This window comes from Arachis ipaensis, chromosome B7 (assembly GCF_059453495.1).
Source record: "Arachis ipaensis isolate K30076 ecotype BB chromosome B7, ASM5945349v1, whole genome shotgun sequence".
In the NCBI taxonomy this organism is placed as follows: Eukaryota; Viridiplantae; Streptophyta; class Magnoliopsida; order Fabales; family Fabaceae; genus Arachis; species Arachis ipaensis.
This window is the reverse complement of record NC_142442.1, coordinates 85,220,393-85,292,481: the sequence shown is the minus strand read 5'-3', so window position 1 is coordinate 85,292,481 and position 72,089 is coordinate 85,220,393. Positions and strand designations below refer to the sequence as shown.

Below are 72,089 nucleotides of genomic sequence, written 5' to 3'. Positions count from 1 at the left end.
AATTTAATTTAGTTATTATTATTATTATTATTATTATTATTATTATTATTATTAAAAGAAAAAAAAAGTTAAACGTAGATATTTATATGCCTGCATATATATAAGGACACATGCACCTTAGTCATCATATAATTCCATTTCCTTTTCTTTACTTTACCGAAAAACCAAAAGGAAAAAGAAAAAGAAGGAAACGTGGACTAGGTGCATGAATATATATATGTGTAACTTGACACCTAATGAATCTTTTAAATCCACAAGTCACCATTAGCCTTAACTATCTTCATTTTCTTTCACTCAACACCGAACATAAACCCAAAGAAAAGAAAAAGAAAGGCCGAGAGAGAATGTGATGCTCCATGGAAACCGTGAGTTTTCGATTCTAATTTCTTGCGATCTGTAACTCTAATAAAAAATCTAATCCGGTAAAAGTGTTCGTATCTTCCTCCTTTACGTGTTGGCGTTACTTTTGTCCGGTGAAAGTCGACGGTGACGTAGCTCTCCTACCCCTTGAGCTTGGCCAACTGGAGTTCTACGAGGCACGGAAGATTCCGGACGTTTTTTCTTTCAGTAGCTCGGTCAGAAAGTTTCTCCGGAATTTCGAGTATTTCGATTACGTACGAAGGTAGGGGATTTATTTTTAAAGATAAACGTTTTTAATTTAGAATGCCTACAAAATTAATTGAATAATTGCGAATATATCTATATATATTAATAATAGTAATGTTATTGAGTATGGATTATTGCTGTGATTGTGACTGTTTTTTCATTGTTAAGAATTTCGCTGATTTGAGACTTGTTGAGAAAAAAGCTGGTGAATTGTTGAGGAATAGGGAACCCGTAAGGGTGGTTTAGACCGAATTTTAGAGAAAATACCGCCGAACTTTTATAAAATCTGTGGTTTTATTTGAAAAGTTATTTTAAAAGATTTGGTTTTGGAAAATTAAATTATTTAAAATATATTTAGTTAAGGAAAGATTTACTCTATTTTAAAGTTTGATTTATTAAGGAAAATATAAAGTTTTAAACCCAATCTTTTAAGGAGAAATTTTGTTTTAAGTAAAGATTTGAGCTCGGTTTACTAAGAAAAGGAATCTCTGCCACAAGAGAGCAGAGAACAAGGATTTAAAGAATATATTAATTAATGAAGTGTCTGCCACAGGAGAGCAGATGTGACATTGTTTGGGCCTTAGTGCCAAATGTAAAGTGGGGATGCCCACACACTGAGAACTGTTTTCCAGATGTACGCTTATTGATTTGGAAAGTCACACTGATGCGGCCTAGCCGTACGACTTAAAGTCACACTGATGCGGCCTGGCCGTACGACTTATAAGCACACTGATGCATCGGGAAAACCATATCTGGGACTTGTGCCTGGGTAATGTCGGGAGCGGGTAGGTAACCGACACATGAGCTCATGGCCTGCGTTAGGGATAGACATGCATCATGTTGTTTGCACATTCGTATTTGATTGCGCTTGCTTGTCTTATTACTTTGTGATTGTATTGTTTGTCTTGTTGTGACTTGCTTGTATATTGAATTGAATTTCTTGCTTGCACTACTTGTTTGTGAGTGTATTAAAGTGATTACGAGTTGACATTTGACTGAGGATTAACTATGTGGCTGAGAGACAGACAATGTGACTAGTTTTACATTTAAAATTTGATTTGAGTTTAGAGTTTTTTTTAAAAAGAGGTAATTTGTTAGCTAAAGTAGAACAAGAGTATTTTCAAAGGGTTCGATAAAAATAAAGTTTTATTCAGAAAAGTTAATTATTTGTATTTTATTCCATTACTTTTACGGCATTCCTATTTCCCTACTGAGAACGTGTGGTTTGTTCTCACCCCAAATCTTCCACCCTTTCAGTGACACAGGTTCGGAGATTCAGTAAGAAGTTGCAGACGATTAGTAGATTTACTTGTGAATCCTGTTATTTTTATAGAGTTTCCTCGCCCTTGTTGCTTCAGGGTTTTTATTTTTATCCAGAGGGATAGGTATTGTATGTGAGTTTACATTGAATCTAATTGTATAGCATCTATTATTATTAATAATTATGTGATTATTATTATTTGAAGATCTTTTGTTGTGTGATTTTAAGTACTAAAATCTATTTTCTGAAATTTTCTTAAAAATGGAAACGCGATATCGACGTAAAGGCTCAATAGTAAATTTATAATAAAGGAAATCAGGTCCGTAATGCCTTACTTTTGGTACGATCATGACGTGCTAAAAGTTAGGGTGTTACATTTTCCATGATTCTGAAGGTTTTTTAGGGTTTTCTAAGGTTTTCTAGAGTTTTTTACGGTTTTCTAGGGTTTTCTAGAGTTTTAAGAGTTTTTTAGGGTTTTCTAGGGTTTTTAGAATTTTTTATAGTTTTCTAGGGCTTTTTAGTTTTTTAGGGTTTAGGTTTTTCTTGGGTTTTTAGTGTTTTTTAGAGTTTTTTATGGTTTTTTAGGGTTTGGTTTTTAGGATTTTCTACAGTTTTTTAAGGGTTTTTAGTTTTTTAGGGTTTTAGGTTTTTCTTAGGTTTTTAGTGTTTTTTATAGTTTTCTATGCTTTTTAGGATTTTTTAGGATTTTCTAAGGTTTCCTAGGGTTTTTTAGGGTTTTCTAGGGTTTTTAGGATTTTTTTAGGGTTTTCTAGTGTTTTTTAGGTTTTTAGGATTTTTTTAGAGTTTTCTACTTTTTTTAGTATTTTTTAGGATTTTTAGGGTAGTTTTTAGGGTTTTTTAAGATTTAAAGGGTTTTTTAGGGTTTTCTAGGGATTTTTAGGATTTTCTAAGGTTTTAATGGTTTTTAGGGTTTTCTAGGGTTTTTTGGGTTTTTTGGGTTTTCTAGGATTTTCTAGGGTTTTTAGGATTTTTTTAGGGTTTTTCGGATTTTTTTTAGGTTTTTTAGGGTTTTCTATGATTCTTAGTGTTTTTTAGGGTTTTCTAGGGTTTTTGGGGTTTTCTAGGATTTTCTAGAGTTTTTAGAGTTTCTTAGGGTTTTCTAAGGTTTTTTAGGATTTTCTAGGGTTTTTAGCATTTTCTAGGGTTTTTAGGGATTGTTAGGATTTTTTAAGTTTTCTAGGTTTTGTAGCATTTTCTAAGGTTTTGTAGTTTTTTTAGTGTTTTCTAGGGTTTTTAGGGTTTTTTACGGTTTTCTAGGGTTTTTTAAGGTTTTTAGGGTTTTCTAGGTTTTCTAGGGTTTTTTAGGGTTTTCTATGGTTGTTAGGGTTTTTTAGGGTTTTCTAGGGATTTTAGGGTATTTTAGGAGTTTCAAGGATTTTCTAGAATCTTTAGATTTTTTTAGGATTTTCTAGGGTTTTTAGGATTTTTTAGGTTTTTTTAACCCTACAAAACCCTAGAAAATGCAAAAAAACCTTAAAATCCCTAAAAAATCCTAGAAATCCCTAAAAAACCCCTAGTAAACACTAAACACTAAAAACCCTAGAAAACCCTAGAAACCTTAAAAACCCTAAAAATCCTATAAAACCCTAGAAAACCCTAAAAACCCTAGAAAATGCAAAAAACCCTAAAAACCCTAGAAAACACTAAAAAACCCTACAAAACCCTAGAAAATGATAAAAAAATCCTAAAAAACCTAAAAAACTTTAGAAATCCCTAAAAAGCCCTAGAAAACTCTAAAAACCCTAGAAATCCCTAAAAAATCCCTAGTAAACACTAAAAACCCTAGAAATCCCTAAAAAATCATAGAAAACCCTATCAACCCTAGAAACCCTAGAAAATCCTAAAAAACCTAGAAAACCCTAGAAACCCCAGAAAATCCTAAAAACCCTAAAAATCCTAAAAACCCTAAAAATCCCAGAAAACTCTAAAAATTCTAGAAAACACTAAAACACACTACAAAACCCTAAAAAATGCTAAAAAACCTAAAAAATCTAAAAAAAACTTTAGAAATCCAGAAAAAGCCCTAGAAAACCCTAAAAACCCCAGAAAATCCTAAAAAACTCAAACCCTAGAAAATCCTAAAAAACCCTAAAAACTCTAGAAAACTCAAAAAACCTCTATGGTTTTGTGGTTTTCATAGGGATTTTTTGTGTTTTCTAGGGTTTTTTCGGATTTTCTAGGGTTTTTAGGGTTTTCTAGGGTTTTCTATGGTTGTTAGGGTTTTTTAGGGTTTTTTAGGGTTTTCTAGGGTTTATAGGGTTTTTTAGTGTTTTCTAGGGTTTTTAGGGTGTTCTAAAATTTTTAGGATTTTTTAAGATTTTCTTGTGTTTATATATTTTTTTTAGGTTTTTTAGCATTTTTTAGGGTTTTCTAGGGTTTTTTTGGGTTTTTAGGATTTTTATTAGGTTTTTCTAGGGTTTTTAGGTTTTTCAGGGTTTCTTAGTGTTTTCTAGGGTTTTTAGTGTTTTGTAGAAGTTTTAGGGTTTTTTAAAGTTTTTACGTTTTTTTAGGGTTTTCTAGGGTTTTTTTAGGGTTTTTTAGGTTTTTCTAGGGTTTTTTTAGGGTGTTTTAGGATTTTCTGGAATTTTTTAGGGTTTTTCTAGGGTTTTTAGGATTTTTCTACGGATTTTAGGATTTTTTAGGGTTTTCTAGGTTTTTTTGGATTTTTTTTAGTGATTTCTAGGGTTTTTAGTGTTTTTTAGGGTTTTTTAGGGTTTTCTAGGGTTTTTATGATTTTTTAGGTTTTTTAGAGTTTTCTATGATTCTTCGGATTTTTTTGGGCTTTCTAAGGTTTTCTAGGGTTTCTTACGGGGTTTTTTGGGGTTTTTTAGGGTTTTCTAGAGTTTTAAGAGTTTTTTAGGGTTTTCTAGGATTTTTTAGTATTTTCTAGGATTTTTAGCGTTTTTTAGGGTTTTTATGGATTTCTAGAATTTTTTAGGTTTTCTAGGGTTTCGTAGCGTTTTCTAAGGTTTTGTAGTTTCTTTAGTGTTTTCTAGGGTTTTTAGGGTTTTCTAGGGTTTTTAAGGTTTTTAGGGTTTTTTAGGGTTCTCTAGGGTTTTTTTAGAATTTTATGCTGTTGGCTTGGGAAGGTAACATAGGAACCCTTGAGTCACTAATCTCCAAGTAATTGACGATTGGGAGCCATTAAAGCTAGATCTCACTAATTGATTTGGTGGAGAACTAGGACTTATGGACTTGGATTGATATAGCTCACTTGACTTTCCTTTACTACTAGTTACAGGATGACTTAGTGGGATTGATCCTTGCCAATTCTCATGTTGTGGTTAGTGATAGGGATAGAGATCCTTGACCACCAACCCTTGCCAAGACCTTTTTAGCCATTAGTTTACTTCCTTGCCATTTATCTTTCATGTCTCTTATCAAAAACCCCAGAACATAACTCATAACCAATAATAAGAACACTTTATTGCAATTCCTAGGGAGAATGACCCGAGGTTCAATACTTCAATTTACAGATTTTAGGGGTTTGTTACTTGTGACAAACAAATATTTATATGAAAGGATTATTGTTAGTTTAGAAACTATACTTTAAACCGAGACTTCATTTGTGAATTCTAAACTGTCAAAAGTCCTCTCGTCAAAATGGCGCCGTTGCCGGGAAATTGCAATGGTGTTATGTTATTGGTTATTGTACATATGTGAATATTGTGAATAGTTTGCTTGTTTGATTTAGTAGCTAGATTTTATTTGTGCCTTCTATTTTTGTCTTTGCTATCATGAATTCTCACCCTCTTGGCTATGAGTTTGGTTCTAATTGTGTTGTAGGAAATGTGAGCTTCAATGACCACATGTATCAAGGATGGAACCAACAAAGATGGGAGGAGCCTCAAGGAATTGATCACTCCTATTGGCAACAACCTCCGAATACTTATAGGTATAATCACCATCCTAATACATGTCAATTCAATGGCTATGGTGAATATTCTTGTGACAATCAACAACCACCATCATATGCCTATGAATCTTGTCCTCAAGATGAACCTCAACCATACTCACAAGCCTTTCCATACCAAACATCTTTCTATGATCCATATCCATCATATGACCAATCACCCATGCCATTTCCTTGTGACCGTTATGAGCAAGAACCTTTGAAACCACCACAACCCTTTCATGACTACTATGAAGAACCACCTCAATACTCACCATCTCCATACCCCTACCAAGAAGAACCACCTTCCTACTATTAACCCTTTCTCCAAAATAATGAACCCTCTTATCCACCCCAAGCCCCAATAGATGATTCTCTTACCTTACTACTTCAAGGACAAGCGGATATGCAAAGGAACACCCTAGAGTTTGTGAATAACTTAACCAAGGTATTGCATACTTTAGCCTACCAATGCTTGAATACTCAAGGTGCTTTCGTGGCCACATATGAAAAAGCAAAAGAAGAGCAAAGTATGAATGAGAAATTAGAAAATCCAGTGGAGAAGAAGGAAGAGTCGAATTTTGTGTTGGAACAATTGGAAAAGCCTATGGTTATTGAAAAAAAGGAAGAAGTGGTTGAGGATTTTAGAGATGTTGAGAGTCCATGGGAATGTAGCATCATGGAGCACTCCTCCAAGAAGCTTGATATTGATGTTGAGGAGGGTGCGCAACCTCCAAGGCATATCATAGTTGAAGACTTGGAAGAGGTTTATCAAGAGATGGATTCCATCATGGAGGAATTTCTATCTACAATTGAATCCTCTCCCATTAGACATAAAGTCGAAATTATAGAAGAATTTGCACAACCTCCCATACCCTTGGTGAGTAATAAAGAAGAGAGTGAATCAGAAGAAAGCTACCAAGGGAAAAAGGTTGAAATAAAAAAAGCTTGCGAAGAGGTGTAAACAACTAAAGAAGAGCCTAAAGAAGTATACCTTGCATTGTCTAAGTGTGGGGAGGTCTCCCTCCCCAAGTCACCATCCAACATAACATTCAAGTGGGTAAAATTCTTATCCCTAAGCTTTACTTTCTCACTTGAATATGGTTTAATTGAAAATGATGGTCAACTTAGAGCTCTTTGTGGAGTTAAGAGTAGGAAAGAGTTGTGTAGTGGTTGGAAACATCATTCTAAGCTCATAACGATTGCATGCTCAAAGTTTAAAAGGAATGGTTGGTGTGGAATAGGATTGCATAGGTCTAAAAGAATGTTTGGTTGCCTAAATGAGAATTCACAAACCTTATCACCCAAATCTAACGATGGTAATCAACAACAAGATGGGTGCAAGAAAAAGGTTTGGGACCCCGGAATTCAATTTTACAACCAACACTCTTGGGGTCTTTTTACTTGCTCGAGCTTACTTGAAAGCTTTATGCACCTAATTTGGGATCCCAGTGGTCATTGGAGATGTAAACAATGGTGGGGATTCAAAGATGAATTCAAGCATAAGCCACCATAGCAAGTACCCCACCCAATGTCTAACTTAACGAATTAAACTAAAGTGCTAGGTGGGAGACACCCCACCATGGTAAACTCTTTTCACTCTCTTGTAGTCTTGATTAATACGTGAATTGAGTTACCATTGTAGATAGTTTTCTTTCCATATATTTGTTTCAATAAACTGGCTATAGGTTGCTTGTGGAGCAAACTCTTTTTCTTGTATTTGAAGATTTTCAAAAAGCCAAAAAGATTTTTATCATTTTGTAATTTTCTAGCTAATTTTGAGTTGTAGGTAGTGTTAGGAGGACTTTGAGCTATTTTTGCTATTTCGACAAAAAAAGGGGTCAAGGACGCGTACGCACGCTGTGCGCGCGCTCGTCCATACGCGGATACAGGCCCATACATTTTCCAGAGAGTTGGGCCACTCTCGCGCCAACACTAGGCTAATGGCATAACCTCATGCACGCGTATGCGTAATGCGCGCATACGCGTCGATATCCTTAATCGCTCAAAGCGCGCGTGTAACGACCCAATTTTCAGTATGCCTAGGACATACTAGAAACTGAGTGCTACCAATTTGTCATCCTAATTATTATCTATTATTTATTATATGAGCCTGATTCGTTGTTAGAAGCGTAGTTAGTTAGTGAGGTACTTTTTTTTTAAAAATATTTGGATTAATAAACAGAATCATTTATAATCAATTCACAAATAATAACAGATAAAACAGTTATAAACAACCACACATAAATGCATCACAAGTAGTTGACAACATTCGGTGATTCAGCCTTTTTTAGAATATAGACTGTTAGTTAGAACACCCCTATATATAGCTAAATAATATCTATATACTATATATACATACAACATCCCAGGTCCTCACCTGTTCAAGAGGACCCTAAGCTGGAACCTAGGCTAGCCTAGACTCTAAACTCACCTGGTCCCTCTAAACTACTAAAGCGAGGGAAAGTACGTTCTAGGTCTTCAAAACTCAAGTCAGGTGGAACGTCACCAAAAGGTAGAACATCATCTGCTACTCCTCTGCACGATCAGACATTGTCATAGGACGTCTCTCTGGTACCTCATCAAGTAGCCACCCAACAGGAGTCTCGTACACAGGATTTAGGTTAAAGTTCACGTACAAATGGGGTGCAGACATTGGCTGGTCTCACAGTATATACATATAAACAGAGAACGGGATTCACCCTAGACTCAGAAGACTACCTAGAGCGGAATCCTTTTTGCAAACGGTCATTAGCGAACTACAGAAAGGAACTCTTGCTTCCATCTGAAGGGGGAAGGGAGAGAGAAGGGGTAACAACTGGGGAGTTCTTAGTAGGGTCGGGGTTATTAGTTAAGTTCATTAATTCTGTGTTGTTTAGCAGATAACTAGCAGAATAAAAAAGCAATAAATAGAAGATACAGATAAATAGAAAAGATAGAGAAAACAGATAGCAGAACACAAACAGAAGAATACAAGAAAATAACACAAACACAGACACAGAGAATAGAATACAAACAAAGAAAGCATACATTCATGCAACAATCATAATAGAGAAAATGCACAACCAAGTATGATGCATGTCTAGCCCTAGCGCAGGTAATGAACTGTCAGTTACATACCTGCTCCCGATGTTACCCGGAGTCCTCTGACCAGGTAAGGCTTCCCTGTTGGCAATGCCCCTCGCAAGAGTCCTTTGACTTGTGAGGCAAACCACTGCAAGAGTCTTTTGACTTGCATGGCGGAGCTAGTTAATTTATATCTGCCCAACACACTCACTGTAAGAGTCCTTTGACTTACAGGAGCATACACACACTCTCACTGTAAGAGTCCTTTGACTTACAGGAGTATACACACTCTCTCACTGTAAGAGTCCTTTGACTTACAGGAGTATATGCTAGTCGTGTATTCTCGATACCTCTGTAAGAGTCCTCTGACTTACAGAATAGCATTATAGCTAAGTATCCCAGGAAAGCACTCTCAGTGGTCGTACCACCATCTATCTAACTGCCTTCACGCAGCAGATCATCACATAATCATTCTCATTATCATCATTCATTATCATTCGCATTATTAATCATCACTTTCACATTCTTATGCAGTACCTCTTTCTTTCTCTGTTCAATCATACTATACAAACCTTACAGCTTTTACTTTTACAACATCGTAACTCAAACCATTTCTCTTTATCGCATTACTCTTTTCTCTTTGTCTTTTTACTCTGCTCTGATTACTCTTTTCTCTGTATCTCTTTACTTTTCTCTGGTTACTCTGTTCTCTATGTTTCTTTACTCTGCTTTGATTTCTCTTCATAACATATGTATTTAAAGCTTATGTAAATTTTGATATGAATAGTTAGCCTGTCCCAAGTATAGGTTCATTAATTCTATACTGAAACAGTTTAACTTTTCATATTATACCTAACCCTGGGTGCAACTCAAGAACTAACTATGTTGCTCCTAGTTCGTTTACTAATCTCTGTCTGTTTTCTTGTCATTAAAACTTTACAGACTTTTCTTTGGTGTTTATCTTTTCTTTAACTTTTTATCTTTAATTTATCTTTTCCTCACTAACATGTTATTACCACTCTCTAAGTGTTTTATGAAGGTAATTATGAGATTCTGCGCTTAAAGTTGTCTTTCTAAAGCTTTTACAGAAAACTGTCTTTTCCGCATTATTTTATTATTTTTATTAAAATATTATTTTTAAATAAATATTATTATTTAATATTTTATTATTATTTAATATTTTATTAATATATTTTCGAAAATTAACTTTACTTTAACCTTTAACCTTTAAAATTCACTTTTTACCACCCGTAACTTTTAATATTTCTACTTTAACCACCCTAACTTTCAGAAATTACAAAATAACCCCTCAAACACCAAAATAATTACAACCTTGCCCTTTTTAAGATCTAAAACGTGTTCTTCATTGTTCTTCACCACACTCAAGGTGTTCTTCATGTTCTTCATAAATTCTTCAGATTTTTTCTCTATTTTTACCCGTTTTTCAGTCTTTTCAGCAACCGATTTTTACCATAATTCATAATAAATTAGCAGCCACTAAAACCCCATCTTTTCTATATGATTTCAACACAAATTGAACCTCAATTTAAGCTTAGGGTTTTGTTTTTCCAGCTGCCCCAAGAACATGAACTTTAAAGCTTGAATTTCATCGAATTTCATCAAAATTTCACCAAATTTTCACCAAGAATCAATTATATATGCAACCAATTTTTAGCACAGCCAAATCATACAACATTCACACAACTCAAACACAAATAATCAAGATTAATTTCGTGACACCCTACCTGGTTTTGCTACTCCTAATTCAGTTAGACTTTCAGGTGGTCCTTTAGCACTTTTTCCTCCTAAATCACATCAAGAACAACTTTAAATCCAAAAATCCTCAACTAACCAAATCTCCCTCAGCACGTTAGGAGGTGATTTCTAACCTTAGACTTGCTGGAAAGTCACGTTTCTTGGCCCTCAAGTCAAGTTAAGCATGATTCCCAAGGAAGAACATCAAGAAAACACATGTTTAAGCATGTTTCCTTGAAAACCGAATTGAAAGGGGAAAGGAACAGCCATCTCACCTTATTTCCAGCCTTGATAACTTACATGGTTATGTAGAGGAAGAAGAGAGGATCATTTTGGTGAAATCGGAGTTTTGATTTGAGTTTTAGTTCAGAAGAAATCAAGCTTTGAAGATTAAGTGTTCAAGAAAGTTTCTCTCTTTTCTCTCTTGTTATTTTCGGCCAAAGGGAGTAAATGACCAGCCTTGGAGTGTCTTGGGGGTGTAAGGTGAGTTGTGATTGGTTGGCTTGGAGGTGGGTTAAAATAATATTAAAATATCTCAGGTGTATAACTACTGAAACTAGATGTATCGGAACACTTGTAAAAACATCTCTAAAAATTATTTTCTGAGCTACAAGCATAAATGACACTGGTAACATATTTATTATGAGAATAAAACATGTATAATGAGGCCTTAGCATTGCTAAAGTCATCAGAGAGTGCTGGTGCTAAGCTGCATCAGTAAACTGTGAACCCGGTTAAACCGATTTCCTGTTTTTAACTAAAACAGACCAGGTAACCTTATAATATCATTCAAGCATCTTCTAATACTAATATAATGATAATATTATACTATTATCTCTCTTGTCTCATGAGTCGAGTCTGGTTCGTCAAACTGAGACTATTTACGAAAACTACAATCAGAACTCCTAACCGATACGGTTCAAAAACTAGGTTCTTCGCGATTGCGTTGTCGGGCCTGTCTCAACTAAGGTCCTGAGTTAAAGATAATATAATGACAATGAGGATTGAGATGCTTGATGATACAGAAGAGGTGTTCCCGTTACTGATCTTTCGGAGAAATCCGTGTCTTCAGAAAAGATCTCGCGTACTCGAAAATTAAGGTTGTTACAGCGCGGACGCGCACATGCCACGTGCGCGCCAATGCGCTGACGCAGTTCCCAGGCCTATAACCCGAGAGTTGTGCAAACCCTGGGCCAACATTGTGCCACCAGCGCGACCACATTCACGCATACGCGTACCTGGCGCGTCCGCGCCCTCTCTGTCCCCTGCCATATCCACGCATGCGCACACCGTGCGCATCCGCGCTAGAAAAAAGAGTTTTTTTTCTCTTCTTCCATTTTCTTTTGTTTATTGCATTCGTATACTTCTATTCTTATCATTTCAATTTTGTTTTTATAGCCCGTTTTCATTTTATTTTCTAAGTTTTTCATTTTAATAATGGTGTTGAACTTTCCTACGCAATTGTTGAGAATCTCTTGCATTGTTTTGTTGCTTCGTGACTTGTTGCATTAATGGTCATATTTGTTCCACACACGAGATTAGTGCTTTAGTCCTTTCCTAACTCATTATTCTTTGTTCTTGTGCCTCATTATCATTGAGTTAAGATAGAACCAAATGTTCTCATGTTTATCACTAATCTTATTTGTGTCAATTCTTATTTGATCTTGATGCTCAATATGCTTTCATGCTTTGATTTTACTCTTGCATCAAGTATTAGTTGATATGTCCTTTGCCTATATTGCTTTCTCACTTACATGCGTAGCTAACATGTAGTGAGAACCCTATTTTTATTTGGCATTAACCCCTGCCTATGTTCTATTTCCTTTGATATCTTTGTTGTAGGCTTAATTCTTCTTTCCTTTTCTTTCCTTTTAGCTTGGCCACCAAGAAGGGAGAAAGGAAAAGCTTTTAAATGGGGCAACAAACAAGTCATTCGCACATTCTTTTGACGGAACTCATCAGTTGTAGTGCCCCGTCCTCATTGCTCTCCTTTGCATGCACCGAGGACGGTGCAATCTTCAAGTGTGGGGAGGTCGTCCGACCGATCTCCGTGGGTAACAATTTCTTTTTCAACACCAATGTTAGCTAGTTGTTGCATTGCATTATAAGTTGCATGTTAGTTAGAATTTCTACATATTTTACCACTTTCCTTTTACGTTAGGACTACTTAGTTAAGGCGATGATTTCTTTTCCAAGAAACTATTTTAGGGCACCTCAATTGATTTGAGTGAAAACTTTTCATAAAACTTGCTTGAATCATATATATATTATGGAACATGAGTTTTGAGCTAAGAACACAAGCAAGTGAGATTTGAGCCTAATTGCGTGGTTACATCTTATAACCACTTATTTTTCCTTCTTGTGTGCATTATTCTCTTTCTATGATTGTGATCTTTGATTTGTTTGATTCTTTATGTCCGTTATTTGGTGTATTCATGCATTTATATGATTGAGGCCATCATTTTACTTAGCTCACTTACCCAAATACCCTTACCTTTTATCTTCCATTGTTAGCCAATTTGAGCATACGATTAACCCACTTGTTCTTATTTTAGCACATTACAAGCCTTAAAGTGAAAAACAATAAATGTCCTTAATTTGGATCTTTGATTAGCTTAGGCTAGTAAGTGTGAGTATCATTCAAGTGTGGGGAAATTTGGGACATTGGGTGAATAAAAGGGTAGTTTTTGTTTTGTATTTCTATATTTGGGAATTGGGTGCATACTCATGTATTGATCAAATATATAGACCTTATGTATTGATATTCTTGTATATAGTTTGAAAGAAAGAAAGAAAAAAAATAAGAAAAATAAAAGAAAAAGAAAAAGAAACAAAAAGAAGAGCATGGAAAAGAAAAGAAAAGAAAAAAATAGAAAAAGAAAGAAATAAATAAAATAAAAGAAATAAAAAGGGGGACAAAATGCCCCAAAACAAAGCACAATAAGGATCAATGCTTATGTGTTGTGAAGAGAAAAGAAAATGCATGAGTATGTGAAAAAAGTGAGAAAAATGGGTAGTTAGGTTAGCTTTGAAATTGTATAGGATGTCATAGGTTAGGTGGGAAGTTTAAGCTTATCAAAGATTCAAATTTCAAGCTTACTTGACCAAATATGCATACTTACCTTGACCCTAGCCCCATTACAACCTAAAGAAAAGACCTCATGATACTTGTATGCATGCATGAAATAAATGTTGATTGTTAGAAGAAAAACAAATCTTGGAAAGCATGAAATAGAGGAGAATTGAGAGAATCAACCCTAAACACTTGAGCGAATAGAGTGCAAACATATTCGGTGAGGGTTTGATGCTCAATTACATGTTTTCACCTATAATCATCACTTTTCTTGCAAGTTTGTAAAAATACTTAATAACTCAATTCAATTGTGGATTAGACTTGCTAGTCATTAGCCCTTGTGCATATAGGCTTCTTGGGAATTGATTTATTTTGACCAAGCAATTGCATTCATGTAGATAGTTGCATATAGGTAGGGTGCATTTAGTTAGATTTCATTGAATAAATGTTGATATCTTTTGCTTTCTCTTGGTTTAAGCATGAGGACGTGCTTGGTTTAAGTGTGGGGAGGTTGATAAACCCCATTTGTAGGGTTTATCTTGTGTTGAATTTATAGGGTTTTATCATCTTTTCCTCACATTTATTCAATGAAATTGCATGATTTTTGTTATTCTCCCTTAATTGTGCTTAAGAGTGAAAACGTGCTTTTTAGGTCTTAAAATAGCTAAATCTAATTCACTTTAATTCCATTAGATGCCTTGATATGTTTGTTTAGTGATTCAGATTTAGGAGGCAAAGATTGGATCAAGGGAATGGAGGAAAAGCATGTAAAAATGGAGAACTCATGAAGAAATGAAGGAATCGCAAAAGCTGTCAAGCCAACCTCTTCACACTTAATCGACAATAACTTGAGCTACAAAGATCCAAATGATGCAGTTCCAGTTGCATTGGAAAGCTAACATCCGGGGCTTCGAAATGATATAAGATTTTCCATAGTTGCACCGCGCATAAGGGCGTGCACATGCACAGTACGCGTACGCACCGATGGTTGCACATGCTTCACTTAATGCAACTCGTGGCCAGCGAATTCTAAGGCATTTTGGACCCAATCCAACTCATTTTGTGATGCTATTTAAGCCAAGGAATGAAGGGGAATTAACATACTTTTGATCATTAGTCATAGTTTAAATTTTAGAAGTAGTTAGTGTTAGTTTCTAGAGAGAGAAGCTCTCACTCCTCTCTAGAATTAGGATTTGGTTTTAGATCTAGATCTAGTTATTCTTCTCTCTTTTAATTTTCCTTTTTCTTCCCTAATTGCTTTCTTGTAGTTGTAGAATGCTTCTTCTCTTGTAATTCCTTTGTATTGTTAGTTGTAGTTTATGAACTTTCTTTTGTAGATCTACATTTTCTTCTTCAATGCAATTGGTAAGTTCTTTGTTGTTTCATAATTGTTTTGATTTTCTATTGTTAATCTCTTGCTTTTGTAGTTAGATCTCTCTTTAATTCTTACAATTCACTACTTTTATGTTGATGCACTTTTGTTCTTTCCTTTTCCTTTTAATGCAATTTATGTTTTCATGTTCCTTTTATTGTTCATTTAAATTGTTGTTGTTTAATTCCTTGCATATGAGTAGTGTAGATTTACTTTCCTTGCAATTTTACTATGCTTTCCTTTTATGCCTTGATAGTGTTTGATAAAATGCTTGGAAGGATTTTAGAGTAGAATTTTATGCTCTTGGCTTGGGAAGGTAACTTAGGAACCCTTGAGTCACTAATGTCCAAGTAATTGACGATTGGGAGCCATTAACATTAGATCTTAGTAATTGATTTGGTGGAGAACTAGGACTTATGGACTTGGATTGATATAGCTCACTTGACTTTCCTTTACTACAAGTTAGAGGATGACTTAGTGGGATTGATCCTTGCCAATTCTCATGTTGTGGTTAGTGATAGGGATAGAGATCCTTGACCACCAACCCCTGCCAAGACCTTTTTAGCCATTAGTTTACTTCCTTGCCATTTATCTTTCATGTCTCTTATCAAAAACCCCAAAACATAAGTCATAACCAATAACAAGAACACTAATTTATTGCAATTCCTAGGGAGAATGACCCGAGGTTCAATACTTCGGTTTATAGATTTTAGGGGTTTGTTACTTGTGACAAACAAATGTTTGTATGAAAAGATTATTGTTGGTTTAGAAACAATACTTTACAACGAGACTTCATTTGTGAATTCTAAACCGTCAAATGTCCTCTCGTCAAAATGGCGCCGTTGCCGGGGAATTGCAATGGTGTTATATTATTGGCTATTGTACATATGTGAATATTGTGAATAGTTTGCTTGTTTGATTTAGTAGCTAGATTTTATTTGTGCCTTCTATTTTTGTCTTTGCTATAATGAATTCTCACCCTCTTGGATAAGAGTTTGGTTCTAATTGTGTTGTAGTAAATGTGAGCTTCAATGACCACAGGTATCAAGGATGGAACCAACAAAGATAGGACGAGCCTCAAGGGATTGATCACTCCTATTGGCAACAACCTCTGGATACTTATAGGTATAATCACCATCCTAATACATGTCAATTCAATGGCTATGGTGAATATTCTTGTGACAATCAACAACCACCATCATATGCCTATGAATCTTGTCCTCAATGTGAACCTCAACCATACTCACAAGCCTTTCCATACCAAACATCTTCCTATGATCCATATCCATCATATGACCAATCACCCATGCCATTTCCTTGTGACCGTTATGAGCAAGAACCTTTGGAACCACCACAACCCTATCATGACTACTATGAAGAACCACCTCAATACTCACCATCTCCATACCCCTACCAAGAAGAACCACCTTCCTACTATGAACCCTTTCTCCAAAATAATGAACCCTCTTATCCACCCTAAGCCCCAATAGATGATTTTCTTACCTTGCTACTTCAAGGACAAGCGGATATGCAAAGGAACACCCTAGAGTTTGTGAATAACTTGACCAAGGTAGTGCATACTTTAGCCTACCAATGCTTGAATACTCAAGGTGCTTCCGTGGACACATATGAAAAAGCAAAAGAAGAGCAAAGTATGAAGGAGAAATTGGAAAATCTGGTGGAGAAGAAGGAAGAGTCGAATTTTGTGTTGGAATAATTGGAGAAGCCTATGGTTATTGAAAAAAAGGAAGAAGTGGTTGAGGATTTAGGAGATATTAAAAGTCCATGGGAATGTAGCATCATGGAGCACTCCTCCAAGAAGCTTGATATTGATGTTGAGGAGGGTGCACAACCTCCATGGCATATCATAGTTGAAGACTTGGAAGAGGTTTATCAAGAGATGGATTCAATCATGGAAGAATTTCTATCTACAATTGAATCCTCTCCCATTGAACATGAAGTCAAAATTATAGAAGAATGTGCACAACCTCCCATATCCTTGGTGAGTAATGAAGAAGAGAGTGAATCGGAAGAAAGCTACCAAGGGGAAAAGGTTGAAATCGAAAAAGCTTACGAAGAGGTGGAAACAACTAAAAAAGAGCCTAAAGAAGTAGACCTCGCATTGTCTAAGTGTAGGGAGGTCTCCCTCCCCAAGTCACCATCCAACACAACATTCAAGTGGGTAAAATTCTTATCCTTAAGCTTTGCTTTCTCACTTGAATATGGTTTAATTGAAAATGATGGTCAACATAGAGCTCTTTGTGGAGTTAAGAGTAGGAAAGAGTTGTGTAGTGGTTGGAAACATCATTCTAAGCTCATGATGGTTGCATGCTCAAAGTTCAAAAGCAATGGTTGGTGTGGAATTAAATTGCATGGGTCTAGGAGAATGTTTGATTGCCTAAATGAGAATTCACAAACCTTATCACCCGGATCTAACGATGGTAATCAACAATAAGATGGGTGCAAGAACAAGGTTTGGGACCCCAGAATTCAATTCTACAACCAACACTCTTGGGGTCTTGTTACTTGCTCGACCTTACTTGAAGGCCTTATGCGCCTAATTTGGGATCCCGGTAGTCATTGGAAATGCAAACAATGGTTGGGATTCAAGGTTGAATTCAAGTATAAGCCACCATAGCAAGGACCCCACCCAATGTCCAACTTAAAGACTTAAACTAAAAGTGCTAGGTGGGAGACACCCCACCATGGTAAACTCCTTCCACTCTCTTGTAGCCTTTATTAATAAGTGAATTGAGTTACCATTATAGATAGTTTTCTTTCCATATAATTGTTTCAATAAAGTGGCTTTAGGTTGCTTGTGGAGCAAACTCTTTTGCTTGTATTTGAAGATTTTCAAAAAGCCAAAAAGGTTTTTGTCATTTTGTATTTTTCTAGCTAATTTTGAGTTGTAGGTAGTGTTAGAAGGATTTTGAGCTATTTTTGCTATTTCCAAGAAAAAAAGGGGGTCAAGGACGCGTACGCACGCTGTGCGCGTGCGTGTCCATACGCGGATACAGGCCCATACATTTTCCAGAGAGTTGGGCCACTTTCGCGCCAACACTAGGCTAATGGCATAACCTCATGCACGCGTATGCACACTGCGTGCATATGTGTCGATATCCTTAATCGCGCAAAGCGCGCATACGCGCCATGCCGCTTGCGCGCCAATGCGCTGATGCAGTTCCCAAGCCTATAACCCGAGAGTTGCGCAGCGTGACCACATTCGCGCGTACACGCACCTGGCGCGTTCGCGTCCTCTCTGTCCCCTGCCATATCTGCGCCGGTTAAAAAAAAGTTTTTTTCTCCTCTTCCATTTTCTTGTTTATTGCATTCGTATACTTCTATTCTTATCATTTCAATTTTATTTTTATAGTCTGTTTTCATTTTATTTTATGAGTTTTTCATTTTAATAATGGTGTTGAACTTTCCTACTCAATTGTTGAGACTCTCTTGCATTGTTTTGTTGCTTCGTGACTTGTAGCATTAATGGTCATATTTTTTCCACACAAAAGATTAGTGCTTCAGTCCTATCCTAACTCATTATTCTTTGTTCTTGTGCCTCATTATCATTGAGTTAAGATGGAACCAAATGCTCTCATGCTTATCACTAATCTTGTTTGTGTCAATTCTTATTTGATCTTGATGCTCAATATGATTTCATGCTTTGATTTTACTCTTGCATCAAGTATTAGTTGATATGCCCTTTGCCTATATTGCTTTCTCACTTACGTGCGTAGCTAACATGTAGTGAGAACCCTACTTTTATTTGGCATTAGCCCCCGGCTATGTTCTATTTACTTTGATATCTTTGTTATAGGCTTAATTCTTCTTTCCTTTTCTTTCCTTTTAGCTTGGCCACTAAGAAAGGAGAACGGAAAAGCTTTTAAATGGGGCAACAAACAAGTCATCCGTACAATCTTTTGACGGAACTCATCAGTTGTAGTGCCCCGTCCACATTGCTCTCCTTTGCATGCACTGAGGACGGTGCAATCTTCAAGTGTAGGGAGGTCGTCCGACCGATCTCCATGGGTAACAATTTCTTTTTCAACACCAATGTTAGCTAGTTGTTGCATTGCATGATAGGTTGCGTGTTAATTAGAATTTGTACATATTTTACCACTTTCCTTTTACGTTAGGACTACTTGGTTAAGGTGATGATTTCTTTTCCAAGAAACTGTTTTAGGACACCTCAATTGATTTGAGTGAAGACTTTTCATAAAACTTGCTTGAATCATATATATATTGTGGAACATGATTTTGAGCTAAGAACACAAGCAAGTGAGATTTGAGCCTAATTGCGTGGTTACATCTTATAACCACTTATTTTTCCTTCTTGTGTGCATTATTCTCTTTCTATGATTGTGATCTTCGATTTGTTTGATTCTTTATGTCCATTATTTTGTGTATTCATGCATTTATATGATTGAGGCCATCATTTTACTTAGCTCACTTACCCAAATAGCCTTACCTTTTATCTTCCATTGTTAGCCAATTTGAGCCAACAATTTACCCACTTGTTCTTATTTTAGCACATTACAAGCCTTAAAGCAAAAATAAGAACAAGTGGTAGGATAAAGTATTCAAGCATTGGTAGGCTAAAGTATGCACTACCTTGGTCAAGTTAGTCACAAACTCTAGGGTGTTCCTTTCAATATCCGCTTGTCCTTGAAGTAGCAAGGTAAGAGAATCATCTATTGGGGCTTGGAGTGGATAAGAGGGTTCATTATTTTGGAGAAAGAGTTCATAGTAGGAAGGTGGTTCTTCTTGGTAGGTATGGAGATGGTGAGTATTGAGGTGGTTCTTCATAGTAGTCATGATAGGGTTGTGGTGGTTCCAAAGGTTCTTGCTCATAACGGTCACAAGAAAATGGCATGGGTGATTGGTTATATAATGGATATGGATCATAGGAAGATGTTTGGTATGGAAAGGCTTGTGAGTATGGTTAAGGTTCATGTTGAGGACAAGATTCATAGGCATATGATGGTGGTTGTTGATTGTCACATGAATATTCACCATAGCCATTGAATTGACATGTATTAGGATGGTGATTATACCTATAAGTATCCGGAGGTTGTTGCCAATAGGAGTGATCAATTCCTTGTGGCTCCTCCCATCTTTGTTGGTTCCATCTTTGATACATGTGGTCATTGAAGCTCACATTTCCTACAACACAATTAGAACCAAACTCATAGCCAAGAGGGTGAGAATTCATGATAGCAAAGACAAAAATAGAAGGCACAAATAAAATCTAGCTACTAAATCAAACAACCGAACTATTGACAATATTCACATATGTACAATAACCAATAACATAACACCATTGCAAATTCCCGGCAACGGCGCCATTTTGATGAGAAGGTTTCTTGATGGTTTAGAATTTCTCTAATGAAGTCTCGTTGTAAAGTATAGTTCTAAACCAATCAATAATTCTTTCATACAAAAATTTGTTTGTCACTAGTACAAACCCCTAAATTTATAAACCGAAGCATTGAACCTCGGGACGGTCTCCCTATGAATTGCAATGAAGGGTCTTGTTATTGGGTATGAGATATTTTGGGGTTTTTGGGATAAGGGACATGAAATATAAATGGCGATGAAAATAAACTAACAACTAAAAAGGCTCTTGGCAAGATATGAGAACTAGAAGTCCTATCCTAGTTATCCTCCTCCATTGTGACCACAAATTGTTCATTGCTACCACTTAGTTAACCTCTAACCATGAAGGAAAGTCAAGTGGATGAATCAACTTGATTCCACAAGTCCTAGCCAACTCCGAAGGGAAAGACTAGCGTTAGTGGTATCCAAATCAATTAGCAACTTCTAATTATCAATCAACAAAGGAATTAGATAACTCAAGCGTCACTAATTATTCCACCTAGGCCAAGATGGATAAAAATCTATACTAAAATTCAACCAAGCATTTCATCAAACACTTGGGAGGCACAAAAGATAAGCATAGTAAATTGATAACAAGAATTGGATCTAACAGCAATTAAATGTAAGAAATCAACAACAACAATCAAAGAGAACAAGATCTACATGAATTACCTCAAATTGCATTAAAAGAAAATAGAATGAACAAAAGTAGATCTACAAACAAAGTAGAAGCAAGTAATAACAACAATAGAAGAATGGCGAATGTAACAACAAAGAATTAAGAAGAAGAAGTAGAAGAGAGCATGAATTAAAACCTAGATCTAAGAACTAAACCTAATCCTAATCCTAATTTTAGAGAGAAGTGAGAGCTTCTCTCTCTAAAACTAAAACTAAACTAGCCTAATGTGTGTATGTCTACACTCCCATACCTTCCCCTTCATTCCTTGGTCTTTTTAGCCTTTTTCCCCCCAAAAATTCAGCTCCAAATGGGGCTGAAAACCCTCCAAAATTGCTAGGCACGTGTTTCTCTTTAAAAATCACGTGCGCCGAATCACGTGCGGTCATCGGCGTGTACGCGCAAAGTGCGCGTGCGCGTCCCTAGAGAATTTTGCGATTTGCGCGTAAGCGCATAGTGCGTGTGCGCGCCCATGGGCTTTTCTAAATTTTTGGCTTTTCATGATTTCTCCATTTTGTATGCTTTCCTTTCACTCCTTTGATCCTTTCCTAGCCCTTTTCAACCTGAAATCACTAGCAAACACATCAAGGCTTCTAGTGGAATTAAAGGAAGATTAAAACTATCAAGTTAAAGATCTAAAAAGCATATTTTCACATCTAAGCTCAAATACAGAGACAATCACAAAATCATGCTATTTCATTGAATAAATGTGAGGAAAGGTTATCAAAATGTTCTAAATTCAACATAAGATAAACCCTACAAAGGGGGTTTATCAACCTCCCCACACTTAAACCAAGCATGTCCTCATGCTTAAACCAAGAATGAAGCAAAGGGTATGACATTTATTCAATGCAACTAAATCATCTAAATGCAACTATCTAAATGGATGCAACCAACTATATGAATGCTAGTGCTTGGTCAAAACAAATCAAATTCCAACAGAATACATGTAAGCTCAAAGGCTCAAACTATGGGAATCAAACCCAACCCACAATTGCATTGAATTATCAAAAGAATTTACAAACTTGCATGAATATATGTGATAATGGTGAATACATGTAATTGGGCAATCGAACCCTCACCGGATGTGTATCCGCTCTATCCACTCAAGTGTTTTGGGGTTGATTCACTCAATTCTCTCCTAGGCACGCTTTCCAAAATTTGTTCTTCATCTAACAATCAACAATGATTCAATGCATGCATACAAGTATCATGAGGTCTTTTCCATAAGGTTGTAATGGGGCTAGGGTCAAGGTAGGATCATATATGGATAAGTGGACTAGAATTTGAATCTTTGATTAGTCTAGACCTTCCCAGCTAACCTATATAATGATCCATACAATTAAGTACTAATCTAACTACCCATCCCCCTCACTTTTTAACATACTCATGCATTTTCTTTTTTGATTATAACACATATGGATTGATTTTTATTGAGCTCCACTTTGGGGCATTTTGTCCCCTTTTTATTTCTTTCTTTTTCTTTTTCTCTCTCTCTCTTTTTTTTTCAGGCTACATACACGAGCATCAATGTATAAATTTTATATATTTAATCAATTACATGAGTATACACCCAATTCCCAAATATAAATACAAAACACTCTTTTATGCCAACCAATGTTCCCAATCTCTCCAAACTTGAATATAAGACACTCTCACTAGCCTAAGCCAATCAAAGATCCAAACAAGGGACTTTATTGTTTTCTTCTTTAGGCTTGTAATATGCTAGAATAATGAACAATTGGGTTAAGCATATGCTCAAAATTGGTTAACAATGGAGAGCAAAAGGTAGGCTATTTGGGTAAGTGAGCTAATGAAATAATGGCCTCAATCATATAAATGCATGAATACAAGAAATAATTGGACATATAGAATTAAACAAATCAAGGATCACAATCATAAGATGAGAACAATTTCACACAAGAAGAAAAAAAAAGTGGTTATAAGATGTAACCACACCAATAAGTGCAAAACTCACAAGCTTGTGTTCTTAGCTCAAAAACATGATTCACAAGAGTGTAAATTCAAACAAATTCCACAAAAAAATTTTTCAATCAATTGGGGTGGTGCCCTTTAGATAAATTCTTTTGAAAATTTTATCATTTTGACTAAGCATATCCTAAATGCAATGTTGTGACTAAGAATTTCTAAAATCCCTTAGTTTACCCTCTTTCCTAATCAAAATAATTTCTTTTATGCATAAAGGGTTTAACTAAGTTTCCAACAATTCAAAACATTTTCCAAATCACAACCACAAGGCTAAAATGCAACATATACAATGAAAGTGTGCAATAACAAAAATAAACGTATCCATACTAGCAAATATATACAATAATCTCAAAATAGTGCAAAATAAAGTAAAATAAGAAGAACTAAGTGATAATGTCCGAAAAGTGTTCACCAAATCTACCGACGGTGACGGCGGTGACCTCCCCACACTTAAGATGAAGCATCGTCCTCGATGCTACTGATCAGGCTCATGGTAAGGGTCAATGGTCACATCTATGTCCTGCTGGATCTCAGAATGGGGTACTGGCTCCTCGATATGCTGTGGAATATCCTGGGTAGCCTGTGGAGGTGCCTCCTGATGAATCGGCTCCTCAACATGCTCCTCTGCGTGCTCGGCCTCATGCTCTGCCCCGTGCTCCTCCTCGTGATCTGGCTCGTCGAAAGCGGGAGAGTCGGGGAGAGGGGGTAGCTCAATACCCTGGGATACAAACACCTGGTCTATGCGATCGAGACGTCGCATGATACGACGCTCGCTGTGTTCCATGAAGCGAAACAGGCACTGTACTAGCCAGTATGTCGGCTCGGGTGCTGATGGTGGTAGAGGTACTGCTGCTGGTGCTGTAGAAGAAGATGGTCCTGCTGCTACTGTGGAAGACGAGGGTCTAGCTGCCTCGACTACTGCTCTAGCTCAAGAGCGGCGCTTGGAAGGGGGCTTCTTGTGCACCCACCCACCCCACAGGAAAGTACCTTCCTTCTCGTCCCCGTCTGGGGGTGGAGGAATCGCATCATCATCCCTCCATGGGGCGCCAGCCAACTCAACCATCCTAGTGACCATGGTGGGAAATGGTAGAAGGCAATGGATATGAGCGCGCCACATGCTTCTCCTGATCAGCCGGGGAAAATATACCTCCTTCTCCTCCATGACACAGCCGATCAGAAGAATCATATCCATCGGAATCTCAGAAAAGTGTGTAGTGGGCAGGACATAGTGGGCAAATATCTGTTGCCAGGTCCTAGCCTCCCTAGTCAGATAGGTGAATAACATCCCCTTGGGCTTTGTGTTGGTAGACTCCATCACCCAAGAGGCGTCTGACGTGGCAATGACGCTCTTCAATGCCTCATAATCAAAAGTCATAGTGTTTATTGCAGTCTCTGCCTGCTGGTATGCACATGAATCACCAGTCTGAGGTAGACAATGCAAAACTCTCTCAATAGCTGCCTCAAGAATCGAGATCTGCCCACCTCGTAGGTGCACCGAATCCAGAGTCTCTCAAAAGAAGTTACAATAAAACTCTTTGACCCATGAAGTGTTGATCAGTCCCAAATCCCTATCAATAAAGCCAAGGCCAATCCCTGAATACGAGTCTCAATGGGTTCCTTCAGGTCGTCGGGTAGGGCTAATTTCTTCTCAATATTCAGGTTCGTTTTCTGATAGGTGGGAAAATGGAGCTCACAGTAAAGATTTGGGAACATGTATGTATCGGTTGGCGGTCGCAGCTGATTCTCTTTATCCACTTTATTAATTGAGTTCTTGGCATAATTGGCATAAGGGGAGAGGGTAAGGTCTTGAGATTTCTTCCTCTTTTTTGAGGTAGTGGCCTTTTCTTTTCCTCTATCGGCCATCCTTAAAATCAAATATGATATATAAGCACTTAGCCAAGTAGAGAGATAGCAAGCAAGTAATGGCATATGCATGAAGTGAGCTAAAAATGAAGAAAACTTGGAACACAAGCAACAAGAATTAGCATGCAACACAAAAGCCATGAACCAAGAATTCAAGCAGAACATGCACAATGCTTGCTCATTAAGCTCAATGAGCATCATACCCCAAAAGAATGGTCAATGGGTTTGTGTAAGTAGAAAATAATGTTAGTAAGGTAAAACAGGTTAGAAATAAGAAAATCCAGTTCAACAGTTAGGGGTAAGATGGTCATTGTCTCAATCAAGAAAAGTGCACACACCAAAGGAAACAAGCATGCTCACAATCATGAAGAGAGTGCAGTTATTGATGATGAAATATGAAATTACAAAAGAAGCAATTAATTGAAAGCAAGTCATCAATCAATGCCATGATCACTGAGTTTGCAGTAATTGGTGTAAGTATATGGAACGTGCACTATGTGTAACGAAGAGCATATTGAAAGAAGTTGAACCAAGAAAGTCACACTAGTGAAAATCACCAATTATTGGAAATGAATGAACCCTTTAGAGAAGTTATAGGTTAAAGTCAAATGTAAAGTTTAATTTAAATCAAAAAGGTATTTGACTTATTTTGAAAAGTGAAGCCTCAGAAGGGTCCAAACTAATGAGCGAGGTGAGGTTATTTGACATAGAAAACCGCCAAATAATTTCTCAACTACGCTTTTCCAATGCACACCAGCGGGAATCAAATTGGATGCGGGAATGCTAACCAAGTACCCTAAGAATTGAACTTGGTGAGGTTGGGTAACCTTAATTGAGGAAATTGCAAGTTCAATTCTAGGTAACAAGTTGGAATCAAGGAATTTATAAAAATTTGGGCAGCATCCCGGCAGTAAAATGGACGTTCCCAGATAGTAAACAGCGGAAAAAAAATGCATCAACATGATAAAGCAAGGACTGTATATGTGCAGCAGCAAACCGAAGAATATGCATTTCAAACAGAGAAACACGAACGGAGCAATTATCAGGCCTAGAATCCTCTAACCACAACCTAACTACCTAACCGCAGTTATATCTATCTATCCTAGCATGCAAAATATTCAACTAATTAACTAAACCCAATTAACAAAAATTAATAAAGAACAGAGTAATGGTGCAGGTTATGGAACCTAGGAACAGAGGTGCAGAAATGGCAATGGAATAGAGGGGAGGACCAGACGTATCACTGCCCAGAATGGTAGCAACACCACTCAGCAGTGGTGGCGGCGCAGAGGGATGTGAGTGGCGGGGCAGGAAACAGAGCAAGGGTGTGAGTGGTGAAGAGAGGGAGATGGAAGGATAGTGGCGACGGGAGAGGAAATGGTGGAGGGGGTAGGGTGGTGGCTTGGGGTTCGTTAGCGACAATGGTCGTCGCGGCGGTTGGTGGTGGGCGTGGGAGTGGAGCAGGGAAGAGGAAGGAGATGGTGAGAGAAGGCGACTGAGAGGCAAGAGAGGAAGAAATATGGAAGGAAAGAAAAGGAGTGGCGGCGGCGACGCGGGAGTTGCGGCGGTGCTCGGCAGTGGTGGCAGGGAGGAGTGAAAGTTAAGGGTGGTTATGGAGGGAGAAGATGAGGAGGGAACGCTGGGGGTGAAAAAGGGGGTCTGCGAGTGAGGGTGTTCTCGCGTCCTTTGGGGTTAATGAATTTGAATACGCGCGTGTGCGCACCGTGCACGTCCACGCGGACGGTGAAAATCGAGATAGACACGGCAGCGCCTTGTGCGCATTTGCGTGGGTTGAAAAAATGGAGGAGGGGCACGGAGGCGGCAGATGCACGTTCGCGCAGATGAGAAATAAGAGCATGGGTGCAGACGCAAACCGTACGCGTCCGCGTAGACGACAGATATGAGTTTGGGCATAGACGCGTACAATGCTCGTCCGCGCGAGGTGAGTTAGGCTAAAGGCTCAAAGCCAGCCCAGAACTGGCACAAGTCTCAGGTCCTTGGCTTGGAAATGTTTTTGGCGAATCGGCGCGCACGCGCCATGTGCGCGGGCGCGAGCATTTGCAAAGTTTTGGGTGGTGTCGCGTATGCGCGCAGTGCGCACACGTGTACACTTGGTTGTGCCATTGGCCCAGCTTTTGCGCGAGAATGGCCCAACTCTCTGGAAAATGTATGGGCCTGTATCCGCGTATGGACGCGCACGCGCAGAGCGTGCGTACGCATCCTTGACCCCTTTTTTTTCGAAATAGCAAAAATAGCTCAAAATCCTCCTAACACTACCTACAACTCAAAATTAGCTTGAAAAATACAAAATGACAAAAATCTCTTTGGCTTTTTGAAAATCATCAAATACAAGCAAAAGAGTTTGCTCCACAAGCAACCTATAGCCAGTTTATTGAAACAAATATATGGAAAGAAAACTATCTACAATGGTAACTCAATTCACTTATTAATCAAGACTACAAGAGAGTGGAAAGAGTTTACCATGGTGGGGTGTCCCCACCTAACACTTTTAGTTTAAGTCCTTAAGTTGGACATTGGGTGGGGTCCTTGCGATGGTGGCTTATGCTTGAATTCATCCTTGAATCCCCACCATTGTTTGCATCTCCAATGACCACCGGGATCCCAAATTAGGCGCATAAAGCCTTCAAGTAAGCTCGAGCAAGTAACAAGACCCCAAGAGTGTTGGTTGTAGAATTGAATTCCAGGGTCCCAAACCTTGTTCTTGCACCCATTTTGTTGTTGATTACCATCGTTAGATCTGGGTGATAATGATTGTGAATTCTCATTTAGGCAACCAAACATTCTCCTAAACCCATTCAATTCGATTCCACACCAACCATTGCTTTTGAACTTTGAGCATACAACCGTCATGAGCTTAGAATGATGTTTCCAACCACTACACAACTCTTTCCTACTCTTAACTCCACAAAGAGCTCTAAGTTGACCATTATTTTCAATTAAACCATATTCAAGTGAGAAAGTAAAGCTTAGGGATAAGAATTTTACCCACTTGAATGTTGTGTTGGATGGTGACTTGGGGAGGGAGACCTCCCCACACTTAGACAATGCAAGGTTTACTTCTTTAGGCTTTTCTTTAGTTGTTTCCACCTATTTGCAAGCTTTTTTTATTTCAACCTTTTCCCCTTGGTAGCTTTCTTCCAATTCACTCTCTTTTTCATTACTCACCAAGTGTATGGGAGGTTGTGCACATTCTTCTATAATTTCGACTTCATGTCCAATGGGAGAGGATTCAATTGTAGATAGAAATTCCTCCATGATTGAATCCATCTCTTGATAAACCTCTTCCAAGTCTTCAACTATGATATGCCTTGGAGGTTGTGCACCCTCCTCAACATCAATATCAAGTTTCTTGGAGGAGTGTTCCATGATGCTACATTCCCATGGACTTTTAACATCTCCTAAATCCTCAACCACTTCTTCCTTTTTTTCAATAACCATAGGCTTCTCCAATTGTTCCAACACAAAATTTGACTCTTCCTTCTTCTTCACCGGATTTTCCAATTTCTCCTTCATACTTTGCTCTTCTTTTGCTTTTTCATATGTGGCCACGGAAGCACCTTGAGTATTTAAGCATTGGTAGGCTAAAGTATGCACTACCTTGGTCAAGTTAGTCACAAACTCTAGGGTGTTCCTTTGCATATCCACTTGTCCTTGAAGTAGCAAGGTAAGAGAATCATCTATTAGGGCTTGGGGTGGATAAGAGAGTTCATTATTTTGGAGAAAGGATTCATAGTAGGAAGGTGGTTCTTTTTGGTAGGGGTATGGAGATGGTGAGTATTGAGGTGATTCTTCATAGTAGCCATGATAGGGTTGTGGTGGTTCCAAAGGTTCTTGCTCATAACGGTCACAAGGAAATGGCATGGGTGATTGGTCGATATGGATCATAGGAAGATGTTTGGTATGGAAAGGATTGTGAGTATGGTTGAGGTTCATGTTGAGGACAAGATTCATAGGCATATGATGTTGGTTGTTGATTGTCACAAGAATATTCACCATAGCCATTGAATTGACATGTATTAGGATGGTGATTATACCTATAAGTATCCGGATGTTGTTGGCAATAGGAGTGATCAATTCCTTGAGACTCCTCCCATCTTTGTTGGTTCCATCATTGATACATGTGGTCATTGAAGGTCATATTTCCTACAACACAATTAGAACCAAACTCATAGCCAAGAGGGTGAGAATTCATAATAGCAAAGACAAAAATAGAAGGCACAAATAAAATCTAGCTACTAAATCAAACAAGCAAACTATTCAGAATATTCATATATGTACAATAACCAATAACATAACACCATTACAATTCCCCGGCAACGGCGCCATTTTGATGAACCGAAATATTCGTATGCCGATTAGAATTTAGCAAGAATTCATTCGTGAGTATAGTCTAACCAACAAGCAAATATCTCATCAAACAATTCTAAAATCTATGATCGAGAGTATTATTCCCGGGCCATTCTCCCTAGAAATTGCCTTAGAATGCACATCATTGATTAGGAAGTCTTTTATGGTTTTGAGAGTTGGTGCAAGAATTCAAGCTAACAAAAGCAAACAACAATTAATTCAGATAAAGGCCTTGGCTAAGGGTAAGTATTGGAAGTCCCATCATTATAGTTTCCTTCAATTGTGATAGGTGTTGATTATTACTTCACTTAGTTAACCCCCTAATAATGGAGGAAAGTCAAGTGAGAGTAACTAACTTGAGTCACAAGTCCTAGTCTCACCCTAGGAAGGTCTAACTTTAGTGCACTCCAAGTCAATTAGCAATTCTCAATTCCTAGTCAAGAATTGATATCCACTACTCAAGTGTCACCAATAACTTAACCCCTAAGCCATGTAAGAGAAATATACTCCATAACTAGGGTTGTCATTATCACAAATAATTGGTAGGCACTCATAGAGGACATGATGTAATTAAGAGAAGAAAATTGAATTTAAACTATCCAACCCAAACAATCATCAACAATCAAGCAAATGAATGAAATTTCTCAATTCATTAATCAAAATTCAAAGTAGCAAAGTCAAACAAATCTAGATCTAAGAGATTGAATCAAAAGAGCATCAATTGAGAGTAGAAGAAGGGTAGATCTACAACTTGTATCAAAATAAAAGTGAATTAGCAATGTATCTCACCAAGAAATTAAAGGAGAATTGCAATGGAGGAAGTGAAATCCTAGAGAGAAGTTGGAGTTTCTCTCTCTAAACAAAATGTAACTAACTACCCAAAATATCTAAAATTATGACTAATTGTCCTAACCCCCCCTAATCCTTGCTCTTCTTAAGTTTTTGCCTCCAAAATTCTGCTCCAAAATTGGGCCTGGGACTGCCTGAAATTGCTGGTCACCTTTTCCTTTTAAAAAAATCACGTGCGCAAATCGGCGCGTACGCGCACAGTACGCGTACACGCACCTGGAGTTTTTCGCAACCTACGCGCTGGCGTGCAGTACGCGTGCGCGTCATAGGAAATATAGCCCAGCCATACAAGCGCGCCGGCTCTATGAGTACGCATCCTTCCATTCATGCATGCTTCCTTCACTCCTCTTAGCCATTTTTGCCCTATAACTTCTGAAACCACTTAACAAAAGGATCAAGGCATCGAATGGTAATAGAGGAGGATTACAATATATCAATTTTTGATGCAAAAGAAGCATGTTTTCATCTATGAAGCAAAGTGGGGAGAGGAACACAAAATCATGCAGTTTTATATGAATAAGTGTGGAAGATCATTGATAAAACCCTTAAAATATACACATGATAAACCCTAAAAACGGGGTTTATCATTTTTGATGAGAAGGTTTCTTGACGGTTTAGAATTTCTCTAATGAAGTCTCGTTGTAAAGTATAGTTTCTAAACCAATCAATAATCCTTTCATACAAAAATTTGTTTGTCACTAGTACAAACCCCTAAATTTATAAACCGAAGCATTGAACCTGTAACATCCCTTCCAGCAAAATACCTTGCTTAAGTCAAGGTATTTCTACTAGAAAGAACGTTACGTGACATTTTCTAATGTTAACTACTTAATTATCGAGTTCGTGTTTCAGTTTTAAGAAAATGCCAGAAAATTTTGTTTTTATTCATTAATGACATGATTCAAACATTCACAAATAACAATAATCACATAAATATTATTGATAATAATTCTTATACAAAAGAGACCAAATAAAACTCAAATACAATATACTAAACCTACCCCTCTATGTAAAATAAAATCTCAAAGGACAATAGCGAGGGGACTCTATGAAAGCAATTAAGACCATAAAGAAAATCTACTAATCGCTCGCAGCTTCAAATTGCGTCTTCAAACCTGTGTCACTGAAAGGGTGGAAAATTTGGGGGTGAGAACCAAACCACATGTTCTCAGTAGAGGTCGAGAATGCCGTGAAAGTAAAGAATAAAGCGCAAATAGTTAACTACATTCATAGACATCTAAAAGGAAACTAACTTTCTTTAAAAGCATTAGTTAATTACTCAATATCCTAAATCCATATTTTTCTTGTAAAACTTTTAAAAGTTTCCTAGACTGTATGAATGACCAACCTGTCCCAATCATAGGTTCATTAAGTCTATGCTGAACCAGTTTGATTTTTCATACCTTACTAGACCATAACATAAAAGAAGTTACCTACGCGGTATAAATGATCATCCTGCTCCAAGCATAGGTTCATTAAGTCTATGCTGAACCAGTCAAATACTTTATACAGAACTAGACTTCCAACACAAACCAGTCATGGCCTCAGGCCCAAGCAATTCAACCAACACCCAATTTACCACAATCCAGCCAATCAATTTCAAACACAAGTAATGAGGTTCAAACACAATCAAGAGCAATTATATCAAATATAGCAATTAACAGTTAACAGAATTATTCATTTAGGCAAACCAATTACAATATGCACACCCAAACAATGTCACATAGATGCATATGATGAATGTCTAGTCCTAGTACAGGCCACGAGCTCATGTGTCGGTTAGCACCTGCATTCCCGACATTTATCCGGTCACGAGTTCACGATTTCCCGGATACGATTTTCCGTTCAAATAAATGCGCATATAATTATTAGCAGCTCTATTGAGACAGCCTCTGCTTTCTACTCGCAGGAAATATATACTCTTGGGAACGAAAAATTACTCTTGGGTTGTCTCAGGGCAACAGATAAATAAACAAACATCTCTTGGGTTGCATTAAGCAACAAACAAATAAATAATATCTCTTGGGTTGCATTAAGCAACAAATATATATATAATATCTCTTGGGTTGCCTCAAGCAACAGACAATCATACAATAAGTACTTTACTCTTTCCTTTTTCTTTCATAATTGCAAATACGCAAGCGGGACTAGACCCATGCCCTTGCCAACAATCTCATAAATCAAATATTCTTTTCTTAAAAGAATCATTGAAGTTATTATTATTAAATAAGCCTTGAATATTTATTTTGATTAAGTCCTTATATTTTTTATAAAAATTTGGACATAATCTCCTTTAAAAATAGGACTTATCCACCCTTACGGGTTCCTTCTTTCTCAACAATTCATCAGCCTCTTTCAGCATTTGCCACAGCAATATATTCTCAAAAACATTTGATAATAGAAAATCTATTTCTTAAATTTCATATCCAAAATAATTACCAACACAACTTGGCAGCCTGATTTCTATTTTGTTTTTAAAATATCAAATGAATTTGGAATTGCACAAACTTTATATCCATGCGACCGTCTCGGATTAAGCTTTCTATTAAATCAAAAATCATAATTTTTCGCTGACTATAGCTTCGGAAATATAAGCAAAACTGTGACTGTTTTGCAGTGTTTTAAAACCAGAAGACAGCAGCACCATACAACATTTGAAATTTCATATAAAATCGAAATTAAATCCAACTACCTTCAAAATTAATGTGATTAAATATAACTCATCCAAATTTCTTTCTCAATTGGTTCCAGGGTCATACCATTTTTAATGAAGGAGTTACGTAGCTTGGAAGTTAGGTAATTTTCTGCAGAATTCTGTTTTACAAATCATTGAACACAACCTCTTCCAAGTCCCATAACTCACTTATTAAAACATGGAAAATCCTGAAATTTAAATCACATATACTAAACATACTTAATTTTCACCTCCAATTAGTTTCATCTCAATATCGATCCAGGATCAAAATTTATAAACTCCCAAAGTTACTAATTTAAGAAAACAGAATCTGGCTTTTTCTGCATAATGCATCATCCTTCAAAAATTCATATCTTTAAAACTACAAGTCCAATTGTTCTGAAATTTTACGGCATTAAAATAATAAGAATAAAGTTTTATTTAAAATTGGTTTCATTTCAAAATTCAAACTACAGAATTTCCAATAGAGGAATCAAGTTGCTGCTGCGTTAAACGTTCTGCAGAAAAACCAGTTTTGACATCCATGATTCAAAAATTCACCATAAATCATAATCTTAGTGAAAAAGTCTCAAATTCAGCAGTCCAGTTCCCTATATCCCCAAGCTCAATCCAAACTTGGTCCCACACAATTCCGATAATCACAGAAATAGTTATAGTTTTTCAAAGTTTCCGGCTTCCTTTAAAAATAATGCAGAAAATCAAGTTTTACATTTTAACTTTGAAAAATCATAACTAGTTCTATAATTAATTCAAACTTCTCAAAATTGAGTCCCAACAACAACTTTTATTACACTTTACTCAGCTTTTGCTCTTATATCATTTTGATTATCGTTGAATAACTGATTCACTTCCAAAGTCACCTTTTAATTTCAAAAATCAGTTTTTCAGCAATCTATTTAGTATTCAAAATCCAACCCTTCAAAACCCCTCAAAACCAATTCCAAATCAACCACCAACCAAGTTCATTAACATTACAATATACCAAATAACAACTCAACGGCAACAAATCCAACATAACCCATTAAAATTCAGTAATTCTCAACAATAAGTCATCAAACAATTCCCAATCCACATAATCAATCAATATCACCAATCAACTATTCCAAATCACAATTTCAACCATTCCAATCACAATTTCAGTCACAATTCAATACTCACATAATCAATCAATTACTCACATCTATTAAATCTATTTGCAGTTATTCAATAAACCTTGTAGGCATTCTTAAATTGAAATCGTTTTAAACCCCCTACCTCAATGTCGAATTTCATAAAAACCGAAACCGAAGACGGAATTGTGGCATGATGACTGGTTGGGCTGCACCCAAAATGCAGCAGCTCCTTCATCCCTTATCCGCCAATGTTAGCAACACTCACAACAGCTTTGACAGGGCAGCAGCAACGCGAGTTGGCCACGACAGTGAGCAAAACAATGAATTCATATTTGGTAGAGTAATAATTCTGGAAATTCAGGGGTGGAACAGGGGCTAAATTAAATTGGAACAAGAGTAAGGCTAATAAAATGGCAGCGGAATAAACAAGAACGTCAAGTGGAGGTTCAGAACAAGAATGTCTTACAAGAATTAGAAAGGAATAACAGAACAAGGAAGCACCGGCAGCAGCACAGCCGATTATAGCAGCAACGGGGAAGACGGCCTTCTCCTCCACCTTGGTTCATGATTCCGGCGGCGGCAGTGGCAAGGAAAGCCTTCCCACCATGCGTTCTGCTTTGCCTCGCCATTCACGTTTCTCTCTGGGCGACGCCGACTCCTCGTCTCCTTTCCTCAACTCAGACTTGATGGCGGCACAGCAGCGGTTCAGCAGTGACGATTCGACGACAACGAGGTTGGCTTCAACATCAACTATGGAACGGCGACGAGGACGGAGCTTCCTCTCAGTCACTGCTCGCGTCTCCCTCTGGTCCGTGTACTCGACGGCAGCGCGCAGTAATGGCTCACGACGGCGGCAGTCTCCTCCCTCCCCGATGACGATCCACTTCTCCCTCTTCTTCTCTGTTCCGTCACCCTCTCCCTCTGCTCTCCGTTTCCTTCTTTCTTCCCTTCTGTTTTCCCCCCTTAAGCTCCCCGTGCCCTTTCTTTCCCTTTCTGATTGTAGATTTAGGAATTTAGGTTATAAATTAAGAATTTGTGATATTAGGGTTAAAATTAAGATTTTATAAAAGAATATAGATAGATATGAATAGATATTTTGATAAAATTGAAGAGTAGAGTAATTTTAAAATCAAATATACTCTATTAAAAATATCTAAGAACATTATTTATTAACATATTGCTAAGTTCAATTAATTATTTCTAATTTAAATTATAAAATAAGTATATTAATCACATTTTTATAATATACGGTTAAACTCGAAATATCAATTACCTATATTAAATTATGTGACTTTTCATTATTTTTCCATCATAACTTTAATTTCAATTTATATAAAATGACTAATTAAAATAAAAGTTGTACATAAATATTAATTGACTTAAACTTAAAATATTTATAAAAATCCATTTAACCATTCCTAATAAATTAATCTCTAGGAACTCAAACTAATAAAATAAACCATAATTTATCCATAATAGAAATTATTTAAATTAAATTATATAATTTTCAAACTATACAAAATAACCAACTATAAAAACTTACACAAGAATATTAATTGAATTAACTCCAAATATTAGTAAACTAATTTAATTACTCTTAATTGATTGATTTATAAAATAGGATATCAAATTAATAAAATAAATCGTAACTTTTTTAGAATAAAAGTTACTTAAATTAAATTGTACAATTCTTTCTTATTTTTCAATTACTAAAATTATATAAAATATTCTATTATAATAAGATTACTTAAAAATATTAATTGATTCAAAATAAAACTATCTCCGAGTCTATTTAATTATTTCTAACAAAATAATTTCTAAAATTACAAAATTTAAACTTAACAAGATAAAATCACAATTTATTTATATTTAGATTTTCAAAAATGCGGGATGTTACATTCTATCCAACTTACAAAAATTTTCGCCCTCGAAAATTGATATAAGATGGAGAAAAGATTCATATTCACATCCCCTTTTGAATATTTTAAAGATACCAAGAAAATTATATCACAAACACAAGAAAATATATTAGGTGATGCAAAAGTTGATAAAAATAATTTAATGCAAACCAAATTTCAAAATCCAAAATCAAATAGGCACAATATTCGTTTAGAACTCTTAACAAAGCACAACCACTTCCTCTTGTCGCCTCAGAATTAAACTCCTTATAACTTCGTATACTGATCAAATTCACTTTCCGTACACACAAATCGCGTCCCTAAGAACTAGCGCATATAAGGAATACGAAACATGAGAAGAGAAAGACAAACGGCACGAAAGGTTTATGAGAGAAACTGGAGGAATACTCAAATCCACAATTGAACAAGATGGTATTTCGCAAGGATTTGAAGGAATACGTGAGATCATCAATAAACAAGGATATATATAAGCAATGAAATGGAGCATAAAGGAAGTTAATTCAAAGCTTAGAAGAAATTTTGAATCGAACAGTTTCAATATGAACATCATTAGGAAAAATAGTACAACAATTTTGAACAACTTCAATTTGAAATAGAGGGAATTAGTTTATCTTTTTCAAAAGAATATATATAAATCTAACATTTTTCAAAGTACTTAAACTTAGTATAAATAATATGTTATATCGATTTAATTTTCAAATCAAAACAAATCATGCATGGTTTGTAAATTAAAGCTTGTTTGGTGTTAAGGGCAAAATATTTTCTTTAAAAATCTTGGAGGATACTTAAATACATAATCAGGTAAGAATAGCTATAAAAGTATAATAAAGTTGGCTGAAAATCAGCTTCTATTTAAAGAATAAATTTTGAAATAAGATTTTCTATAAATCAATAAAAGATAAGTGGTATATCACAGATAAACAAGATTAAACTATATAAAGAAGTTTTAGAGTTTATGTAAGAAAGTCTAGACCGAATTAAAAACAATCCCATCAAAATTTAAGCAATGGTTGTGGATACAGCCAAGTAAGAAAAGATTTAAATTAAAATTTTTCTCGAAGAGAATCTGAAACAAGTACTCAAGAAGGAAATTACAAGAAATGGTATGTTGCACCGAGATAAATCAGAGTTCAGAGCAAGGAGCATAGAGTTTGCAAGGTAAGGATAAATGTTCCAAAAGATTCAAACAACAACCAGATACAGAGTCAAGCAAGGACGTGCACGAATGATAATACAAGGTTAGTAAGAAAGAGATCAAAAATTAGAAATCCCATTACAATTAGTAGAGAAAGAGATAACGCTAAGCACGAATAAAGAGCATACGTTGAAACAGAACTAGTCTCTAGAATTTAGTTTCTATCGTCCCCAAAACCTCGTGATTCGCGTGACTTAACACTGCTATTTCGTCTATGATAACCCATTAGTATTTCTATATACATAAATCATTAGTATTAAGTTGGCCAAACTTGATACCATGAGGTATGCAATGGTAATCTAATAGCATTAATCATCAAACAGTCATGCATATAAAACACAAACTCTTGTCATCAGAACAAGCTATAAAGCATGACAGACACTCAGAGTATGCAATGAAGCATAGTCAGTCCACTCCCAAGGCTCTACAGGAAGGACTGCTCTGATACCATATTGTAACATCCCTTCCAGCAAAATACCTTGCTTAAGTCAGGGTATTTATACTAGAAAGAACGTTACATGACCTTTTCTAATATTAACTACTTAATTATCGAGCCTTTGTATCGAGTTCGCGTTTCAATTTTAAGAAAATGCCAGAAAATTTTGTTTTTATTCATTAATGACATGATTCAAACATTCACAAATAACAATAATCACATAAATATTATTGATAATAATTCTTATACAAAAGAGACCAAATAAAACTCAAATACAATATACTAAACCTACCCCTCTATGTAAAATAAAATCTCAAAGGACAATAGCGAGGGGACTCTATGAAAGCAATTAAGACCATAAAGAAAATCTACTAATCGCTCGCAGCTTCAAATTGCGTCTTCAAACCTGTGTCACTGAAAGGGTGGAAAATTTGGGGGTGAGAACCAAACCACATGTTCTCAGTAGAGGTCGAGAATGCCGTGAAAGTAAAGAATAAAGCGCAAATAGTTAACTGCATTCATAGACATCTAAAAGGAAACTAACTTTCTTTAAAAGCATTAGTTAATTACTCAATATCCTAAATCCATATTTTTCTTGTAAAACTTTTAAAAGTTTCCTAGACTGTATGAATGACCAACCTGTCCCAGTCATAGGTTCATTATGTCTATGCTGAACCAGTTTGATTTTTCATACCTTACTAGACCATAACATAAAAGAAGTTACCTACGCGGTATAAATGATCATCCTGCTCCAAGCATAGGTTCATTAAGTCTATGCTGAACCAGTCAGATACTTTATACGGAACTAGACTTCCAGCACAAACCAGTCATGGCCTCAGGCCCAAGCAATTCAACCAACACCCAATTCACCACAATCCAGCCAATCAATTTCAAACACAAGTAATGAGGTTCAAACACAATCAAGAGCAATTATATCAAATATAGCAATTAACAGTTAACAGAATTATTTAGTTAGGCAAACCAATTACAATATGCACACCCAAACAACGTCACATAGATGCATATGATGAATGTCTAGTCCTAGTACAGGCCATGAGCTCATGTGTCGGTTAGCACCTGCATTCCCGACATTTATCCGGTCACGAGTTCACGATTTCCTGCATACGATTTTCCGTTCAAATAAATGCGCATATAATTATTAGCAGCTCTATTGAGACAGCCTCTGCTTTCTACTCGTAGGAAATATATACTCTTGGAACGGAAAATTACTCTTGGGTTGCCTCAGGGCAACAGATAAATAAACAAACATCTCTTGGGTTGCATTAAGCAACAAACAAATAAATAATATCTCTTGGGTTGCATTAAGCAACAAATATATATATAATATCTCTTGAGTTGCCTCAAGCAACAGACAATCATACAATAAGTACTTTACTCTTTCCTTTTTCTTTCATAATTGCAAATACACAAGCGGGACTAGACCCACGCCCTTGCCAACAATCTCATAAATCAAATATTCTTTTCTTAAAAGAATCATTGAAGTTATTATTATTAAATAAGCCTTGAATATTTATTTTGATTAAGTCCTTATATTTTTTATAAAAATTTGGACATAATCTCCTTTAAAAATAGGACTTATCCACCCTTACGGGTTCCTTCTTTCTCAACAATTCATCAGCCTCTTTCAGCATTTGCCACAGCAATATATTCTCAAAAATATTTGATAATAGAAAATCTATTTCTTAAATTCCATATCCAAAATAATTACCAACACAACTTGGCAGCCTGATTTCCATTTTGTTTTTAAAATATCAAATGAATTTGGAATTGCGCAAACTTTATATCCATGCGACCGTCTCGGATTAAGCTTTCTATTAATTCAAAAATCATAATTTTTCGCTGACTATAGCTTCGGGAATATAAGCAAAACCGTGACTGTTCTGCAGTGTTTTAAAACCCGAAGACAGCAGCACCATACAACATTTGAAATTTCATATAAAATCGAAATTAAATCCAACTACCTTCAAAATTAATATGGTTAAACATAACTCATCCAAATTTCTTTCTCAATTGGTTCCAGGGTCATACCATTTTTAATGAAGGAGTTACGTAGCTTGGAAGTTAGGTAATTTTCTGCAGAATTCTGTTTTACAAATCATTGAACACAACCTCTTCCAAGTCCCATAACTCACTTATTAAAACATGGAAAATCCTGAAATTTAAATCAAATATACTAAACATACTTAATTTTCACCTCCAATTGGTTGCATCTCAATATCTATCCAGGATCAAAAGTTATAAACTCCCAAATTTACTAATTTAAGAAACAGAATCTGGCTTTTTCTGCATAATGCATCATCCTTCAAAAATTCGTATCTTTAAAACTACAAGTTCAATTGTTCTGAAATTTTACGGCATTAAAATAATAGGAATAAAGTTTTAGTTAAAATTGGTTCCATTTCAAAATTCAAACTGCAGAATTTCCAATAGAGGAATTAAGTTGCTGCTGCGTTAAACGTTCTGCAGAAAAACCAGTTTTGACATCCATGATTCAAAAATTCACTATAAATCATAAACTTGGTAAAAAAGTCTCAAATTCAGCAGTCCAGTTCCCTATATCCCCAAGCTCAATCCGAACTTGGTCCCACGCAATTCCGATAATCACAGAAATAGTTATAGTTTTTCAAAGTTTCTGGCTTCCTTTAAAAATAATGCAGAAAATCAAGTTTTACATTTTAACTTTGAAAAATCATAACTAGTTCTATAATTAATTCAAACTTCTCAAAATTGAGTCCCAACAACAACTTTTATTATACTTTACTCAGCCTTTGCTCTTATATCATTTCGATTATCGTTGAATAACTGATTCACTTCCAAAGTCATCTTTTAATTTCAAAAATCAGTTTTTCAGCAATCTATTTAGTATTCAAAATCCAACCCTTCAAAACCCCTCAAAACCAATTCCAAATCAACCACCAACCAAGTTCATTAACATTACAATATACCAAATAACAACTCAACGGCAACAAATCCAACATAACCCATTAAAATTCAGTAATTCTCAACAATAAGTCATCAAATAATTCCCAATCCACATAATCAATCAATATTACCAATCAACTATTCCAAATCACAATTTCAACCATCCCAATCACAATTTCAGTCACAATTCAATACTCACATAATCAATCAATTACTCACATCTATTAAATCTATTTGTAGTTATTCAATAAACCTTGTAGGCATTCTTAAATTGAAATCGTTTTAAATCCCCTACCTCAATGTCGAATTTCATAGAAACCGAAACCGAATACGGAATTGTGGCGTGATGACTGGTTGGGCTGCACCCAAAATGCAGCAGCTCCTTCATCCCTTATCCGCCAATGTTAGCAACACTCACAACAGCTTTGACAGGGCAGCAGCAACGCGAGTTGGCCACGACAGTGAGCAAAACAATGAATTCATATTGGGTAGAGTAATAATTCTGGAAATTCAGGGGTGGAACAGGGGCTAAATTAAATTGGAACAAGAGTAAGGCTAATAAAATGGCAGCGGAATAAACAAGAACGTCAAGTGGAGGTTCAGAAGAAGAATGTCTTACAAGAATTAGAAAGGAATAACAGAACAAGGAAGCACCGGCAGCAGCACGGCTGATTATAGCAGCAACGGGGAAGACGGCCTTCTCCTCCACCTTGGTTCATGATTCCGGCGGCGGCAGTGGCAAGGAAAGCCTTCCCACCATGCGTTCTGCTTCGCCTCGCCATTCGCGTTTCTCTCTGGGCGACACCGACTCCACGTCTCCTTTCCTCAACTCAGACTTGATGGCGGCACAGCAGCAACGATTCGACGACAACGAGGTTGGCTTCAACAGCGACTATGGAACGGCGACGAGGACGGAGCTTCCTCTCAGTCACTGCTCGCGTCTCCCTCTGGTCCGTGTACTCAACGGCAGCGAACAGTGATGGCTCACGACGGTGGCAGTCTCCTCCCTCCCCGATGACAATCCACTTCTCCCTCTTCTTCTCTGTTCCGTCACCCTCTCCCTCTACTCTCCGTTTCCTTCTTTCTTCCCTTCTGTTTTTTCCCCTTAAGCTCCCCGTGCCCTTTCTTTCCCTTTCTGATTGTAGATTTAGGAATTTAGGTTATAAATTAGGAATTTGTGATATTAGGGTTAAAATTAGGATTTTATAAAAGAATATAGATAGATATGAATAGATATTTTGATAAAATTGAAGAGTAGAGTAATTTTAAAATTAAATATACTCTATTAAAAATATCTAAGAACATTATTTATTAACATATTGCTAAGTCAATTAATTATTTCTAATTTAAATTATAAAATAAGTATATTAATCACATTTTTATAATATACGGTTAAACTCAAAATATCAATTACCTATATTAAATTATATGACCTTTCATTATTTTTCCATCATAACTTTAATTTCAATTTATATAAAATGACTAATTAAAATAAAAGTTGTACATAAATATTAATTGACTTAAACTTAAAATATTTATAAAAATCTATTTAACCATTCCTACTAAATTAATCTCTAAGAACTCAAACTAATAAAATAAACCATAATTTATCTATAATAGAAATTATTTAAATTAAATTATATAATTTTTAAACTATACAAAATAACCAACTATAAAAACTTACACAAGAATATTAATTGAATTAACTCCAAATATTAGTAAACTAATTTAATTACTCTTAATTGATTGATTTATAAAATAGGATATCAAATTAATAAAATAAATCGTAACTTTTTTAGAATAAAAGTTACTTAAATTAAATTGTACAATTCTTTCTTATTTTTTAATTACTAAAATTATATAAAATATTCTATCATAATAAGATTACTTAAAAATATTAATTGATTCAAAATAAAACTATCTCTGAGTCTATTTAATTATTTCTAACAAAATAATTTCTAAAATTACAAAATTTAAACTTAACAAGATAAAATCACAATTTATTTATATTTAGATTTTCAAAAATGCGGGATGTTACAGAACCTCGGATCGTTCTCCCTAGGAATTGCAATGAAGCGTCTTGTTATTGGTTATGAGATATTTTAGGGTTTTTGTGATAAGGGACATGAAATGTAAATGGCGATGAAAATAAACTAACAACTAAAAAGGCTCTTGGCAAGATATGAGAACTAGAAGTCCTATCCTAGTTATCCTCCTCAATTGTGACCACAAATTGTTCATTGCTACCACTTAGTTAACCTCTAACCATGGAGGAAAGTCAAGTGGATGAATCAACTTGATTCCACAAGTCCTAGCCAACTCCGAAGGGAAAGACTAGCGTTAGTGGTATCCAAATCAATTAGCAACTTCTAATTATCGATCAACAAAGGAATTAGATAACTCAAGCGTCACTAATTACTCCACCTAGGCCAAGAGGGATAAAAATCTATACTAAAATCCAACCAAGTATTCCATCAAACACTTGGGAGGCACAAAAGAAAAGCATAGTAAATTGATAACAAGAATAGGATCTAACAACAATTGAATGTAAGAAATCAACAACAACAATCAAAGAGAACAAGATCTACATGAATTACCTCAAATTGCATTAAAAGAAAATAGAATGAACAAAAGTAGATCTATAAACAAAGTAGAAGCAAGTAATAACAACAATAGAAGAACGACGAATGTAACAACAAAGAATTAAGAAGAAGAAGTAGAAGAGAGCATGAATTAAAATCTAGATCTAAGAACTAAACCTAATCCTAATCCTAATTCTAGAGAGAAGTGAGAGCTTCTCTCTCTAAAACTAAAACTAAACTAGCCTAATGTGTGTGTGTCTACACTCTCATGCCTTCCCCTTCATTCCTTGGTCTTTTTAGCCTTTTTCCGCCAAAAATTCAGCTCCAAATGCGGCTGGAAACACTCCAAAATCGCCAGGTACATGTTCCTCTTTAAAAATCATGTGCGGTCATCGGCGCTTACGCACACAGTGCACGTGCGCGTCCCTGGAGAATTTCGTGATCTGCGCGTAGGCGCATAGTGCGCATGCGCGCCCATGGGCTTTTTCAAATTTTTGGTTTTCATGATTTCTCCATTTTGTATGCTTTCCTTTCACTCCTTTGATCCTTTTCTAGCCCTTTTCAACCTGAAATCACTAGCAAATACATCAAGGCATCTAGTAGAATTAAAGGAAGATTAAAACTATCAAGTTAAAGATCTAAAAAGCATATTTTCACATCTAAGCTCAAATACAGAGACAATCACAAAATCATGCTATTTCATTGAATAAATGTGAGGAAAGTTTATCAAAATGTTCTAAATTCAACATAAGATAAACCCTACAAAGGGGGTTTATCAACCTCCCCACACTTAAACTAAGCATGTCCTCATGCTTAAACCAAGAATGAAGCAAAGGGTATGACATTTATTCAATGCAACTAAATCATCTAAATGCAACTATCTAAATGGATGCAACCAACTATATGAATGCTAGTGCTTGGTCAAAACAAATCAAATTCCAACAGAATACATGTAAGCTCAAAGGCTCAAACTATGGGAATCAAACCCAACCGACAATTGCATTGAATTATCAAAATAATTTACAAACTTGCATGAATATATGTGATAATGGTGACTACATGTAATTGGGCAATACTTTAAGTTTTAAGGATAAAGAAAATTAATTATATTACTATGTATTTTCAATTAGAGCATGAGTAAAAATCAAATAGCAATTTGATGCAACAAATAATATATTTTTAGAGTAATTTTAAGGTTTCAATTAGTTTTAAATTAAGTCTCAAAATCCTTAATTTCATATACAAACCCTAAGCCTATTTAAACCAATTTTTCCCTTTAACCCCAAAAGAAACCCCTTGCCACCCCTTTCTCTTTCAGTAATGCACATACACACAACATAGCAGCTGCTGTTGGGAAAAGAAAGAAAGAAAGAAAGAAAGATAAGAATGAAGGAAAGAAAGCTTCAGAACGAACTAAGAAAGAAAAAGAGAAGGGAAATGGAAACAGGGGAACCAGGGAAGGGAGAGTCAGATCCGAGAAAGCAGAGACTGGGAACAGAAGAAGAGGAGAGGAAGGAGGGTCGCCGCGCTGTGCCGCTCTCTGTGCCGGTTGCCATCGCCACCACTGAATCATCGCGCCGCCACGCTGCCGCCACTGTCGGGCTGTTTGTGCTGCCATCGACACAGTTCAGAGAGGAAGGAAGAGCTACAATGAGGAAGGGAGCAAGAGCCCGTCGCGCTCACTGCAAACTCGTCATCCGTGTCTTGTCGCCGCGCTGGAGTCGTCGTCGCCAATGCTGAGTACCGTCGCTGCCGCCTTTGATGGAAGCCGCCACCATAGCTGGGAAGAACGAAGTAGGGGAGAGGAGGTTTCATTGATGTCGTGGCAGAGAAAGAGGACGAGACATGTGAGAGAGAGTGACGCACAGAGGAGGGACCATCCCTCTGCCGCCGCCGGTCGCTGCCATCATTAATGGTGAGTCAGTTAAGCCCTAGCCATGAGAACCACCATCTCTGAACCCTTATTGCTCTGTAAAGTACCCTGTATTTGCCTCTGATGTTATTGGCCATATTGTTTATTGTGGTTTATCTCAATTGGAGTCATTGGTGAAGGTGTTGCCGCTGCTAGAAGCCAACGTTGGGGCTGTTGCTGGTTCTGATTCTATTATCATGGTACTGGTTTGATCTTTCCCTTGGGCCTGATCCATTTGCACGTTATGTTTTGTCATTGCTATAGTTGTCATATTCTTGTTTTAATTCAATTATAGTTTTTGCTTTGTCTTGGATTCCTAGGGCTGTTTCTGCCCTTGATCATATTAGATTCAAAATTTGTCCTGCTGCAACCATTACCATCACCACGAAATTAATGTTGTTGCTGTTCCAATGGATGCGGTGTCTTTGATTTCATTGGAATTATCATTGTTGCTGCGAATTTAAAATAAACGGATTTATCATGGTTAATTCCTACGGATTCGACTTTCCGAGGGGCTTTTTATACAAACTAATTTATTTTAAATTAGAAATTATTATAAATAGATATAATGTGCAAAATGTATTTCTGTTGATTATGTGAGTCTTATGAATTGTCTGATTTTGTCCTGAATGAATATGGTTGCCTGTTTGATTGGGATAATGTCTACTTTGATAAATTGGAGATTTTTGGATTTGGTTGAATTGAAATTATTTTTGATAATCTGAAAGTTTGAGTTTTTGTTTTATTGGCATCTGATTTGGTCTTGAACCTGTTCGAAAGAGTTAAGGATTGGTTTGGTTGGGACCCGGACAGGGTGGCAAAGTCCAAGTTTTAGGGGAGATGCTGCCGAAATTTCTATAAAATCCGAGACTTTATTTGAAATAGTATTTTAAGAAGGAACGGATTATGCCTTGAACTTTATTACCGATAAAAGAATTAGATTGAACACTGTTATTAAGAAAATTGTTATATTTTGAATGTAAACTATTTTAGAAAAGAATTATGTTTTAAAGTCAATTTAAAGATGAAAAGAATCAAGTTTTGGAATTTGATTGAATAAGCAAATTTGAAGGAGTTTTAATGGAGTTCGATTAACTAATTTCACTTTACGACATTTTAGGAAGAGTTTGAAGTATTTTCTAAAACTTTGATTTAGTAAAATTGAAACACTTTCCGAGCCTTTGGAAACTGATTTAAGAATGAAACTGAAATTGATTTTTGGTTTAAAAATGATTTGGTTTTGGCTTAAGTTTAGTTGGTTTGAAATTGGTTCGGAATAGTTATAAACACGATTCGGTTTCGATTTAAATTCTATTCTATTTATTCAAATCAAGAAGTTAAAGTTTCGGAGGTTTTCAATGAATTTAAGAAATGAGTTAGGTTATTCTCCTCTGAAGTCTTGAGACTCCGCTGAGGAATTTTATGACCAAATCTTGATTTAAAAATGAAGGATTTTGAGTCTTTCAAAGAGATTTTGAATTTGGCATGATTTTGTGATTGTTTGGAAGTGTTAGAAAGATGTGGAAAGTGGCTCCGTTTTGAAAAGTGATTCTTGGCAAGATGTGAAGTGATGAAAATAGGCTAAGAATGAATTTGAAATGGGTTATTGAGCCTGATTGATTATGGATGTCCTCAAGATTGATGAGTTATGGTTTGGTAGGCATAAGGGCCGGGTTCGTCCCACTTCTGCTGAGATGAGATTGTTGATAAGTTTCTGGCACCTGGCAAGGACGGTGGTTTAATCCCGCTTGTCGAGGGTGCCGCGCCCACTTAAGGATGGTGGTTTGATCCCGCTTACGGTGGAGGCAAGGACGGTGGATTAATCCCGCTTGTCTGTGGGACCTACGGGTAAGGACGGCGGTTGGATCCCACTTATCCAAGTCGGGTTTGGCAATGTAACTGACGCATGAGCTCATGGCTTGTAGGACAGGCATGCATCATATGCATTTTTGTGACATTGTTTGGGTGTGCATATTGAGTTTGATTTGCCTATGTGAATACGTATGTTAACTTCTAACTAATATAATTGTTGTACTTGCTATTAATTGTGTTTGAACTACATTAATTGTGATTGTGTTTGATTGGTTGGTTTGTGATGAATTGGTTGATGATTGAGTTGTTAGGGCCGGGGGCCGTGTTGGATTGGATGGGCTTAAGGCCGTGATTGGTATATTGAGTTCTAGTTCTGTATAAAGTATCTGACCGGTTCAGCATAGACTTAATGAACCTACGCTTGGAACGGGATGATCATTTATACCACATAGGTAACTGCTTTCATGGTTGCGGTATAGAAAAGTATGAAAAATCAAACTCTTACAGCATAGACTTAATTGAACCTATGTTTGGGATATGTTAATCATTCATACTGTTTAGGAAAAATCTTTTAGACTTTTGCAAGAAAGGAAAAAGGTTTTGTTTTAAAATATTTGAGAAATTTATCAAGTCTTCAAAAAGGGATGTTCTGGATTTCGAATGTGTACCCAAGGTTTTTGGAAAGACTCATAAGACGAGCAATGATCACTGTACTCTAAGAATAATTTTATTTTACGTATCTTGTTATAGCAATTTCTATAAATCCTATAGTGAGAACAAGCAATGAGGACGTTCTCACTCCCCTACAGGTTATTCCTTTTCAGGATATGGACGACGAAGCTTCAGAAGAGTTATGTTCCTTTTTTGTTTATTTGTTTTTTTGTATTATCTTAGTTATTATTTTCCCTCGCCTTTACCATATAATAAGTTTGTACGAGGGATAGGAAATTATGAGATGTATGTTTGTAAGCTAGTGTTATGTATATATATATATATATATATATATATATATATATATATATATATATCCTAAGGTATTGTATTTGGTTGGTATGAACATGTATGTTTATGTTTTCAACGAAAAAGTGTTTTTGAAGGGTTATGCATTTTTAAGTTTTAAACATGCTCCTATTTTAGTATTAAATATGTTTAGAGTTGTCGTAATACCCAAGCTATCAGAGTGGCGCAGCCGGAAACGTGACATTCGGATAGTGAGAATGTTACATAAGTCACAACCTAAACCTTTTTTATTATTAGAACTTACTCACTCCCTACATTAATGTACAAAGTAAAGCTTTTATATCCATTGTTAATAAAATCATAAATTATTTTATGAAAAATAATAAAATGTCATAGATCAAGCTTCAAAAACCATTTATTTTCTTGATGGAACCTAACAGAAAAAGAAGTAATGAGGTAACAAGGTGCATAAACAAAAGAAAGTAGAGAAGTGAAAGACATTGATACCCATCTCGAGTGCACAGAGAGTGACGTCAGTGTTCTGCTTTATGTACTTCTGCATGAGCAAAAATTAAGCAATGTTAGAAACTCAACTCAATGTAGAGAGTGGTAATTTTGTTATCCCGCTAGCCTTTCTGTCTTGAAATTTATCACTGAATTCTTGATTCCCTTGTTTATCTCATAAACAATTTGAGACAGCCAAGAGAATAAAAAGTTTAAAAATATTCTATAACAAGAAGAAAATAAATTACAACTAAAAGTAGCAGGTAGAGCCCGTACATAGCAATTTTAGGATGGCCATGTTCAAGCTTGATTTGCTTTCCAGGAATACAGATCCTGTTTAAAGCACTAAGAGAAGCTTTGGCAGCTCGCACATCATAGAACTCGATGAATTTCACATGATTCACTTCAAGATATTCATAGATCTGCAATTACACAATAATTACTAATGCCAAAATAATTCTTGGTAAGACACATGATGGGAAAAAGGTGAAAGCCCAGAATTAAAACTTACTTCTTTAATTACTCCATATAATCCAAAAATATGCTTAAGTTCATCATTTGAAACAGATGAATCAAGACCAGATATCATCACACCACCATGACCAAATATCCTTTTTGGGAGCATTGTCTAAAATGCCATTAAGTAAAGATAAAACTATAAGCAAAGCAAAAGAACTTTGAACACAAAGAGACTGACAAAGGAAGAATATAGCAGTAACTACCTTTAGAATTGAATAATGTATGTCAAGCTATTGAGATCTCAACTTATCAAAAAGCTTATTGAGAGCAGAACCTTTGTTGAATTGAATTATAATATACTTCAATAATTGAGGACTATATACTTATTATAATATCAATTTTTTGTTTCAAAATTCTTCCTTATTATTTTGCACTTGATTGATTATTTCCTCAATGAATAATGATAGCTGTAATCATGATGCCAAAAGGATATGATATAATTGATATGTAGATGTTGTACTCACCAGCAATTCCATGGATGCAAAGATAACACATGTTTTGAACCTAGACAGACATGTATCATTGATGAATCCTCCAACTAGAGATAGCAAGAATGCAGTTTCCATGAAGTTGGTCAAGGTTGTGGCAGATTTTGTTAAGCTGAAGTACATGAAGCCAAAGAAATATGTTAATAGGCTCACCGCATTGGCAACGAACGCCATGTTCTCTAGTCCTTCCATAGCTGCATGCACCAATATAATTACATACTTCAAATAAAAATAGAACAAACTAAACATAATATAATACTGATTTGGAAGGAAGCTAGCTATGCTGTTAATTAGTTACCGTACACAAAAAGTACAGCTCTGTTTCCTCTTTTCCTTCATAGCCCTTGTTGGGTATCCACCATATCTCTGCAGATTCCCTGTCGAGTAATAATCAGACCAAACTCATCACTTGATATGCTTTGTCAATATATGTAATAGGAACATTCAAATTCCTGGCTCAGGTAGAACTGAAATAAAACATTAAAGATTACCATCGTTTCTTGTTCTTTCTAAGCAGAACCCGCTTCTTCTTGTGGCACTTTTATAGTTCAATCACATATGAATTGAATTTATATATAAGGAGTAGTTACTGGTCATTTGATATTTTGAATAGATTATTGGTTCCAAGTTTCCTAATTGTAAGGTTTAAATTAAATAATAAAGCATAGCAAAACAATCCAACATGGCATTAGAAAAATAATATTGGTCACGTTGAAATTTGTAAGCTTAGTTTAACTATATATATGTCCTTGTATTAAGTTGACTTAATCATTCATTTCTAACAAGAACAATTTATTGCATGCCGATACAGCTTAACTTGGGATTGATTGGCATCTCTAAACTACCTAATTAATTCATTCATGCATGTGCTGTTGAGTATCTTGGCCAAGGCTCCAGAATTTTCAGCCTGAAAAGTTCCTAATCCAACAGAAGGTATCTTGGCACCTATGTTCAGCTCAAAGAATTTCCTACGCCATAATTTCTTTAATTAATTAATTAAATAATTAATTCTCTTCAACGATCACTTGCGTAATCGCTTTGGTGTTTAGTTATTAGTAAGGTAATCATCAATTAATTGCACATTAATCATGTAATTTAAATTACTTAACACTATTTCAATCGTATAGAGGAGGAAAATTAAAAAAAGAAGATGAAGTAGATTACTGTGAATTGATATAGATGGTAGAACCAAATCATACAAGCTTAGTCGGAGGCAGCAAAAATAGCTTCACAGCTAGAGAACCAGATTGAATCTGCAAATTGAAGCCAAAGGACTAGATCTCAGAAGCTCCGCCAGAGAGAGCAACAACGGCGTCACTTGCGGCAGTGAGGAGATGATGAACGGTTGCGAACAGAAAGCAAACCCTCAAATCAAAGCAAAAAATTAGATCGCAGAAGCTCCACCAAAGGCAACATCAACGATGTTGCTTACGGCGGTGAGGAAATGGACGACGACGAGCAAATGAACAGCAGTGAGGAGATGAACGGCGGTGATAAAACCTCAAATTGAAACCAGAGAAGCAGATCTAGAACCTCCGCCAAAGGCAGCAACAACAATAACGTTGCTTACGGCAACTTGGGGCTGAGCGGTGCCGAGCAAATGAATGGCGGCGGAGATGAACGATAGCGATAAAACCTCAAATAGTAGCCAGAGAAGCAGATCTAGAATATCCGCCAAAGGCAACAACAATGATAACGTTGCTTACGGCGGCAGAAAACTAGGGTTAGGTTCATCACATTTACACGTCACACTCATTCTCTCATTCGCAATATTACTCTTATTTTCATCCTCTCAAATGCACAACAACATCACCTCTGAGTCTTAGTTTTTTGTTTTTTAAAAGAACAGAAAGGAATACTAAAGATAATGGCGGTTTTAAACCACCGTATTCTTCAAAAACCGCCACCAATCACCGGAATAATATGGCGGACCTTAATTTTTGCCAAAATTAACAAAAATTTGGCCATTACATAAAACTGCCATAATATAAGCGTCATTTTAACCAACATTTTTTGTAGTGGCAGGGCTTTCCAGAAATATATAATAGTCCATAGTCCATACTTTGCTTTGGAAATGAAGGCCCAAAACGGGCGTTTAACGCCAGCCACCTACCCTATTCCTGGAGTTGGACGCCCACAAGGGAGCAGCTGGTGTCCAACGCCCAAAAGGGAGTCCCAAGCTAGCGTTCAACTCCCCTAAGGGGTACTAGCTCATGGGAGACACTCAAGCTCAGCCCAAACACTCACCAAGTGGTCCCCAAAAGTGGATTTTCGCACTACAAGACTAGTTTATCTTATTTTTTGTAATTCTTAGTTGCTAGACTAGTATATATAGAACAAAGATCACCCTTGTTAGAGATCTTTGCCTATTCGAACCTTTCATTGTATTTTTCAGTCAGCACGAGTCACTAACCTCCTAAGGTTAAGGTTAGGAGCTCTGTTGAGTTTCATGGATCAATAATATTACTGTTCTTTCTCAATTTGTCTGATTTTATTCTCTTATGTATTCTCGTTCTTCATCTTATGAATTGAGGGTGACCCGTGACAATCATCCTTATTCTACTTGGGTTCCGTGTGAGTCCTTACCCAGATAGCGTTGAACCAGAGCTAGAGATTCCATTGTGGATTCCAATAAAGCATCTGAGCAACTTTGGATACGTGACATGAAATTTTGTTGACTATGGGTACGTGAGGTCTTTGTGGCATAAGGCTAGAGTTAGAGAAGCAGCACTCTCTAATCCAAAAGATCTGCCTTGTCTGTGGCACCTTGAGTAGGATCATAAATAGGAGAGGATTACTTACAGCTTCATCTTCTACTATAATGAGAAACCTTGAGGTGGCTTGATGAGAGGACATAAGTCATCTCAACATGGTGGATTGCTGCAGTGGAGGAGGTTAACTTGATGAGAGGACATGAGTCAATCACTTACAGCTGCCATTGAAGGAATCAGAAAGTTATTGAAGAAGATAGTAAGAAAAGTCAATCCAGAAAGACAAAACATCTCTGAAGCCTCAACCATTTTATCACCATTGATTTCTCATCTATCTAGTAACATTTTATTTATTTATTTTGTTTTATGCATTTTTCGTGACAAACTATAATTTCTATCTGCCTAACTAAGATCTTCAAGATAACCACTACTTGCTCAAACCAACAATCTCCGTAGGATCGACCCTCACTCACCTGAGGTATTACTTGGATTACCCGGTATACTTGTCGGTCTATCTGTGCGAATTCTGTGGAGCCAATTTCGTGCACCACTAGTGAGGATGGGTTTGGTAACTTAAAATGGTAGTTAGGCTTTGAATTAAGGGTGACTGCATTTAGTGGATTTGAATGGATAGTTTGTTTTGAGTTTAGAGCCGGTGACTTAGGCTTGTGAAGTTCTGAGGATGGGATGACTTGAGTGGATTGGCGAGGTATTGAGATAATAATATATTAAGAACTACGATGAGTTGAGAATGGAATGAGGATATGAATTTAGAAATAATGGAGGAGAAGATGAATAGTGAGTCGGGCACTATATCCTTGGGTTAATAGTGAGCAGGGCACTATATCCCTGGAATGATTTATGATGGAATATATATTGTTGTTATTTTCCTTCTCTGCCGCAAGAGTGAGCCAGGCACTATATCTCTGGGGTATGCATGCGAGTGATTCCGACACTATATCCCAGGGTTAATAGTGAGCAGGGCACTATATCCCTGATGCACAGAGTGAGAAGAGCACTATATCACTTGGAGTGGCAGAAAAGGCTACATTCGAAAGAATGTGTCAGGTTGGCAGTTGAACCGACAATGTGATATTACAGCCAGTAGGACAGGCATTCATCATGTGCATCTTCTATGTGTACTATTTGCTTTGCCTACTTGTATCCTTTGCCTAAACATATAACATGCTTAATTACTTCCTGATTTACTTGCTCTACATGAATATTACCTGTGTATTACTTGTGGGTATATACTTGTGTTTGCTACTGGGATTGAGGAAGTTCAGTAGATGGTGGCGATGGGATCGCATGGAAGTTAGGCTGGCAAAGTCTATGGGACAGTAGTGTTATTTGATTAGTTAGAAATCTCCTAAGCTAGAATGCCCTGTTTTTGGTTTAAATTATATATATAGTTAAGCTTGAATAACCGTAATCGATGTGAAGTTCTAGGATTGCCTTCGGCATTTCAGAACCTTATATCTTACATATTGGGCACTGTTACCATACTGAGAACCTCTGGTTCTCATACCATATGTTGTTGTTTTTCAGATGCAGGTCACAACCCACCTCGGTGAGTTTGCAGGATGGTGACAAAGCGGATGATCGCTTTCATCTTTTGTATTCTGGTTTATTTTCCTTTAGTATTCTCTCACTCTTGTATCTTGTATATTGTTGCCTAGAGGCTAATTTTGAGAGTCGGGATGTTGCTGTTTTGTTTCAAAAACTCTACTGTATCTGTATTAACTTGTCGGCCTAAACTCTGTGGGTTGGGGCTAGTATTCTTTTGGCTATTATATATACATTTTGATTATCTTGTATCTTCATCTTGTATAGCTTATCCTTTACGCTTGTAGTTAGTTTATGTGCAACACATCGCGTTTTTGTGTATCTGTTTTCTGAGTCCTTGAGCTTTATTTTTTCATTAGAATTCTAGTATATTATACCCTTTGACTATATATTATTATATTGAGCTTTAGAACTATCGTGACACTTTGTTATCCTTTGTTTTATGGCTAGAGGTAAGGCTTAGGATTATAGGGTGTTACATCTTCAACGGTGGAATTCGTCTCTTGCTCAACTACTCCTAAAACCTCAACTACTCTTTGCAATTTAATTCCCGTATCCTCTACTTTTATCAACTCATGCTTCAACTCTTCTTCTTCCACTTAAGGTTTCAAGCTTTCCTTCATCTTGCACTCTTCATTTGAGGTTGATTCCTCACATCCATCCATAAATTGCTTTGGTTGTAGTATGAACATGGCGAGTCTAGGTGGGTTAAGACTTTGGCCAAGGTAGCCATGATAGCGTCATGACACTTGATTGATTCTTGTTGTTCAGTGTTGACCAATGGAGGTTGTGGTGGGAAAAAAGATTCATCATATGGGAGAAAGTCTTCATATATGGGAGGTGATTCATAAGGATAAGAATATTGAGGCAGTGTATATGGAGGTAGTTGGTCAACGGAATTATGGGAGTAGTGATGTTGGAATGATGGTGGTTCATAAGGTAGATTATGAGATGGATATGGAATTTGATCCCATGGAGGTATTTGGTGGTGGAATGGGACTTAAGGGTATTGTGGTTAAGGATAATGTTGAGGATATGGTTCATAGGAATATGATGGTTGAGGTTGGTGATCATTGCAAGGGCCACCATAGTCAATTGGTTAGTATACACTATGGATGAGTTATGATCATAGTGGCACAGGGGAGGAGATTGCCATGAAGATTATCCATATGAATGAAGCTCGTCCCTCAAATAAAAATTCAACCCTTGGTGCACACCATCATTAAGATTGCCATTTTCTACAACATAATAACAACCAAACTCCAAGTCAAAGGGGGTGAGAATTCATAGAAAAGAGAGAAAATAAAAAAAAAAGATATCAAGAAACAAGAAAAACACAATCCTAACTACTAACAAAAACAAGAAAATAACCAAAAAGCAAGCTATTTACATATTAACACACTAACAATAGCCAATAATATAACAGTGCCAAAAACTTGATGGAGGGCTAAACGTCGATTTAGAATTTATTAATAGAATTTCGTTGCAAGCATAGTCTAGACCAACAATTAACTCTCAATCAATGTTTAATTTGATTGTCACAATACAAACCAAAATAACCAGGAGTAGAATCTTGGGTCGTTCTCCCTTGGAATTGCAATCAAGTGCTTAATTATTGACTTTGAAAAATGGGGGTTGTGATAACAATAAACAAGAATTTAAAAGACAAGAAAGTAATGCAAAGGCAATTAAACTCAAAGCAATTAATCAAGGGAAAATGAATTCAATTTCTAAAAAAGGTCTCGGCAAGGGTTTAGAGTCAAGGTTTTCTATCCTAGTCATTGACCACAAACATGGAAATTATGAAGAGTTAATCCCATTTTGTCAACTCTAACATCGAGGATAAGTCAAATAGGTGTAATTGATCTCAATCCATAAATCCTAGCCAAGTCACTAATTAACTTAGTGAAAGACTAACGTTAGTGGAAACGAAATCAACTAACAATCCTAAATCACCAATCAATATTGGATATTAATGACTCAAGGTCACCTAAGTCCTCAATCCCAGGCCAAGAGTGTGAAAAATTATATTAAAACTAAAAGAGGCATTTTATCAAACACTTGGTATGCACAAAAGAAAAAACATGATAAATTGCATGACTAGTAAAATCTATAACTACCAATTGTAAGATAACAATAATAACAACTCAATTAAGCAACAATAAACACCACAACATAAAATTGCATTAAAGAAAATCAAAATTCAACAAGAGTGTTCATAAACTAAAAAGTGGCTCAAAAGAGAAATTAACAAAAGAAACTACGAGAATCAAGGCAATAGAACAACAAAATATAAATGAAACTACACTAAAACAAGAATTAAAGACTAAAACAAAAGGGAAATTAGTTTAAGAATCCTAAATTCTAGAGAGAAAAGGGAGCTTTTTCTCTCTAAAAAACTACCCTAAAACCCTTGATCCTTCTTGAATTTGGTTTGAAATACTACAGAAATGAGTTGGATTGGGCTTGGAAAGGCCTAAAATCGCGACCCACGTGTTCACTTAAATGAAATCATGTGCCGGCAGTCATGTGTACGCATGAGGCATCTGTACGCATGAATTCGCAAATTTAAAAAACGTTCATACTCATGGGGCATGCATACACATAACTTGATATTCATGTATTTGCGTGAGACATGCGTATGCATGACCCTGAGATGCTCCAAACTCCATTTTTTCATGAATTCTCCACTTTTGCATTCTTTTTCCTCACTTCTTCAATCCATACTTGCGTTGTAAGCCTAAAATCACTCAACAAACATATCAAGGCATCGAATGGGATTAAAGTAAATTAAATTTAGCAAATTATGGGCGTCAAAAGCATGTTTTCATTCTTAATCACAATTTAGGAGGAATTCAGAAAACCATGCTATTTCAATGAATAAATGTAGGATAAGTTGATAAAAATCCACTCATTTCAATGCAAAATAAACCATCAAATTATGGTTAATCAGACCCTCCACACTCATAATGTTCTCTTTAAGACCACCCTGGTACTTGATGCACTTCCAACCCTCATAGGACTCAAGGGCTCCCTGACATACCCTTGAGAACCTAAAGAGTTCCTCAAACTTACTAGTATACTTGGCTACAGACATCGACCCTTGCTTCAGCTGCATGAGCTCCAGTTCTCTAGCATCCCTTATTGACTCCGGAAAATACTTCTTGTAGAAAGAAGTCCGAGACAACTCCCATGGAATATCCGCATTCTGAAGTTGCAGTAGTCAGCACTCTGCTTGCCACCAGTGTTAAGCTTTTTCCATCAGCTCATAAGCCGCAAACTCTACAAATTGATTATCAGGGACATGCTGAGTCTACAGTACATGCTCCATGGCTTGGAACTAGTTGTCTGCTTTAGTAGGATTTGTCGTTCCCCTGAAGGTCGACGGGTTAACCTTTAGGAAAGTAGCTAGTGTCATTAGAGTACCTCATAAGTTTTTCCCGATCCCTTTTCCATTTCCATTCTCTGCTAGTTGCCCCAACCTTTCCATAGCTTAAGCGGTTGTAGCAGCACTCGCTTGCATCGAGCTAGCTAGGTTAGTCATCGCCGCCATAAACTCGGCATGGTTATCAGTTGGTTCGTAACCTTTATTATCTCTCCATGTATGTGTTTAACCTTGTCCGCGAGTTGCCATTCAAGGTCCTATCTACACCAAAAATTGATTTCAAGGTGATCAGTCTCAATATCTCAAGCTCAATACTTCCATTATACCAAAATGGCACTCATAAACAAGCATGCTATGCATATGAAACAAATATCCTAAATAGCACGAAAGAAAAATGACCCATAGTATGTAATGTAGCACAATCGGTCCATCCCTCAGCTTACGAAGACGAACTGCTCTATTACCACTAAGTGTAACACCCTAAGCCTTACCTCTAGCCTGAAAGCAAATGATAACAAAGCGCCACAACAGTTATAAAACTCATACAATAATATATAATCAAAGGATATAATATAATAGAAGCCTGATGAAGATATAAAGCTCAAGGATGCAGAAAACAGAGATACAAAAGTGTGATGCATTTACACATGATAACTAAACGCGTAAAGGTAAAAAGGGATCATAGATACAAGATAAACTAGGTTTTTTTGGTCACAGTAAAAAACCGTGACCATATAGACCCTCTAGGTCACGGTTTTTTAGGGTGACAAAAAAAAAAGCTATGGTCACAGTTTTTTTGGAAAGGGTGACCATAGAGTACCTATAGTCACGATTTTAAGGGGTGACCTAAAGGGGTCTATGGTCACGGTTTTTTATAGTGTGACCAAAAAGGGTCTATGGTCACGGTTTTTCAAAAAAAGTGACCTAAAAGGGTCTATGGTCACGGTTTTAGGGGGTGACCTAAAGGGGTCTATGGTCACGATTTTGGGGGTGGCCTAAAAGGGTCTATGGTCACGGTTTTAGGGGTGACCTAAAAGGGTCTATGGTCACGATTTTTTAAAAAATGGTGACCTAAAAAGGTCCATGGTCACAGTTTTGAGGGGTGACCTAAAGGGGCCTATGGTCACGGTTTTGGGGGTGGCCTAAAAGGGTCTATGGTCACGGTTTTTCGGAAGGGTGACCTAAAACGGTCTATGGTCATGGTTTTGGGGGGTGACCTAAAGGGGTCTATAGTCACGGTTTTGGGGGGTGACTTAAAGGTGTCTATGGTCACAGTTTTGAGGTGACCTAAAGGGGTCTATGGTCACGGTTTTGGGGGTGACCTAAAAGGGTCTATGGTCATGGTTTTAGGGGTGACGTAAAGGGGTCTATAGTCACGGTTTTTTAAAAGGGTGACCTAAAAGGGTCTATGGTCACGGTTTTTTGAAAGGGTGACGGGTGACCTAAAGCGGTCTATGGTTACAGTTTTGGAAGTGACTTAAAGATATCTATGGCCACAGTTTTGGAGGATGACCTATAAGGATCAATGGTAACGATTTTTCAGAAGAGTAACCTAAAATGATTAGATTGAATATTATTAATTTTAAATTAAAAAATTATTTAAAACTTAAAACTAATTAATAAATTGATAAATAAATATTATATTTTTTATATAATTTAATTAAATTATGGTTGAATTTTAATAACTATTCTACCTTCTAAATTAGAAAATTATTTAAAATTTAAAATAAAGAAAGAGAGAAAGAGACGGAGGTGACGGCGCCGGTAGGACTGGGTGCCGCCGTCGCCGTCGTCGTTGCAGAACCACGAAGGAGAGGGAGGAAACGTTGAGAGAGAGGGATGTCGTCGAGCCAAACGCGAGAGAGAAAGAGAGAGGGGGCCACCACAATCCACGCTGCCGTTGGAGGGATCGTAGCACATCGCTGCTGCCGTCAAGATTGCGGTCGTCGTCGTCCAGTGTCGCCGTCGCGTCGCCATTGAAGAAGAGAATGCAGGCCAGTGGGCCAGGGGGAGGAGTTGCCGCCGTTTGTGCCTCCTGTCGCCGTTGCGGTCTCGCCATCCCTGCTGTTTGGGTAGTCACAAGAGGAAGCCGTGGCTGTCCGCGCCGCCGTCGGAGCTACTGCTCCATTTCGTCGATGTCTGCGTGCTCAGGTATGTTTGTTCCCTTATCCTCTAACCCTTTCACCCAACAATGTACCAAATTTCTAAGCTAAAAACCAAATTGAGCATTAGGGTTTTATTAAGTTATAATCTGATAACTTTAATGTTTTAATGTACCCCTTCACTTTTTGCTTGCTGTGTTAGTTATTTCTTGCTGGATTTCAACATGATTCTGTTATTATCAGTTGCTACCACCAATTTCACCCCACTCATTGGTACCAAATGGTGGCCTTCAATGCCCCTAGCATTTGGGGTTGACCAAGTGAATAGCAAAGATAAACCCAATAACCAAAGGGCCTTAGAAATATACTTCAGCTGGTATTATGATTCAGCAGCAATTTCAGTCATAATTGCCTTCACCAGAATAGTATATATCCAAGATCATCATGGATGGAAACTGGGTTTTGGTGTTCTTGCAGCACTCATGGGTTTTGGTGTTCATCAGCTGGTTTGTGCACTTTCTTCTTCTTCCTTGCTTCTTCTCTTTACATTAAGCACAAAACACATGGCAGCTTGCTCACTGGCTTTGAACGAGTAACCGTAGCTGCCTATAAGAACAGGAAGCTTAGATTACCAGCCATGAACTTGACTGGAATGTATCTTCAAAAGAAGGACTCTGATCTTCTTGTTCCAACTGATAAACTAAGGTTGAATCAAATCAAATCAAATCAAATTCTCACATTATCATTGTTGTTTTCTTTAGCTCATTCCATGTATGAAATAATAGTAAAACTCTTCTGGCATGTCTTTGTTTTGAATGTTTCTAAATAAAGCTTGCTTCATCAAAGACCCTGAAAAAGATTTAGCCTCAGATGGATCAGCCTCGACCATAGATGAAGTAGAAGAACTAAAAGCCATCATCAAAGTTATTCCCCTATGGTCAACCGAGATCATGATATCGCTTAACATTGGAGGCTCATTTGGATTGCTGCAAGCTAAATCACTGAACAAATAGATCACTCAAAACTTCCAAGTTCCAGCAGGTTCTTTGAGTGTGAAAATGATATTTATAATATTCTTGTGGATAGCTCTATATTGAAAATCCTAATGCAGTGTTGAATATGTCTGCAATATGACCTTTTCCTCAACTCTGCTTGCGTGGCATAGCTGAAGCATTCAATGTAATAGGCCAAAATGAGTTCTATTACATTGAATTCCCCCAAGAGTATGTCGAGCATCGCCTCATCCCTTTTCGGACTTGGCATGGCTGCAGGATACGTGTTATCTTCTTTGGTATTCAGAATTATGGAGAAGGTTACTTCTAGGGATGGAAAGGAAGGTTGGATTTCGGATAATATCAACAAGGGTCGCTATGACAAGTACTGTTGGGTTCTTGTGATGCTGAGTGCCATTAACATAGTGTATTACCTTGTTTGTAGCTGGCTTTACGGACCTACAACTGATCAAGAATCTAAAGAAACAAGAGGAAATGGTTCAAATGATGAAATCTTCCATTAATTGAATTTAGAAATCCTGGCATGTACAACAAGATATCCAATTTCCATTCTGGTTACAACATGCAACAAAAATGATCATTTGTGTTGATTATTAAGGTCTAATTTTTCTAGTAATTTCTATAGTTTTACCAGATTTTTTTAACTAGGTTCTTAATAGTAGTCATCTTCTTTGATCCCTTATGATTTAACTTTTTGCTTTGCTGCTGGTTGCTGTGTATTTCAAATCTTGCTGTTATGTTGCTAGTTTATCGTTTCTATCTTGGATGATTGTTCTTTCGGTGGATAGGACATTAACTGGCATGATTTGATTGTTACCATTAATATTTACAACAAAATATATAATATTGCTTAGCATGTTTAGTGATAAATATCCAAATATTTATATATTAAGCATAAGCCTAATCTAATTAATTAATTTCCAGCAAAATAAGGTTCAAAAGATATGCATGCATTGAATCCTTTTTGGAGAAAGAAACATCGAATCCTTCTTGGAAGCTCTCCTTACTACATCTACTTGTGGAGACCTTTTCATCATTTCTATTTGGATACCATCTTGGTTTTGTGCTTTATAGTTTCTTCTTTGCATTCTTCCTTGACTTTGATTGGTAGTCCAGTTAACTTTTCAATATTGATCCTCTATTTTTTGTTTTATCCAAAGTAGTCAATGAACAACTTGAAAGCATATCCGTGGATCTTGGCTCAGGGGAAATACCTGGGTAGAAGGTGAAACTAAAAATTCTAATACCATGCTTATTTTGATGCATTCTTAAAAGTTTCAAATAATTTGATCCAGTTTGATTTGTTTATTTATTGTTGTGTGGTTTTGAATGAAGGTCTGGTGGTGAGCATATGTCTTGGTGGTGCGTTAATTAGAAGTCTATTCAGTGGCTGGATTGCTGATGCAGTTGAGCATTGTAGGGCTTTCTGGTTGTGTGCTTTGCCAATGATAATTGGCGCTTCGATGAGGTTATATTTCTAAAGCCAGTATATTCTCTTCATCTTTAATATCCTAGGTTTCAATACATCTTTTTAGGCTATTTTTATTTTTTTTTTCTATTTTCCAGAGTTGCTTTTTCTAAAACATCTGACCTCACTCTGATTTAAATTTAGTCAAGTAGCAGATTCCCTTGTTCTCAAATGTGAATCCTTATGGCGAGTTCTCAGTGAAAATTTCTGTGTTTTCAATTTTTCAGTGCAGCAATAAACAACTTGTTTGGTATGCTTGTAGGATGGTTATTTGTTGGGACTGGCCTGTGTCTGGGCCCTCCTGTTGCTGCTCTGTATGTGATGGAGGTATGAAATCATGTTATATACTTATTACTAGTCATATGTGATGTTAAATAGACCCTTTTTTCGGCCTCAGGTGGCAGGTGTGTCTCAGGTCATCTACTTATGTTGTTGTTGTATCTGTTTACTCTCTCATTGTAATGTTGATTTAAGTTTGTCAGTAAAAATGTTGAAGAATATACGGAAGCATAATTATGTAGCAAGGAAGAATTACTGAAGCAGAAGCCACATTTGAGAGGCTTTTGATAGGTGCTTCAGAAGCAAAATTTGCTATGTCAGAATTATCTAAGTAGATAGAGATGACACTAATATTGTGAAGCTCTCAGGATGATCTAAATGTAATATATATTTTGATGTGTCTTGTACTTTTTGAAACAAGATTTTATCCGATATTACATGTAATAGATAAATTACACTCTATTTTGATTTGTCTTGTTTGGACAAAAAATATATTTAGCTTATAATGTAACTTTTATGATTTAGATTTCTTGAATTTTTGAGTTTTAGATTTATTTTGTGATTATCATTTTAGGATGTGATTATACTTTAAAAAAAAATTAAATTTCATAAAACGAAATAGGCTACAGTCACGGTTTTACAAAAAGGTGACTATAGATAAGCTATGGTCATGGTAAAAACTGTGACCATAGATAAGGCTATGGTCACAGTTTTAAGGAGGGGTGACCATAGAGGCTATGGTCATAGCGAAAAACCGTGTCCATAGATAAGGCTATGGTAACGGTTTCAGGGAGGGGTGACCATAGAGGCTATGGTCACGGTTTTAGGTGGGGTGACCATAGACACGGCCAAAACCATGACCATAGATAAAGCTATGATCACGATTTTGGAAGGAGTGACCATAGAGGTTGTGATCACGGTCAAAATCGTGACCATAGATAAGGCTATGGTCACGGTTTCAGGGAGGGGTGACCATAGAGGCTATGGTCACGGTGAAAACTGTAACATCCCTTCTAGCAAAATACCTTGCTTAAGTCAGGGTATTTCTACTAGAATGAACGTCACGTGACCTTTTCTAATATTAACTAAATTACTGAGCCTTTGTATCGATTTCGCGTTTCAGTTTTAAGAAAATGTCAGAAAATTTTGTTTTTATTCATTAAAGACATGTATCAAGGATAAACATTGCAAATAATAATAACAATCACATAAGTATTATTAATAGTAATTCTTATACATAAGAAGTCATATAAACCCAAATACAACACCTACCCCTCTGTCAAAATAAAACCTCAAAGGACAAGAGCGAGGGGACTCTATGAAAGCAATTAAAACCATAAAGAAAGCCTACTAATCGCTTGTAGCTTCATATTGTATCTTCAAACCTGTGTCACTGAAAGGGTGGAAAATTTGGGAGTGAGAACCAAACCACATGTTCTCAGTAGAGGTCGAGAATGCCGTGAAAGTAAAGAATAAAGTGCAAATAGTTAATTTCATTCAGAGACATCTAAAAGAAAATTAACCCTTTTTAAAAGCATTAGTTAATTCTTCAAAATCCTAGACCCATATTTTCTTTATAAAACTCTTAAAAGTTTCCTAGACTATATGAATGACCAACTTGTTCCAAGCATAGGTTCATTAAGTCTATGCTGAACCAGTTTGATTTTTCATACTTTATACAGAACTAGACCTCAAATGTACCAATCACGGCCTCAGGCCCAAACAACTCAATCAACATCCAATCACCACAATCCAAATAATCAGTTACAAACATAGGTAATGAGGTTCAAACACAATCAAGAGCAATTACATCAAGTATAGCAATTAGCAATTAAACAGAATTATTCACTTAGGCAAACCAATTACAATATACACACCTAAACAATATCACATAGATGCATATGATGAATGTCTAGTCCTAGTATAGGCCATGAGCTCATGTGTCGGTTAGCACCTGCATTCCCGACATTTATCTGGTCACGAGTTCACGATTTCCCGGATACGATTTTCCGTTCAAATAAATGCGCATATAATTATTAGCAGCTCTATTGAGACAGCCTCTGCTTTCTACTCGCAGGAAATATATACTCTTGGGAACGGAAAATTACTCTTGGGTTGCCTCAGGGCAACAGATAAATAAACAAACATCTCTTGGGTTGCATTAAGTAACAAACAAATAAATAATATCTCTTGGGTTGCATTAAGCAACAAATATATATATAATATCTCTTGGGTTGCCGCAAGCAACAAATAAGCAAACAATATCTCTTGGGTTACCTCAAGCAACAGACAATCATACAATAAGTACTTTACTCTTTCCTTTTTCTTTCATAATTGCAAATACGCAAGCGGGACTAGACCCACGCCCTTGCCAACAACCTCATAAACCAAATAATCTTTTCTTAAAAGAATCAGTGAAGTTATCATCAAGCCTTAAATTTATTTTAATTAAATCCTTATACTTTTTATAAAAATTTGGACATAATTTCCTCTAAAAATAGGACTTAACAACCCTTTCGGGTCCTTCTTTCTCAACATCTCACCAACCTCTTATCAGTAATTGCCACAACAATATATTCTCAAAAACATTTGATAATAGTATATAAAATCTATTTTCTTAAATTCCATATCCAAGTAATCACCAAAACAACATCGGCAATCTAATTTCAATTTTATTTTTAAAATATCAAACGAATTCGGAATTATGCAAACCTTATATCCATGTGACCGTCTCGGATTAAGCTTTCTATTAAACTAAAAATCACAATTTTTCACTGCCTCTAGCTTTGGAAATATAAGCAAAACTGTGACTGCTCTGTAGTGCCTTAAAACCAGAAGACAGCAACAACATACAACATTCGAAATTTCATATAAAATCCAAATTAAATCCAACCACCTTCAAAATTAATGTGGTTAAACATAACTTATCCAAATTTATTTCTGAATTGGTTCCAGGGTCATACCATTTTTAATGAAGAAGTTACGTAGCTTGGAAGTTAGGTAATTCTCTGCAGAATTCTGTTTTACAAATCATTGAGCACAACCTCTTCCAAGTCCCATAACATACTTATTAAAACATGGAAAACCCTGAAATTTAAATCACATATGCTAAACATACTTAATTTTCACCTCCAATTTATTGCATCTCAATATCTATCTAGGATCAAAAGTTATAAACTCTCAAAGTTACTAATTTAAGAAAACAGAATCTGGCTTTTTCTGCATAATGCATCATCTTTCAAAATTTCATATCTTTAAAAATACAAGTCCAATTGTTCTGAAATTTTATGGCATTAAAATAATAGGAAAAAAGTTTTATTTAAAATTGGTTCCATTTTAAAATTCAAACTGGAAAATTTCCAATAGAAGAAACAAGTTGCTGCTGTGTTAAACGTTCTGCAGAAAAACCAGATTTGACATCCATAATTCAAAAATTTACCATAAATCATAAACTTAATGAAAAAGTCTCAAATTCACCAGTCCAACTCCCTATATTCCCAAGCTTAATCCAGACTTAGTCCCACGCAAATCCGATCATCATAGAGTTAGTTATAGATTTTCAAAGTTTCTAATTTTATTTAAAATAGTGCAGAAAATCAGATCCACAATTTAACTTTGAAAAATCATAACTAATGTTCCAGTTAATATGAAACCTTCAAAATTGAATCTCAACAATCACACTTAATATAATTTACTTAACATTTAAATTCTCATTATTTCAGTCACTGTAGAGCCACTGATTCACTTTCAAAGTTGCCGTTTAATTTCAAGAGAACCTGATTTTCAGCAAATCATTTTGTATTCAAAATCCAACCCTTCAATACCCCTCAAAACCAATTCCAAATCAACCACCAACCAAGTTCATTAACATTACAATATACCAAATAACAGCTCAACGGCAACAAATCCAACATAACCCATTAAAATTCAGAAATTATCAACAATTAGTCATCAAACAATTCCCAATGCGCATAATCAATCAATATCACTAATCAACAATTCCAAATCACAATCTCAACCATTCCAATCACAATTTCAGCCACAATTCAATATTCGCATAATCAATCAATTACTCACAGCTATTAAATCTATTTGTAGTTATTCAATAAACCTTGTAGGTATTCTTAAATTGAAATCGTTTTAAACCCCCTACCTCGATGTCGCAATTGCATAATTTAACGTAACAATTCCCTTTCGTTTTAGTTTCATGGCAGCAGCGGTGACTGTCACACAACCGGAATGGCAAAGGCAGCAATCGGAACAGTAGCATTGTTAATCTTCACGGCAGTGACCGGGGTTGTAACCAAACAAAGGATTCAAATTGGATGGAAATTAAGAGCAATCACAGCCCTGGAGATCTCAAGACAAGGCACATACCGGGATCAACTCAGAACAAGTGTAGCAGTGATAATAAAATGTGTAAATAGACAATAATCAAAGAAAAGATCAATCCAGAATTAAAGTAGCATCGGACTCACCAATAGCAACTCTAACAGATTCATAATAGCATCAACACCGGTACTCCAAATAATAGCAGTAGAGAAACAGGTGCAGCAAAGGGGCATGAACGACAGGGACGACTAGGATCCAGATTGACGATGGCGACAACAATACAAACAGGAACATACATTATTGTATTCAGAATGAAAATATAGTAGAGAAATAAAATCGGGAAGCAGAGCACGAGCAAGAGTGTTACAGTTTCTAGAATGGAATTGGGAACGCAGGGGAAGCTGCTGTCGGGTATTTCAGTGGTGCTTCCCTTCAAGCTCAATGATGATTGAACTATGACGGCGAGCTCCCTTCAACGAAGGTGCTGATGGCGGTGCGCGGCGTTGGCAGCGACGACTCCAACGCGGCGACGAAGACAAAGCTTCTTCTCGGTCAGCGGCTTGCAGCTCACAGTTTCCTCCCAACATCGTTCTTCCTCTCCTCTTCATGGTTCTGTTTCCGACGGTGGTGACACGTGTGACGGGCTCCACGGCTACGCGGCGCAACCTCCTCTCTCTCCCTCGCGAGTTCGTCCCTCTCTCTTTCTCCTGACGCTCTTGATGACAGACGGCCTCCAAGGTGGCAGCAGGAAACTCAAAGGCGTTCAGTCTCTACAGCGACAGCAGTGAGACACCGGTGATGGCGGGATGGACGGCGGTTGGACGACGATGTGGTGTAGCCCCCTCTCTTCCTCTCAGCTCTCTCAGACGCTCTCCTCTCCTCTGTGTGTGTGACTGCATTTTGGGAGAAAGGGAGTAAGGGGTTAGGGTTTGTGAATTGGGAAAATTAGGGTTTCTAAATTAATTTGGGAATTTTGGGTTAGAAATAAAATATTTTTTAAAGGAATAAAGATAAATATGAATAGATATTTTGATAAAATTGAAGGGTAGAGTAATCTTAAAATTAAATATACTCTATTAAAAATATATAAGAACATTATTTATCAACATATTGTTAAGTTTAATTAACTATTTCTAGTTTAAATTATAAAATAAGTATATTAATCACATTTTTATAAAATGTACTTTAAACTCAGTATTAATTATTCGAATTAAATGATATAATTTTTTATTAATTTTCTATTATCAGAACTTAATTCCAAATTATATAAAATGATCAATTGTAATAAGATTACACAAAAATATTTATTAACTTAAACTCAAAGTATTTATAAAAAATCAATTTAATCATCCCTAATAAATTAATCTCTAAGAGCTCAACTAATAAAATAAGTCACAATTTATTGATAATAGGAGTTACTTAAATTAAAATATACAATCCTTTCTTATTTTTCAACTACTAAGAATATGCAAAATATTCAATTATAATAAAATTGCTTAAGAAGCTTAGTTGGTCTAAAATGAAATTATCTCCGAATCTATTTAATTATTTCTAATAAAGTAATTTCTAAAATTACAAAGTTTAAACTTAATAAGATAAAATCTCAATTTATTTATATTTAGATTTTAAAAATGCGGGATGTTACAAAAACCGTGACCATAGTTAAGGCTATGGTCACGGTTTTAGGTGGGGTGACCATAGAGGTTATGGTCACGGTTTTAGGGAGGGGTGACCATAGAGGTTGTGGTCACGGTGAAAACCATGACCATAGATAAGGCTATGGTCACAGTTTTAAGGAGGGGTGACCATAGAGGCTATGGTCACGGTCAAAATTGTGACCATAGATAAGGCTATGGTCACGGTTTTAAGGAAGGGTGACCATAGATAAGGCTATGGTCACGATTTTTACGCGTGACCATAGATTAACCTATGGTCATGGTGAAAAACCGTGGTCTAAAGTGTCAGAATTTGAAAATTGAAACCGTGACCATAGAAACAGTGACCATATATAAAAAAAAACCGTGACCATAGACCTATGGCCATGAGAGAATAAGCCACGATAAAAAACCGTGACCATAGGTCCAAAACCGTGACCATAGATCTATGGTCACCCTTTTTACTAGCTATGGTCACAGTGTTTTACCGTGACCACAGGCCTTATATATATATATATATATATATATATATATATATATAGTATACAAAAGAGAACTAGATACAACCTGCGGAGTTTAGGTCGGCTCTCTTAAATAGAATACAACAGAGTTTTTGAAGTCAAACAGCAACATCCAATCTCTCAAGGTAAGCCTCTAAGGCAACAAGTGCAATATACAAAAGTGAGAGAAATACTACATTAAAATAACAAAAATACAAAAGATAATAATGATCCTCCACTCTTTCAGCATCCCACAAACTCACTGAGGTGGGTTGCAACTTGCATTTGAAAAAAAAATAACATATGGAATGAGAACTGATAAACCACTATTTTATGATATATTTTGGACTGAATTGAATAGGTTTTGTCAACTATTCTGACACTTATTCATGTAAATTGCATGTTTTTAATTTTTCTTCCTAATTTTGTGCTGTAGTTGAAAACATACTTCCTAGGCCTTTAAATCACTAATTTTTAATCATCTGTTATTATCATTCGATGCCGTGATATGTGTGTTAAGTGATTATAGGATTTATAGAGCAGGAATGGCATAGAGGATGAAGAGGAAGCATGCTAAACTAGAAGGAACACAAGAATTTTAAGATTTAAGAAGTTGGAAGCGACGCGCGCGCATGGCTGATGCGCATTGATGGAGGAAAATGTCGGTAAAGATTTTCACAAAAATATCACGTTGCAAGTATAGTTCTAAACCGACAATTAAACCTCAATCAATATTTAAATTGTTTGTCACAAATACAAACCCAATAAAATTAACCGAAATATTTAAACCTCGAGTCGTCTCTCAAGGAATTGCAGGGAAGTGTATTTATTATTGGTTATTGATGACTCCATATTTTCTGATATATTTTGCCTTGATTTGAATGGATTATAGCATATGAACTAACACTTAAGCACCCAAATAGGATACTTTTGTGTTTAATCCCCAATTTGATCCTAAATGTGAAAACATGCAATTTTGTACTTTAATAAAGCAAATTAATTCCACTTTTATGTCATTCAATACCGTGATATGGTTTATGAGTGATTTCTAGCCTTGAAGCTAAGAACGGATGGCCAAAAGTGGAAGAAAGCATGTACAAGGTAGAAAACATGAAGAAAACAAGGAAAAGCACACACAGCGAAGTGTGCCTGCGCACTCTCTTGCGTGCGTGAACACAAGCAAGAATTTCCATGTGTGCGTACGCACAGGTCAATTTTCAGCCGAGTGTGTGGACGCACACGTTTGTGCGTCCGCACAGGTCCCTGCACGTGATCTCATTAATGAAACACGTGCCGTGCGAATTTAGAGACCCTTGGCTCATTTTTGGAAGGCTGAATTGCTGAATGGGAGTGCTATAAAAAGGGGATATCAACACATTTGAAGGAATTAGGTTTTGGTATTAGTTTTCATTGGTTTTAGAAGTAATTGTAGGAGCAGGAGTAGTGTAGATTGTAGAATTCTCTTAGGGTTTCATTTCCATTTCAATTATAGCATTTTATAGCAAGCTTTAATCTTTGATTTCACTTCTTTAATTGTAAGTACTCTCAATTTCCTCTTCAATTAAAGCACTTTTACCTTCATTTCCTTTTGGTTCAAGTTACTTTGTTCATATTGCAATTTTGTGTTTCTTGAAGTTTTGATCAATGAATTTTATGTTTTATGCTTCCTTTATGTTTGATTGCTTGTTTACATTTAGTTTTGTTGATAGTTGGTTATAGCCTCTTTAATTTTTCCTTACAATTTCCCATGTTTTACTTTATTGCACACAAGGTGTTTGTGAAAATGTCAACTTTAGATTTTGAGTATATTTTCACACCTTGGCTTATGGTTTGAGTTCCTAGGATACTAGAGTCATAATGTCCGACATTTAGTGGTAATTCTTGGGTAGTTAATTGACTCTTGTTTCCATTGACGCTAGCCCTTTATCAACTAGTTTGGTAAGTTGGTTAGGACTTATAGATTAAGGTCAATTATGCTTGCTTGAGTTACTCCTCGATGGTTGGGGTTGACTAGCCGAGATTGACTCATGATAATTACCATAGTTGTGGTTATGGCAATGATAGGATTCCTTGGACCCTCAATCTCAAGTCAAGGCTTCTTTTATGCATTTTCACTAGTTTTGATCTTGCTTCCTTTTTACTTACATTAATTTCCAATTTTGAGCATTCTTTAGTTCTTTTAATCTTTTGTTCTTTTGTTTTTACAAAACCCCCCTTTTTTTTGTCCTATCAACCAAAAGCGTATAACAATTCGATTGCATTCCTAGGGAGAACGCCCCGAGGTTTGATTACTCTCAGTTATATTTTGTTTTGAATTGGAATATTTGATTTGAGCATTATATGTTGGCTTGGAACTATACTTACAACGCCAATCTTATTTTGAGATTAAATTCCTAGCTGACGGTTTTGTTCACTATCAGTTATGAGATTGTATCTTTTTGGGTTTTGAGTTTAATAAGCAAGAAATGTAAATGACAAGAAAATAAACTAACAACTAAGAAAAGTCCTAGCAAGGGTTGAGATTCAGAATTCCTATCTTCATTATCATTGTCAATTGTGATGGGAATTGCAAATTGCTCTCACTTAGTTAACCTCTAACAATTAAAGGAAAGTTAAGTGAGTAAATCAACTTGAGCTTACAAGTCCTAATCAAAGACTAGAGTTAGTGAAGCTTAAGCCAACTAGCAACTTTCAATCACCAATCAACAAAAGACTTTTGATAACTCAAGAGTCTCCAATTAATCAATCCAATCTAAGAATATAAAAATCTAATTTAAAATCCTACCAAGCATTTTATCAAACACTTGGTAGGCACAAAATAAAAGCATGATAAAATTAACAAAGAATATTAAATCTAAACAACCAATTGCAAGCGTCAATGACTAAAAACAAAAGAGAGTAACACTAAACATGGAAAACATAAATTATATTAACAAAAATCAAATGTAACAAGAGCTCATAAACATAAAAATGGCGAAAAAGGGAAATTAACAAGAGAGGAAGATGAACTAAAGTGTTTAAACAAATAAAAGTAAGACAAAAACTAAATTAAAGGGAGATTGAACCTGAAATTAAGGAGAAATTGAAAGATCTAAACCTAAAATTATGTGAATGAGAGTTGAATGATTGATTCCCCCTTTCCAGCTCCACTCTGCAGCCTCTAATTAGTAATTTCGGGCTTGAAACTGGGTCAAAGCAACTCAGAAATCACCCCCAGCGAGTTCTATTAAGTGCAGCACATGACGCTTTGTCATGCGTACGCGTCAGGCACACGTACACATCACTGAACAATTCCTGGTCACGCGTACGCGTCATCCACACGTACGCGTCGATTGCCTCATGCACTGGTCACGCTGATGCTGCGATGCGCACGCATGGGTGACGCATACGCGTCAACAAACTGCAAGGCAACTATGAAAAATTGCATATTATTTTGAAGCCCCGGATGTTAGCTTTCCAACGCAACTAGAACCGCCTCATTCGGACCTCTGTAGCTCAAGTTATGATCGATTTAGTACAAAGAGGTCAGGATTGACAACTTAGCAATTCCTTCAATTTCTTGTGTTCCTTCCAATTTTTCATGCTTCCTTTCCATTCTCTAAGCCGTTCCTGCCCTATAAGCCCTGAAAACACTTAACAAACATATCACAGCATCGAATGGTAATAAGAGAGGACTAAAATTAGCAAATTTAAGGCCAAAGAAGCATGTTTTCAATCCTAGCACAAAATTAGGAAGGAAAATGTAAAACATGCGAATTCTGTGAATAAGTGTGAGAATAATGGATAAAATCCACTCAATTCAGTACAAAATAAATCATAAAATAGCAGTTTATC

The 72,089-nt window shown here is 36.3% G+C and overlaps 1 protein-coding gene, 2 long non-coding RNA genes and 1 pseudogene across 3 annotated transcripts; 2 read left to right on the top strand and 2 right to left on the bottom strand.

Moving 5' to 3' along the window:
- Window positions 1–37,469: 37,469 nt before the first annotated feature.
- LOC107639366 (uncharacterized) lies at window positions 37,470–41,577 on the bottom strand. Its single transcript, XR_015892380.1, has 3 exons — window positions 41,087–41,577; window positions 40,763–40,969; window positions 37,470–37,938 (listed from the first exon to the last, which is right to left on the bottom strand). It is a non-coding gene; the product is annotated as an uncharacterized LOC107639366 (long non-coding RNA).
- A 2,771-nt stretch (window positions 41,578–44,348) lies between these two features.
- On the top strand, window positions 44,349–47,869 carry LOC148553225 (uncharacterized). Its single transcript, XR_015891952.1, has 2 exons — window positions 44,349–44,964; window positions 45,102–47,869. It is a non-coding gene; the product is annotated as an uncharacterized LOC148553225 (long non-coding RNA).
- A 152-nt stretch (window positions 47,870–48,021) lies between these two features.
- Window positions 48,022–49,768, bottom strand: LOC107609045 (protein NRT1/ PTR FAMILY 4.2-like). The gene is made up of 6 exons (XM_021105971.2): window positions 49,736–49,768; window positions 49,548–49,621; window positions 49,221–49,438; window positions 48,749–48,865; window positions 48,514–48,659; window positions 48,022–48,289 (listed from the first exon to the last, which is right to left on the bottom strand). Exons 3-6 carry the CDS (start codon window positions 49,434–49,436, stop codon window positions 48,280–48,282), a joined length of 489 nt encoding a protein of 162 aa, XP_020961630.2. The 5' UTR covers window positions 49,437–49,438; window positions 49,548–49,621; window positions 49,736–49,768; the 3' UTR covers window positions 48,022–48,279.
- Window positions 49,769–54,301: 4,533 nt separating this feature from the next.
- LOC148553224 (protein NRT1/ PTR FAMILY 1.2-like) lies at window positions 54,302–62,103 on the top strand (annotated as a pseudogene).
- Window positions 62,104–72,089: the final 9,986 nt, after the last annotated feature.

Bases quoted from the DNA above. Each gene is read 5' to 3' on its own strand.
- LOC107609045 (XM_021105971.2), bottom strand. From the start codon at position 49,436: ATGGAAGGACTAGAGAACATGGCGTTCGTTGCCAATGCGGTGAGCCTA. The intron at 48,866-49,220 runs GTGAGTACAACA...ATGGCATTTTAG, and splicing joins TTGCATCCATGGAATTGCTG to ACAATGCTCCCAAAAAGGAT. The intron at 48,660-48,748 runs GTAAGTTTTAAT...GTGTAATTGCAG, and splicing joins TATATGGAGTAATTAAAGAA to ATCTATGAATATCTTGAAGT.